The sequence below is a fragment of the Tachypleus tridentatus genome, chromosome 9, assembly GCF_004210375.1.
Source record: "Tachypleus tridentatus isolate NWPU-2018 chromosome 9, ASM421037v1, whole genome shotgun sequence".
In the NCBI taxonomy this organism is placed as follows: Eukaryota; Metazoa; Arthropoda; class Merostomata; order Xiphosura; family Limulidae; genus Tachypleus; species Tachypleus tridentatus.
The window spans coordinates 116477004-116549092 of NC_134833.1; the positions used below are offsets into that span (position 1 = coordinate 116477004).

General features: G+C 32.8%; 2 protein-coding genes across 6 annotated transcripts; one reads left to right on the forward strand and one right to left on the reverse strand.

Annotated features, from left to right (window-relative positions):
* The first annotated feature begins 2445 nt into the window (after nucleotides 1-2445).
* LOC143226141 (suppressor of cytokine signaling 5-like) lies at nucleotides 2446-9332 on the forward strand. 4 transcript variants are annotated; one of them, XM_076456717.1, is made up of 2 exons: nucleotides 2446-2588; nucleotides 4475-9332. In XM_076456717.1, exon 2 carries the CDS (start codon nucleotides 4593-4595, stop codon nucleotides 5880-5882), a length of 1290 nt encoding a protein of 429 aa, XP_076312832.1. In that variant the 5' UTR covers nucleotides 2446-2588; nucleotides 4475-4592; the 3' UTR covers nucleotides 5883-9332. The 4 variants fall into 4 exon arrangements, with proteins under 4 accessions (XP_076312832.1, XP_076312833.1, XP_076312831.1 ...); XM_076456718.1 differs by having other exon boundaries at nucleotides 2519-2610; XM_076456716.1 differs by having other exon boundaries at nucleotides 2539-2772.
* Nucleotides 9333-33294: 23962 nt separating this feature from the next.
* LOC143226142 (uncharacterized) lies at nucleotides 33295-46999 on the reverse strand. Of its 2 annotated transcripts, none has more exons than XM_076456721.1 (6): nucleotides 46880-46999; nucleotides 46128-46193; nucleotides 42649-42967; nucleotides 39354-39453; nucleotides 38604-38626; nucleotides 33295-37302 (listed from the first exon to the last, which is right to left on the reverse strand). In XM_076456721.1, exons 2-6 carry the CDS (start codon nucleotides 46182-46184, stop codon nucleotides 36665-36667), a joined length of 1137 nt encoding a protein of 378 aa, XP_076312836.1. In that variant the 5' UTR covers nucleotides 46185-46193; nucleotides 46880-46999; the 3' UTR covers nucleotides 33295-36664. The 2 variants fall into 2 exon arrangements, with proteins under 2 accessions (XP_076312836.1, XP_076312835.1); XM_076456720.1 differs by having other exon boundaries at nucleotides 46677-46999.
* Nucleotides 47000-72089: the final 25090 nt, after the last annotated feature.

Below are 72089 nucleotides of genomic sequence, written 5' to 3' on the forward strand. Positions count from 1 at the left end.
AATTGAATGTCCTTTTGCTTTATTATACATGGGAAGGATATGTTAAAATAATAAAAAAGCTTGCTTGTAGCTAAGCACAAAGCTATACAATGATCGATCTGTGCTCTGGTCACCATGACTATCGAAACCAAATTTCTAGTATTATAAGTCCGCAGATATAATGATGTACTGCTGTATAAGAAAACACTTTTTCATTAATAAAAAATATCTAAACAGCAGCTGACATACTAATGTACCACTGTAGAAGAAAACACTTTTCAATAATAACAAATATCTAAACAGCAGCTAACATACTGATATACCACTGTGGAATAAAACACTCTTTCAGTAATAATAAGTTCTATACAGCAGCTGATGCTTTTTATTCACAAGAATGTGTTCAGCAGGTAGCAAGTCTACTGAGGAGTTAATCAGTAGTAATACATCACTACTTGTCGTAAGACAATAGTCTTATGCTTATCGTAATTATAAACATTACTTTCTTTTTTGTTCATTAAATGTTTTGCAATGGAAAAACATATAACATTACATTTGAACCACATAGTCCGACATACATTGTCGAAGAAGCGTTTTGCTCTGTAACAGAGCTCATCAGGCTGGCCACGATACAACAAACACAATGATGATCAAATATCGTATTATTTCATTTCTTGGAATTCGTGTGTTACTGTAGTGTACTATATCAGCCGCTGAAAACATCGCTTTAAAAAACCAGAAAGATAAAAATTTTCATTCTGAGTAAGGTCTAGCATAGTCTTGTAGTTAGGGAGTTCGACTTACAATTTGCAGGTAACTAATTCGAATCCCTGTCACCGAACATGATCACTCTTTTAGCCGTGAACAATATGCCTGTGAAAGATCCAAATCATGGATACACCTCACAGTTCGATGATGATGTGGCAGTCTAGAAAAGTGCACCAACACCAACAATAGCAGTCACAAATATACAACCACAATTAAACAGAACAAGTTAATATTGTCAAAAATACAGAATCAACATAAATACAACTAACAGTATTCATAAAGTTAACTAAACACAAAAAGTACAACCAGAGATCTATATGAATAGAGCACTCCTTCAGACTGCTACATCTGCAAAATTCTTGGGACTAACATTTGACTCTACATTAATGTGGATAATTCATCTAAGTAATATTAAAACAAAAATTTGACGAAGAACAAACTCTGCTAGGAGTCTTACTGGTAAAAATAATGGAGCAACAGCAGATAATATTTTAAAAATATATAAAACATACATTAGACCCGTAATTAACTATGCAGCATCTGCATAGATAAATGTAAGTAAAAAAATTAGTTCAAGCAAATACACTACTCACAACAACTTGTAAAGTACCCAGAACTACCTCATCAGAATTCATGTATAAATATGCACACATACCAACAATAGCAGATAGACTTCTACGTAGTACAATAAATTATTTCGACAAAAATTGGAGAGAAAACGAACTAGTGAGCGAACTAGACAGATACTGCATACATGATGAGGATAGTCCTAAATACCTTTTCTCAGTAAATATATATATTCAAATGAAACAAAAAGATCACCTATAAACTAGACTCCAGATTAGTTTAGTTAGAGATTAACAAATAAGCATTGAAAGGGGGTTTATGTAAATATTTTATGGTTAATGCCTATCTAGTGATAGTGCAAACTGTTATGGAACTTTTGAGAGAAATGATATATTTGCACCAAACGTATATGTAGATAGTGTATGGACATTGCCCTGATAGGAGCCCGAATAAATGCGGGTTCCTCTGGCCCTCGTGTAACATTTATAAATATACTTGACAGTTGCTAATACCAATGCAAAGGAAGGAGGAAGAGGTCGACGAAACCTGACCCTCCCGGGTATTAAAACACTAATATTCAACGATAATAGAGAGATTAAAAAGTACCCGATACTACCAGATGTAAATTCCGATTCGGAAATTGATGGATTGATTAATTAAAAATAAAATAAAATGGAAACATGGTTAATATAATCGAGTTAAAAAACACAAATATAGGGTAGTTTTTGTTGTTAATTCTGAATATTGTATTTGTTTTTTCTTTACTATTAAAAATTATCACCTCAGTATAATATATTTGGCCCTAAAACATTATCTTACTTTTATAATTTTTTTAAAGGAAAGAGAGAACTCAATCAGTTCCTGTTATTTTTCAAACTTTTTATTATATGAAAAGAAATTATAAAAAGTTCAGTTGAAACTTCTTGGAACAGATTAAATAAGAATCAATCTTCACAAACAAAAACAATATTAATAACAAACTAAAATGCACAGACCTATATAGATGGATAAAATACAACTTCTCTTTGTAAAGGTACGTCTTAAGTATCTGGTTTCTGTTTTTCATTTATGAACTATAACAGTGAAGCAATACCACGCTTTTAATGAGGCATGGCGTGCTAGTTGTGTGAGTAAATTCATTGCTACCGATCCTACATGTACTTTTCAGAATGGTTCAATGAATACAATGACGTCACGATATCGTGATACTGCATGTTGAATACGTACCGTAATTTCCCATCAGACGGTAGGGTTCGCTTTGACGAAGTAGTGACTTGGTTTGTATTTTGTAGCAAATGTGTCAGTATTTCTTAGTTTATTTTGTAAAGTTTATGAATATGCTGTTATTTTTCACAATATTTGAAAGGTTGGACGAATAATACGCCTTTTGAATGTGTATATACATTGTAATTTGTGTTTATATAATTGCTCCAGTCGCTGATCATTTTATTCCCTATGTAGGTAAGTATGTATGGTCATACTCACAGTACAGTGTACTCTAAAATGTACTTTGAACTTATTAATCTCATAGTAGGCGTCAACTATTTTTTTTATTAAAGTAAAAATAAAAGATTCATAAATAATGAATTATATTTAACTTTTCTTTCTGTTTAATTGTGCTGATGCATTCCTACTGTGATAAAGTAACCAGCACTTGTTAGTGGCAACACTCATTGACAATAACATTTAACATAGGCCTAATCTACAACTGCATGAAGTTGTATTAGTTAAATTAATAACACAAGTAAAGGTGTGTAAAATGCATAACGTGAATTTAAGATCATTCTAAATGCATTATTTTGTCAAAAGGCTTAAGGGTTGTCTCAGAAACGTGTTGTGTGGGTGAGCTTCAAGTTTTTTTAAATACAGAAATATTTTGTTTGTATATATGAAGTTTCCACTTTACTGTTAATGTTGTGCTATTTTTGAATTAAAATGAATATTGAATAACTACATGTAGGTATGTACAATATGGAAATTCACTGTTAAAAGTATATACACAGATTAATGGATATTACTGGCCTCATTTTAGATTCAAGTATTTAAAATTATACTCATGAAGACTGAATATTTCAAGTTGTAGGGAGTAACTTCTAAAAAATATTTTCAAGTTGTTATATTCTTAACTTTTAGTGACTTTTCTTTAAGGATATGCAATAATATTTGCCTATTTAGTTTTGCCTAATGACAAAACTTTACTTAATTACTCATAATAAAACAAAAAAGCTGTGTAGTTTATGTACGTATATATAGTTATTCATCAGAGAAAATATAGAATATTTAAATATTGCTTCAAAATACTGGTTCCAAAAAAATCCAAAATTCTATCTTTTGTGGTTTTACTTTGAGATACTTGAAAAAGCATAGAAGTCGTTAACCCTACATTTGTTCTGATGATAAGGATGTTGAAGATAATGCTGTTTACCATGCAGTTACCTTATCACTGAAAAATTGACTTATTTCCTAAGGTTTCTTTTGCCCTTAATACTTTTTACTTTCATGTTTCAGATAATTGTTATACGTACAAAGTAAAAAAAAAAATTCTTACTGCAACATTGTATTATTATTTGTGACTTGTGTTTATGTAGTTTTAAGGGATCTTTGATTTTGTTTTAAAAATACAATCCATATAAATCCATGTACAAGTTGTGGTTTAGGAACCCAAGTAAAATTATCTTGCTCTTTATTTCTCTTTTAAAATGTTTTTACATACCTACTTCATAGAATAGATGTAAGCATATTGACTGTATTCACAACAGCTGCTCTACATTTCACCTACAATTTTATACTTAAATCAAGGCTGTAAACATGTAGCAGGTATTCATTGTTATTACAATGTTGGAATGTATTTAAACATTCTTTTGTTTTTTCCTTTAAAAATTTTTGCACTTCATTAAAGAGAGATTTATTACATATCAACTTAAGTATTTCCATCTATTCATTTACAGTTAAAAATTCTATTCTTTTGTGCTATCAACTAACAAGCATTTTTCAGACCATCCAATAGTAAAATATTTACTTAGTCATTATTCATGGTATTCTAAGTGTATATGTGTACACTTTTTAGTATATTATTATTATTTGAATAACGAAAATAACAAAATATTGAATAGGTATCACCCACAATATGATCCATTTTTGAAGATATTTTTTCATCTTTCAGGCTTTCTCAAGGATTTTTCTAATTTCTGTGTTAAGAAGATTTATGGAAATGTTTGGTTTATGAACTAACAGCTGGAAAGTGTCAAGTAACTGGGGAGCTTCCATCAGGAATTGCCATCATGTCAGACTCTAATGCACCTGATCAGCATGATGAGTCAGATGAAGATAAAGGGGTAGATCTTAAGCCTTTTGAAATTATCAGTGACACGGATTTTGAGACAAAGGATAAAGATGTTGATGTAGGAGCCTCTTCCAGTCAATTAGAACAGCAACTAAGTGTCAGGAGGAAACTTCGAACCCTGACATTTGGAAAACGCAGAAAAGGGTTAGCCAAGGATCCAGCTAAAAAGCTTAAAGGATCATGGGTATTAAGATTTGGGACATGTTCCAAAAGACCTTCAAACCCTGATATTGCTGAGCCAACAGTAGGCTGTAGTGCTTGTATTTGCACTGGCTATCGTAGAACAGAAGATCACCACCTTGGAGCAAGATTCGTTTTTAAAGGTTCTCCTCCGAGTCGAGGAGATGCGTCACCCAAACGAGTGACAGTTTTTAAAGCTGGAAATGAAATGACTAATTCTAACTCTCCTGTAATTGACTTGACAAAATTCAATCCAGAGAAATATCCCATCGATGACTGGGACGAACGTGCTCGACAGGAACGTGCTCGAGAAATTCAAGAAGGAGTAGACCCACCTCCTGGCTATCAGACTGCTCTTACCAGTCAAGTAACTGAGGTAAAACTGAGTGATTTAACTCAGGCACTTCAAAGTCAACTCCACATTTCTCCATATCCTTACCTAGAGAGGTTTACTGAGCAAACTGGCATGTCAAAAGAAATGTTAACCAAATTTTATGAAGTCTCAGCCAAAGGATTTTCTCTCCCACATTCTCAGGTTGATTACATGCACTGTCTAGTTCCAGATTTATTAGAAATCACAAATTGTAGCTTTTATTGGGGTAAAATGGATCGGTACCAAGCTGAAAAACTATTGGAAAACAAACCAGAAGGTACCTTCTTGCTACGAGATAGTGCTCAAGAAGAATATCTCTTTTCTGTGAGCTTTAGACGTTATGGAAGATCTCTCCATGCACGGATTGAACAATGGAATCACAAGTTTAGCTTTGATTCTCATGATCCTACAGTTTTTGCTTCCACTACTGTGTGTGGTCTTATTGAACATTACAAAGACCCAAGTTGTTGTATGTTCTTTGAACCAATGTTGACCATACCTCTTCATCGAACTTTTCCATTTACACTTCAGCATCTCTGTCGTGCTGTGATTTCAAAGAGGGTAACCTATGACACTATTAACAGATTGCAACTACCAAAAAGTTTAAAAGCTTATTTGAAGGAATATCATTACAAACAGAGAGTAAGAGTTCATCGTCTTGATTTAGAACACTAATATTGATTTACACTATACAGAGTTAGTGTTATTAATAGTAAAGTTCATTATATCAGTATATAATATACTTAATGAGTACAGTTTATCCTCGAACAAGGAAGATTTAGCTTTTGAAAGCCCTTGTAAGTAATTGGGTCTCTTAAGATATGATTTATACTATTCATAATTCTACATATTTTGAAAGTGTTATGGAATTAACTTAATATAAAAATTTCTGAATTTCTTGATTTTGAATATATGTATGTATAAAAGTTTTTTTTATCAAAAACATCCTAAAGATTAATTAGTATGTAATACTGAAAATAGTGATTCTATTGTATATCATAGCAGTGAAGTGTTAGGAATATACATATTTTGATTATGTTTAAAACAAAATTTAAATGTACATTTATACTGTTTGCATGTGACAGGAATATTTTAATAGCTAATATCCATTGCATTTAATACAGTTTTATAATTTCTAAAATAAGTAGTTTATTGGAAGTTCTGTGAGAGAAGCTTTTGTGTACTTTTTTTCTTTACAGTAGAAGATTATGGAGAACAGAACTTGATTTTTTAGCCTTATCAATGTTAAGCTAATTTAAGTGCAACATAAAAATCAGTGGTAAACATAGTACAGCATACAAGTAAAACATAATACAGAATAAGTTATCTGAGGTACAAAAAAACTGAAAGTGTATAATGTTACATTTAAAAAAAATGTAGAAAATATATAGTGTATAAATAAATAGAATAACATAGCATTTATATAAACTAATCTGTTGCTCTAGTTTTGGCCACAGTAGTAGTTATGGCTACTGGTAATATTGAGATAAATATGTGTTTAAAATTATAATCTAATTATTCCTATAGTTTGGAAGTAGTTATGTACATCTATTTGACATAATTTCTTCTGTTAGTTTTATTATGTTGAGTTCACATATTGAAATTGTGTACTGTATAAGTCTAGATATATGTTTATAAACAATAACATCTTAAGTGTTATATTATAAATAATCTAATACATAGTACTTAATATGCAGGTGTATTGTATGCAGTTTGTTTTGCTTGAGGGTGAGTTATTTATGGTAAAATTAAATCATGTTTGAATCAGTAAATAAGATTAAATGTTTAGAAAACATAAATATAAGTGATTGCTTAGATCATGGTTTCAATTAGTTTTATAACTTCCCTTTACTATTTGAGCAAAATAGAATTGTAATTGCTAATTAATATCTTTCAGTCCTTAACATGTTTTAGTATTAAAGTTTAAAAAGAAACATCTAAAACTATGACTACGTTGGTTAGTCAAGTCAACAAACAGTTTTGGTTTTTATATCCAACTGAATTACCAGCATATTTTCAGTTTATTTTAATAGTTTATGCATATGATATATCTACTGGGAAAGTGTAAGCAGGAGCTAATAATCAGTGGAATAATTGACTCTTTGTGAAGCTATGCATATTGTATTATTTATATCTCAAACATATCATTTCTACAGTATATTTAATCATTATTTTAAATGATTGGTTTCAGGAAATTCAGACTAGCTTTTCAATATTCATTTTACCTTGTGAGTTACATTAAAAAAGCATACAATTCATTAACTTCCCACTTATTTGTTGATGAGGATGTTGATAATGTTCATCATGCAGTTAGTTTATTGCTGGAAATTTATAGTCTATGTCCTAGAATGAGAGAGATTAATGTATTTTTAGTATTACTAACAGTGTTGATGTACCTCATGAATTTGTTTTTGTTCTTACTACTTATCCTTTTCAGGTTTCAATTATTTACTTTATATAAAAAAGTAGAAAAAATATTCTGATGAAAACCATTACATCATTATTCATAGCTCGTGTCATTAACTTTATACAGGCAGTTTTTGCAAATGGAGGCTTGGTAGTTACTGTATTGGATTGTGAATCTAAGAGGCCATGGTTCATGTCCCACTGATGTAAATTTCTGCTCCACTCTTTGGGGCTGTTGATGCATTGTATGGGTTTGACAGCAAGTGCTGTTGACTATCTGCCTTCTTTCTAGTCTGTCATTTCAAAATTAGACATCTGGAACAGAGAGCCTTTGTGTAGGTTTGTGCAAGTATCAAAAACAAACATTTTATGAATGGTGTTGGTTAATTAATATTGTATATTGTTTTTAAAAATTTATTTTGGGTGATATTTGTGTGTAAACATATCATTAATATGTTTTTATATAATGTACCAAAGATATGAAGTGTGACTATTATTAGGTTTTTTTTCTCAGTTACTGTATGCTTTCCAAAATATATAAATATGCATTAAGGCTGCACAACACCTAGTGTTTTCAAACAGTGTCACATGCTTATTGATATGATCAGAAATATAGTGATTTATATGTAGTCTGAGGATGTTATGTCATTTTTAATATTGGTCTAAATACTTAGATGCCCTTACCTCATTTCCTGTTAAGGAGAATAGTTCTTACTGTATGATTTAATTTGATTTTTTTTTTTTTACACAGGCCAGTTTTCTCTTAATTTGCAACTTTAGTGTTGCAAGAGATATGATGAGAGGAAATGGCAATTATTTTATTCTTATTTCTGTACAATACTTACCTGTATTGAATTTGCAAAATTAAGGTTTGAAAATTGTAGTTTAATAAAAGCAAAATATTTATAGCTAGTTAAATTTAGCATTTTCTACAGCATTATTTTTAAGACATTTCTTTGATTGCTCATATATTTTTGATAGTTTATGGTGATGAATTCAATAACAAGTTTGCAAGGGTTAATGCCATTGAACTTTTATTAATATTAAAATGTCTCAAATTTTATAATATTTTGTTGTGTATGCTGTACAAGAAAGACAGTTAAGATTGTTTTACTGAATTCATTAGAAGAAAGTTGTTAATGATTTTTTATGGTGGTTGCATTACTACTTATGTATTACTACTTAATATTTCATTGTTAATTGTAATATTGATGACATTGAAGCAATGATAAAAATTGTGTATATTTTATTTTTGGTATTCAGAATTTTTTGTTTGTTATTCAGTAAGTTTTAGTATTTATTTGTCATCAAGTATTAATATTTTCTGTAATGGTCATGTTAATAATTAGTTCTATTTTTTGTTGTGTAAGTACGTGTGTAACTATACCATCCCCCTCTCAAGTAGTAAGGAATAAATGTAATATTAAAAATACTAAAACAAATGTATATACCATGAGTCTTGTGTTAGTATTCAAACAAAACAATACGACTAGAACTAATTAAACCTGTTGTAAAAAAGTGTGTATGGTATTAGCTGTAAGATATCTACTCATTTAGGACTGTGGTTCTGTTTTTCATAGTTAAAAGAAAGGTAGTGTTAAAATACAATGGATAAATTTAGAATTGATTGATTTCCAGTTCTGAATAAATTTTTGTAATTCTTCTCTTCTGTTGAGTTGGCAAAATTGTACATATTGATACAATACCAAGAACTCTTTGAACTTTGTGTAGTTAATCGTTGGACTTCCAAACATGTGTAGAAAATAAGTTAAAATAGTGACATCCAAACATGTATTTAAAAAAATCATTAACCTCTGTTTAATGTGTTAGCATGAAAGTTATTTCTCGCTTTACTGTGACTGTTTTAATAAAGTTGATTGTTGATATAATATACAGCTAGCTGAAAGATACTGAAATTGTACAAATGTTTTCGTATTGAGGCATCCTGTTTTGAAAAATACTTCGTTTACCACATTATAGTTAAATATAAAATGCATATCTTTATTACTTTTATTCTTTAAGATTGTTGTTGACAAAGTTGCTAGCCTTATCTGTAGTGGTATTACTGTAATAAGTCGTGTATGACTGAAATACTTGTGTACGTTGTTTATAGAGGACACTCAGCGCAAGTATCGAGTTTTAGCACGTATTGTGGGATAAATATAGCTGTTTTTGTTCACTTTAAAATTCTTTGCCACAATGTCATTGCTCATATTCAGGAAATATAGGTGAAATTATATGTATTTTCATAGGTTTTCGAATGTTATCGCGGTATTTTGTAATCAAATTATTTCACTATTTCTATGGCTTGGGATTGAACGTGTAAAGCCTGTCGTACATCGAGATAGTGTTCTTACTAGCTGAGCTAAAAAGTGAACCTGCTAGTGCTTGCTAATTCGGTACTTTTTAACCACTCAATCTACTACTTATTAGCTCTTAAAATGTGTTTAGTAGCTAATTCGCTTTGTGTAATGTTTCCCCGCCGGTGTAGAAATAAAACTGCGATGTAGGACTTTCAATTTGTAAAAACTTTAGTATATGACATGCCACAAAAGGGGGGAAAATATTTTCTCTTTTTCAATAACGCGGTAAGAAATGATTAATTAATTACAATAAGTATACAGTTTTGATTGTTGGCTCAAATGTTTTATTATAAAATAGTTTGTTAGTAATTTAGATGTCGTTGAACGACATTTATCATATATAATAACTGAAAGTTTCGATGGTAAAATAACGTTCATAAACGCATGTGATTGTTGTGGTGTTTGTGTAGATTCAAGTCTTGCACAATTACTACTACCATGTAAATAATATCATGACCTATATCTCTAGCATGCAACTTTGTTAGTTCATTATTTCGCTTCTACAGCTTCGCAGGAGTTATCTATATCCTGCAAGTCCACTAATCCAATTAAAACTGTTATCGAAATATTGAGCTAATAAAGTTACATTTTAAAAATATAGGTCGTGATTTTATTTTCTAGAAATGCCTTATAATAAACTCCAGTTTGCTATACAGGTAATAACTTCTACCTTATGTTACAAAATTGGCGTGATTCCAGTTATAAGTTGCTAAAATTCTTAAAAATACATGATTTGTTCAGGTTTATTTAAATGTGTATCGGTACGAGATGCTCGTTAGCTGTAATCACATCTTATTATTATTTAATTTTAATGTTTCGTAGCAAGTGTATAAACAATAACTTTTTTTTTTTTTTGCAATAATCGCTGAACGTCATTGACAACGAAGAACATGTTTTTCGTTAAGTGTAACTGGCACAACGTAAAGGCAGCATTACAGAATTAGAACGTGTCTGATTAACCTATTATTTTACTAACCTGGCACGCATTACACCTAAATTACGAATCGCTTGGTGTGGATGGTGGATAGAACTGTTTTACAAGTATTTCACCATACACATTACCCTGAAATATAAGTAAACTTTTTACTGAGTTTTATTTTTTTTTTTCCGTAGAAATTGTTACAATTTATAACTCATCAGTGACTTTCTAACTGAAGGGCTTACACCTAAATATATAGTTTCAATACCCGTGGTTGACATAGCAGTAACAGCTCATTGTGCAACATTACGCTTAATAACAAAACAAACGATACAATTTATCTGAGAATGTTGTTCATTGTTCCTTGCAAGCCACAAATATAGATTCAACTACCTGTTAAAATCGATAAAAAAAAAAAGTTAGGTCGAACTTGATGTTTAACGAAGAAATAAAAATTACCAATTTTTCCAATATACATTATATACATTAAATATATTTATTTATGAAAGGAATTGCTTTAAAATGATCAATATTTTTGTAGTAATAGTAGTAAATTTAATGTCGGGCCCAGCATGGCCAAGTGGTTGGGGCGCCCGACTAGTAATTTGAAGGTCGCGGATTCGAATCCTCGTCACACCAGATATGCCTACCCTTTCAGCCGTGGGTCTTTATAATGTGACGATTAATCCGCTATTCGTTGGTAAAAGAGTAGCCCAAGACTTGGCGGTGGGTGGTGATGACCAGTTGTTCTCTCTTTAGTCTTGCATTTCTAAATTAGAGCATAGAACCCTCGTGTAGCTTTGCGTGGAATTCCAAACAAATAAATTTAATGTTTATCCACAACATTGAAGCGTATGGCAAGTCATCAGTAATAATTACATACCAGGAACTATGTTTTATGTCATTTCTTTATGATACTTGTGTTTGATTAACAATATTGCCATCAAGCTTCTCATTGAACTTACGTGAAAATTATTTCAAATTTGATTGGTCATTTTCATAAAATGAATTTTGTCAACTTTTTACTCTATCCATTGATATTATTAGTGAAAAAGTAAAGCCTCTAACACATGCAATAAAGACTGCTGGTGATGTGTTATATCTGAGTGTTTCTGATGGATTTTTACAGTTTCACGGTATTACACGTTTCACATAAGATTAAACATAGTAAGATGGAAATGTGTTCAGTCCAATAATTTTCTGATTAATTTGCATGTGTTAACACTCAGATGGAGAGAAAAGACTTTAATTTGGACTAAACAGTTTGCGCTTTTCAGTTTCAGCTGTGGGGGTGTTTCATGTTGATACGAGTAGGTGGCGATGATGTTGATAAGCTATTGCCGCAATAGCTAATCGTTTCAGAATTGTTGACAGTTAACGCAGCTAGCTCCCGAGTAGTTTTATAAAAATTCAACAAAGAATATATTTCTTGCTTGTTTATAACAAAATTGTCAAGATACTGTAAGCATAATCTTGTTTATTATTCGAAGAGTTGTAATCCTTCATTTTCCGTGTCAAAAGTAGAAGGGTTTCTAATACACATTTTACTGCTGTCAATTGTAGGAAAATATCCTTTCAATCATGATTTGGACTCGGCATGGCCAGATGGTTAAAACACTCGATTCGTAAACTGAGGGTCGCGGTTTCGAATCCCCGTCACACCAAACATTCTTGCCCTTTCAGCCGTGGGGGCGTTATAATGTGCAGTCAACTTCACTATTTGTTGGTAAACAGTAGCCCAAGATTTAGCGGTGGGTGGTAATGACTAGCTGTCTTCCCTCTAGTCTTGCACTGCAAAATTAGGGACGGCTGGTGCAGATAGCCTTTGTGTAGGTTTGCGCGAGGTTCAGAACAAGCATACCAAGCATGATTTTGTAATTCTGTTAAAGTAGAGAAAGACTTATGATTTCTCTTCTCAACTTGACGTACCCACAAGTTAATTTTCTTGTAGCTGCTTCTATCAGGTCATCCCTTAAGTAATGTCCGATTTTAGGTTCAGAAAAAGAGAAAGGGTTTCAAACTATTTTAATGTTATTTAATCAATAATGTATGTTACATTATTATTAATTACTTCCTGCTAACGATTCACAAGCTTCTGAATGTTACTTTATAAAATTATTGGAGTTTGGAGGAAAAGAATGTAGAGAGGGTAGTTTTGACATCTTCATGTGTTCCAAGCTCTTTTCCACCAAGATAGTTCTGCAAACTTCGGAATAGATGATAATCAGATGGGGCAAGGTCTAGAGAATAAAGAGGATGTGGAAGTTTTTCCAAGTTTAGTACTTCAGTCTTTGCAGATGTGATCCTTGCTGTGTGGGGCCGTGCATTATCTTGGTGTAACACATCTTTACGATTGATGAAGGCAGGCCTCTTTCCTTTCGGTGCAATATTCAAACACTAACTCTTAACAATAGAAGTCTGATGTAATCGTTACATTGAGTGGCAGCAACTCAGTGTATCACACTAACACATCAAACGCTTAACAACACTTTCCTTGGGTGGAGGTCCATTTTGGGCTGTGCTTTAGCAAGTTTTCCTGCACTGAGCCATTGTCTGCGGTACTTAACATTTTTATAAAATATCCATTTTTCATCTCTAGTCATTAACGTGTCCAAAAAAGGTAAGTTACGTTCACGAAAGTGCAGAGAAGTGAAAATGTTCACTTTTGCTCGAAGATTGGCTTCTGTCAAATGATGGGGGACCCATTTTCCAAGGTTTGGCACCTTTCCAAGCTGTTGCAGATAATGGTGAACAGTCGAATGGGTTAAATTAAGCTTCTGTGCTAGTTTATCAACTGTTACAACACAATCTTCATCAAGTGCAACCAGCAACAAGTCATCATTACACTCAACAGGACGACCTGAAAGTGGCGCATCACTTAAGCTGTAGTCACCTGATTTGAACTTCTGAAACCACCTTCGACACTTTCTTTCATTGAGAGGCTCCACACCATAAACACTTTGAATGTTTCGTGTAGTTTCTGCTGCACTATTGCATTTTTTAAACTCAAAGCATTATATGGCTAATATGCTCCTCAGACACACCCACCTATCTTCATAAGGGTTTATTTGAATAATGATCTGAAAAAGTGGAGCTGGTTTAGTTTCTTTTATTTGTCTGAATATTTTTATACATATTTTACTACATATTTCAGTCATTAAAGCCTTCTAGAAAGACAGAAATGATGATGCACTTTCTGAATTAACTTTTCGGACATGACTTATGGGATAACCTGATGTATTTTTCCTGGACTTTAAATTTACAAGGTGGTCACATAAATATTTTTGGATTTAACGCATTCAAGAAGCCAAAAATGTCGCATAAATAGGCTACCTTAATTAACCAATGCAACTTATGACACCTATCCCTAAATTCAAATATTGCATCATTCGTTGATGGGGTTATTGCTCCATAAACAAGATAACTTCGTTCATTTCCAAGAGTCTTTTTAAAACTACAGAACTTTGCAATGTAAAAAGAGGTGATCATGTTAACATTCTAATTGTTTGTACAAAGCAGTAAAGATTCTGAAATTCAACAACTAAATTTTATATAGTTTATGAATTACTCCATTCTTGCATAGTTGAATTCAAAAGTAAGAGGATTTTCTTCACAGCTAACACCTCACTGGGAATACTACAATGCACCCATTCACAGTCTGGTGACATTGCTCGGATCCTCTGGAAAATTCATTTGTAGGACCCTGCCACTAAGCGAGCAGCATCGGCACTCAATCCAACACATTTTTTCTCCATTGAATACAACTGTATTATAAACTTATTTATCAAATTAAAACTTTCGTCAGTCAGTCTCATAATCATATTTTAAAAAGGACATTAAATTGGCATTATCTGCTATATCTGTGTTTTCATCCACTTGTAATGAAGAAAGCCGCTAGAGTGAACTCGAAGTATAACAGTTTCTTCAATATTTTTCACCGTATCCACAATTCTTCCTTCATAAAATGGTCCTTTTATGCGATAAAATTCCTTATTCTATCTTACCTGCAGACAGAAGAGAACCAGCTTGGACTCAGCACGGATATGTGGCTGGCTGACATGTGATTTAAATTTATGGCATTTCACAAGAATCTCATGGTTATCAACACAGTAAAACTTAATCTTAGACTCTCTAACTTTCAATTAGTGAGAACACTTTAATTCCTGAGGGACTGAAGGTATAAAGGCAAAATGGTGGTTGGTAATGAAAGGGTTAAAATTAATTCAAATTTTTTAGTTTTCCGCGGACCGACATTTTTTCATGGACTGATACCGGGTTACGAACCATGCTTTGGGAAACGCTAACCTAGAGGAAAGGTAGTTAGTCAACACCACCTATTTTGCAGACCACTCTAATTGAATTTTAACTTTATTCTTCTAACGCATTCATGATCACAAAGAGCAGAAGACGATTTTCTTATTTTTATTTTGTAAAAAGTTACACAATGGATTATTTTGCGCAGGAAATGAACCTTGGAGCTCAGTAATGCAAGATAGTAAACTTATCGCTGACGCACCGAGAAATGACTGGGTTGGACTTTAAAACATTTCTATTTGAGCAAAATTGTTTTTGAGATCATAATAGATGAAAACAACTGGAAAAGAGATTTTAAAAGATGGTTTGTTTGTTTATAATTAAGCAGAAAACAACACAATGGGCTATCTGTGCTCTGCCAACCACGGCTATCGAAACCAGCTTTCTAGCGTTGTAGGTCCGCAGACATGCCGCTGGGGGACACAAACAATATTCTGTACGTACATAAAGATCGGTTCAATAAATTTGCGATTAAATTGAGTTGATAGGTTTAATTCTTCTGCGTTGTTATTGGCTCACAAGCTCACCGGTAGATCTAAGATTATTATTTGTTTGTTTTATTTGAATTTGCGCTAGCCGTGTAAGACCAGAGAGAAGACAGCTAGGCATAACCACCCACCACCAACTCTTGGGCTATTTTTTTTATCAACGAATAGTGAGATTGGCTGTCACATTATAACACTCACATGGCTGAAAGGGCGAGCATGTTTTGTGCGACCGGGATTCGAACCCGCGACCCTCAGATTATGAGTCAAATTCCTTGACCCACCTGACCATGCCGGACCGGCTATGATTATTAAAATAGAGCTAGTCATGAAACTTTAACAGGAAAAAAACAACAAAACTTGGATGTGTAAAAATAATCTTTATTTGAAGTTGACAAGTACGTGTGATTCTAAATGTAAAAATAAAAGCGAGGATGTCCGACTTGTATATTTACAGAATTTACTTAGTTTTATGCTATGTATGTACATTTTTTAAACCTAACCCTTAAATTTATCTTTGTAACCATTCTACTAGGAATGTTTCTAGATTTAATCTTATTTTAATTTTATTAATTTTAATTCAAGTTGCTTGTTTGTTTTGAATTTCGCACAAAGCTACTCGAGGGCTATCTGTGCTAGCCGTCCCTAATTTAGCAGTGTAAGACTAGAGGGAAGGCAGCTAGTCATCACCACCCACCGCCAACTCTTGGGCTACTCTTTTACCAACGAATAGTGGGATTGACCGTCACATTATAATGCCACCCACGGCTGAAAGGGCGAACATGTTTGGCGCGATGGGGATGCGAACCCGCGACCCTCAAATTACGAGTCGCACGCCTTAACACGCTTGGCCATGCCAGGCCTTCAAGTTGCACTCTTGAACTCTTCGTGTTTAGAACTCTGTTAATACGTAATGACGAACTATTTAGTGTATTTTTTCATTATTTAAAAAGAAAAATGACCAGCAACCAACAAGGTCCTGAAATAAGAAAATCGTATGCACTACTTATTTTTAAATGACAATCTACAAAATCTTTCGAAAATTTAGGTTTAAGTTCCTTTCTTGTTTTTGATCCAAACAACAGAATACAGTGGGTGTTTCCAAGGTGACTGTGTCATCACTGCTTTTCTCAACACAGTACCTGTGTATATATATGTTATTGTTTTGTTAGTTTTGACCTTCAGCAATGATAGCGATCTTTGGTGGCTCTCGTGTCTGTGTTATGAAGTGGAAATAATAAGTAAATAAAGACTTTTTGTAGAATAAATACGATCTGAATAACTTTTAGAATACCATGAAATGACGTAACGAAGAGGGATATATAACTGTTATGGGGCAGGGGGTATATTAGAAGAACTCTTCGTCAAAAGTATGTAACAGTAGCTGAAGGATTACGACTCTATGTGGAAACGATTGATATAACTTTAGAAGGTAAATTATTCCCAGTGTTTGGACATAAGCTTTTATCAAAGACTCAAAACACCATAGATTACAAGTATCGTCTGAAGTAATATTCGTAAAAATATTCCAGTTACCGCAATTAACAACATTTATATCACATGCTCCTTTTCTCTTCACCAATCGAAAACTTAGAAACATAAACTATTATGTGTCGATGTCTAACGCTTTCTTTGATTCGTTATACTCTCTGCTGTTGACTGCAGTTTTGCTTATTAAAGATTTATTAGCAAAGCCTAATTTAGCAGGTAAAAGAAATACAGATAGACCTCTTATAACAGGAATGTGTACATAACTCATCAGTTGGTAACCTTAACTAATTTAGGTGTGTGAACAATATTATGCATTATTCGTGATGTATTATTATATTTTGAACAAACTGCTTAATAATGATTATATTACTTTTATTTTCACCAAAGATAAAATTGAAAATATAATATACGACGTAGAAACGCAGTATAATGGCATAACATTAGTCACACACCTAAATTAGCTTAGGATACTTTATGGCGAGTTACTAAAGTTAATTTAGTATTTTTTGAAACTTTATTCTTTCATGATAGGGTATTTAATTTATTTGCTAGAAATATTTCAGTGTCCAGTCCAAATCTGTTTTATTTCCTCCTCATAATTTCTTTGTATCTTGTTGTAGATCTACGTTTAAAGTCAAGCTATTTGCACGATACTGTTCTAAAAACTTGTATAAAGTAACTCAGTATGTACGATAGCTAACACAGATCTAAAACCTAAACACACTGACTCATTCACTTTACCACCGAGAAAAAAACTTTATATATTTTTAATGCTTTACTGGTTCACTGCAAGGATAATTAGCCAATTAATTGACTCGTTCGTGTTTATAATATGATCCTTGTTGTAGATATTTCACAAATTCCTCTCGTTCATTAACATTCTCGAATATTCTAGGAATAATTTGATCTTAACAGGATGCAACCTCTGGCTAACATCTAAATTACAACATGAAGAATATAGCTCATAACACTGCCTTTTTTCTGGCTCTAGACATCTTTTGAACAACCTTAATGCAAAAATAAAATACCAATAAACTGTCCATTTAACAACTCATTTGGTGGTTTTTTTTAATTTCGAGGCCAATGGTATATAAATGAGAGACTGCTCTGTTCCTTATTGTCTCCACGGCCAGGTGGTTAAGGCACTCAATTCGTAAACCGCGTGTTCGAATCCTCGTCACACCAAACATGCTCGTCCTTTCAGCTGTGGGGGCGTTATAATGTTATAGTCAATTCTATTATTTGTTGGTAAAAGAGTTGGCGTTGGGTGGTGATGACTGGCTGCCTTTCCTCTAGTCTTACACGGCTAAATTAGAGAGAGCTAACGCAGATAGTCCTCATGTAGTTTTGCGAGAAATTCAAAACAATTGAAACCTTATTGTCTCTGACCATTCTCTCAATGAGGAATTTATTTCTAGATAGGTATTCAGGTATAATCCATTGGTGGCTCCATCATTGATGATTTTCTGAAAGTAGTTTTTACAGGAACATTTGCCCCCACAGTAGGCTGAATTTTCATTGACAAGTTATCTTCTGTAGTTAAGCAATTGGCTATTCTCTGAAAGAAAATTACGGTGGACGCTTTTGGCTTGTATTACCTATTCTTTGAATATTTGCTTACTTTTGAAATTTATTCTATATTGTGATGAGAACTGTTCAGTCATTCCATGTCACTTCAGTGAAATTAAGTTTTATCAGTATTTATATCGCAGTCTCCTTTGTTTTATCACAAGTCGACTTAAGTCTTCACTGGGAAATTCATGTACGACATATCTATACTACACATTCACGAGAACTCTTCCAATCATTAATCCAACAAACCATTTAGTTTGATTCTATTATAACTCTGCCACTAGATGTAAATTTATTTTTAACACATTTTGATAAAAATGTTGCACTTCTAGGTAGTGCAATGATCATCATCCCTATTTTCGCTCAAACTTTGATGTGGTAGTCCCTGTATAATGTGCAGGGATTTCCTGATCAAAGACTATGAAACTATCTGAAACTAGCATAATTAATTTCAAGTTTATGTGTCTGCCTAAACTCAAACCCATTATATATGTATTCGTTCTCAATGTCAATTACCCATACATCATGAGATACAAAAAAACTTCTTATGGTAAGAGCAACTTTTCATCATCTTTTTTGCTAGAATTTTATGCCCACCTACTGTTTGCATCAGTTCCTCTTTTTTTTTTACAGCTCTGTACACCATTTTTCATGAACGAATTGGATTGAATAATTGTAGTTTAAGAATCTGTATCAGTCAAAATACTTCAAGAATTTCCATCATTAAGCTCATGGACAACTTTCTTGAAGTAGCGAATTTCTTTTTCCATTTATGGAAAATGACATATTCTCAGCTGAAGTTTACGCCATAAGAAAAACTGAATCTTATATTTTCGACTTATGGGTAGCCTTTTGTTGTTCCTTCAAAGACTCATTATTAGAGCATTGTCTCCTTAGCTTAATAACAGCTACTGATTCCTTACTCTAGAATTTAATGGCCATATTTCCACAATAGTTTTATTCCTCAGAATATGCCCATTTCCTTTATTCTGTGTCACTAGCTGTTTGACTAATTTTTTCAGTTTTTCTTGACTGGAGAGTTGATGTTTCAATACTATAGGATCTGATATTACTCTAACTCCTAGATAGATTCTTCACCAGTTTATTTGCAACTTTGATGAATTCAAGTACCATTACCAACTGAAAAAGTTTAATTTAAGAAGCACACCTTCTCTGCTTCAGCATAATTCTCATATCGTTGTTAGTTGTGACATCTATAAAATAACTTCATTAAAATATGTTTACATTATTTGTATTTCATTAAAATGTGGCATTGTGTTAGGGGTGAATACTTTTGCATGACACTGTAGCTATAAGTATGTTTCTGCTTAACCTTGTGAGATATTGGGTTTATAACAGAAAATATCATTAATAGCAAGTGTACCATATTGAAGAAACAGTGCATTATCATCTTAGCAAGTGAATAACAGTATATTTAATTAATTAGTTATAGTTATTACGAGGCTGACCTTTATTTTGGAAGTAAGTTGATATTAATTTAGTACATCAGACTGGCAAATTTCTTAAAATATGTTTCGACTTTTTACAAATTTACAATATAAATATTTCAAGGACTCGTAAATTTTCACTTTCAGACTAAAAGTATTGTCTAATTGTAAACATTTTCAGTAAATGGAACAACTCTTGATATTCAGATATAAGACGGTTGTAACTTTTGTGAACCTTTAAAAAAAGTTTATGTCAAAAGGTTGTAAATGACTTTCTAAGGGCTGTATTTGTCATTATATAAAATACTGTTTAATGTAAATATTACTAATTAGTTTATTTTGTAAATTAATAGTTTATGATTGTTCAGTTTTTGTCACAAGAGTTAAAAGCAGACGATTATTGGAAGTTGTGTTTGTAAGTCATTGATGTCGAAAAAATAGCGAGTGACGATTTAATAATAAACATATAAATAGTGTGGAGGGTACGGGAAGCAGTAGACAGACAAAAATAATAGCGAAAGAAGGTAAAGCTACGGCCAAGTTAAATTCGGAATGAAGTTAAGTGCCGTAGAAGTGATAAGTCTAACATTTAATATGTTAGGGGAAAACTAACAGTTTTAAAAAAGATAATAATATTTGTTAAAGCGAGACCTGTGTGCGCTTTGAAAAAGGAACAAACGGATACTGGAAGAGCAGTATTCGACTGCGGTAACTCGCGTCATAATTGTAAGTGAATTATACTTTGGTTTGTTAACTCAAATTCTACAGGAAATAAATAAGCCTAAGTGTATTTTTGACAATAATAAGATAACTGTGTAGTGTTTGTGATGTACCTATGATCTTTATAGTGTGAAGAAGTTGTCCTGCATATGTTTAATTAGTTTTGAACACATATTATTTTGAAAATAAGTAGAGTGAGTGCTGTTTGTTAATTTTCAAATTGTTTACCAACAAGTCACTGTACAATATGTATACTTATTTTATTACTACTCAAAAAGTGACATCTAGCAGTATTAATCTTTGTTTCTGTAAGTACTTGGATATTTTTGAGACCACAGTGTTTAGATGTAACAATATTTGTGAATATTTATTTTACCTTTTGCTTAGTGAAAATGCACGCTATACAATTGCCACTTTATTAACTTTAAAGCTTGCAAGAATTTAGAAATGAACCATATCTAATTGATAATTATAATTCAATGCTTTCTAATCAATATGGATTTTATTTGTGTATTAATAAGCAACATTATGTGTTTTTAGTAGTTTGTGATAGAAGTGGCTTCTTTGATTAGTAAGCTACTTTTAACTTATGATGTAATATAACTTAGTTTACTATTGATCGGAAATTATCAATACCTATCATAAATCAAATAAACTCTGTATCTCCTCAAAGGGTTTCTTATTTTTCTTTCACTGATTTTTTTAATCTACACGTTTTCCTAACACAATGGAGTACTTTTCCTCAATTACTGAGGATCCATTTTCTATGAATTATTAACTGTTAACTACACATAAACACTTGTGTACAAAACAGGGAAATTGAGGATTCTTGCGCTTACTGTTAACTGGATAAACAACAAAGAAATATGTTAGTATCAAACTTTCCCAGTTGAACTAGTGGCAAGTGTACGAACTTGCGGCGCTAAAATTCTGGGTTTGATTCCCTGCAGTAGACAGGGCGTAAACAACCCATTGTGTAGTTTTGTGCTAAACAGTAACAAAAAGTATTAATTTTTTACATCTCGCTGGCTCGACAAGAAAATTTAGGATCCATAAGACTAAAATTTAGGGCCCAATCCTTATAATGGAACCAAAAATAGATGATACAGTGTACAGATTCGCGCTTGAACAAACAATTTTTAATTCATGTGATTACAGTGTTTGTATAGTGTTTTCAATGTTATGGTAACTAACTTGTTGATATTTCATAACAAAACTTTTGCCTAATTTTTTTGTTTAAATCGTGATAACTTTGTGACAGTATGTCTATGGTTATTAAGCGATACAAACGATGTGTTTGTATGACTAAACTTGAAAATATTCATAAATGTTTAACTCTCTTTAAAGGATAAACAATTCGTTCTAATGTCCATTGAATCCTTAATGGATGAATGCGTGTTTTCAGGAAAACGATGCTGATATATATATTTATTCATTATTTACAACAAATTGAACGACTTTTAATTTTTATATGTCCCTGGAAATTATGTTTTAGACACTATATTTTCAGGTAGAATGTTTTATAAACCAACAAAGTTCAAACTTTACTAACTGGAGCCTTGATCATGAACTCACGATTGTATTATGTTAAAGACGATCCCTCAACACGAGTATCTTACTCTTCCAAGGTCAAGGTTCGGTGAAAGGGACCATCTAATAATATTAATCACTGGACCTAAATCTTACTTTATTTAAAAGAGATTCGATACTTAATTTTTTTCCGTCATCAGGATTTAATTATTCTTACAAGAAAAAACAACAACATTTATCTTAATTATGTCATCTGATTTTCTAATATGTCCTTATAAAGACAAGACATTTTTTTTTACATCCTTAAAAAAATAGATTTTCTAAGCCGTCTTGATTATACAGTCTCAGTCATTCAGGGATGACCTCGCTGAGGCGATATCCGTATGCAATTAAATAGGGGTCTGATACCATGAACACATATGCTAGGAAGAAGTACGTACTATACTAGACACGCAACCAAACCCCTCTATACTTCATGTTCCTGCTAGAGTGGGTAGCAGTGGGCCATGACGCTCATTTACAAAAATTATTAGGAGGCGGGGGAGGACACGACTGCAATCAGGCGAGATGTTGTTCAGCCGGATACAAACACATTTTTATGCGGTGAACTTTCTGCTTAGGGCTTTTATTTGATTCTCGAAAGAATAAGAGGCGAATAAATATAACTGTTTTCCACAACTCAAAAATAAAGGTAGATATAAACCGAAACTTTTAAAATACATTGAAACAGGTATTATTGAATTGTACATGACAGACACATTTTCAAAATGTTGTATATTTCTACAAATTAGGGCGATAGTTCGTGCAATTGGTAATAAAGTCTTATTTTTGTTGTTCTGAATTAAGCACAAAGTTACATGATGAACTATCTGTGCTCTGTTCACCACGGGTATCGAAACCCGAATAGGCCAGAAATTACTATATTTTATTCTTAGTAAAAATAACATACCATGCAAATACACTTTTCATAAGATATTAGTGTCAGGGCCATTATATTTTTTAAACACTGCATTCTTTATCTAATTATGTTGTAAACGTCTTTTATAAACTGGCGAAGGAATATTATATATAATTGTACGTTTCACAAGACATGCTTCTAACTCTTGAAATTCCCTAAGGTACTAGATACCAAATGTATTATATAAAAATACAGTAGGCGTAATACTAATATCTTATTACATTTGTAATTACATAAAATCATGCTTCTTCAGTTTTAAAGGCGTACATATTTTGACTGTTAATGTAATAAATAGCTTATAAAGTGTTTCGACCACTACTGGGTTTGTTGTATTCCAGCTAGTTTGAAGAGCTCTGAACTGAGCAAAACGCGTCGTCGGTAATGAACACGGCGAATATAGTATGATTGAAATACTTTTTCTTGAAACTTCTCGAGGGATTAGATGAAGAATGTAGTGTTTGAAAATATAATGGGCCTAATACCAACGTTTCATGACAAGTGTAATTGAATTTAATCATGTTTTGCCAACTTGTAAAAGGCGTTCACACCATTTAAACTACTTTTTTTTTTTTTATAAAGAAAAATATTTTGCTACATGTTTAGGCCATGATCAGACTGAACGAAAATAGACAAGTCACCAGAATATATGCTATATTGAAAAACTCGTTTCAGTAACATGTGGTACATGCAAGTTTAAGGTAACGTTCTATTTAAACGAAATACTACCAGTAAATACATGTTTTATACATACACAAATATAACGGTAATTATAGTTAATAGGTTCTCCTAAAAATGATAAAATTCATCTTATTAATCCTTCGGGTTTTTGTTCATTTAAATAAAATGTGTTTGATTTCATGATAGTTTATACCGTTTATACGAAAAAGAAAGATAAAGTTATTAGCTTATATCATTTCCTTAAAATCTCAAACCAAATAGGAAATTATTTGTTCATATGCGGACTGTTAAATCGCTTTACAGACCTCGTAACAAAATTTGTAATGTTTTTGGGCCCGGCATGGCCAAGCGTGTTTAGGCGTGCGACTCGTAATCTGAGAGTCGCGGGTTCGCATCCCGGTCGCGCCAAACATGCTCGCCCTTTCAGCCATGGGGGCGTTATAATGTAACGGTCAATCCCACTATTCGTTGGTAAAAGAGTAGCTCAAGCGTTGGCGGTGGGTGGTGATGACTAGCTGCCTTCCCTCTAGTCTTACACTGCTAAATTAGGGACGGCTAGCACAGATAGCCCTCGAGTAGCTTTGTGCGAAATTCCTAAACAAACAAACAAAGTAATGTTCTTTTTATAATTGGACAAGAAACGAAAAAACAAGCAAACAGGAGTGAAATAGTGTCTACGTAGGTCATACAGTTTGTAAAAAATATCTTCTTAATGGACAGAAAAATTAACTAATAGAAAAATTAAAAAAAATGTATTTTGTCATATTGTGTATTGGAGTATATTATTGACTACAAATATTAGTAAAAATAATATCGCTAAAGTAAAAGCTGTGGAAGGCTGGCTATGGAACTGTAAAAAGGGAATCAACCAAAATATGGAGACATATCGCTTCATTGGCTAATGATCACATTTACAAGGGGGCCACTTTTTTGTTTATCCCCTATATATTCATATATTTAGTGTTGTAAGCTCAAGTACATACTGCCGTGCCACTGGGGGGCAGGATTAGGTACAAAGGGCTTGAAAAACACACTTTGTGCACTATTATAGATGCTTCACAGTTCTCATTTTAACATATGTTAATAAATACGTCGTAGCACATATCAAATACAATAAACACCACTTTTGTTGTTCCTACTTGTTGATAATTGACGTGAACTTAGATTTAAATTAAAGTTTAAAAATATATACGTATTTTTAACGAGTTATGTCTAATTTATTATTTTTGCTCATTGGCTCTGAATCATTCATCTTCTGCAAGCAATCTTAACTACGAATGATAAAAAAAGAGATTTCGTATAACAATTCTCTGCACATTGTGAGCTTGTATTAGCTATAGATATAAATCTTGTTATTATTGAGAGTTGAAGTACGTTAATCACCATAAATCAATCACTTGACACTACATGTATGACGCTAATTAGATGAGATCAGTTGTGTTTACCTCATTTTTTAGCGAAGTCTTTGTAAAAAAACAACGAAAAACAATGATTGTTTTAAAAATTCAATTCAATCACTTTTCATGACTGTTACAATGTGAAACTCTTTACTTCGAAACATGTTTTTAGTAATGAAAAGAAAAGAGAAGCTAAGAGAGCATTTTGGATAGGTAGAAAATATGCATTACTCATTCCTGGATTCAATTACTTGTAGGATGGATGCACATGTAAGTTAGCGAATGAAATACAGGAATGGGTCATACATATTTTCTTCTCACTCAAAATGCTCTCTAGTTTGTAATCTTTTTCCATCCCAACAATTTTAGAATAATTTTTCCCCAAGTTTCTGGATTATTTTTTTTTTACGATTATTATTACAGGTGTCGCCATGCATTGATTAATATGCCTATTGTGCAAAATATGTCATTGCATATATCTTGGGTTGTAAATAAGATATCGTGGATCACTTGAGGCTCTAAGTTGGAAAGCGATATCTTATAAGTAGTGGAGTTTTTTGGTATGCATACTGAAAGTAGGGACGGTGGTTGAGTTACAACTGATTTTCTGTTTAGTAGCGCCATCTAGCGTTAAAAAGTAAATAAATACTTTTTTAATAGACTTCAATTTCAAATAAGATATAAAGAAAGTAAAGATATACATGCATTTTTGTGAATTAGTACTCGCACTTGAAAATAATAAAGATAAATTAAAAATAACCAATGTTTTAATTAAACGTTAAATGGAAATACAGTTTTGGTTTTAAAAAATCCCACTGATTTTACTTCCAAATTTACTAAAAATTTCAGTTAGTTATTTTGTAATAAACATTAAATGCATAGAAATTATTTTAAGAAAATAAAATGCTACGATTGGTTTTTACAAAAAAAAGATACACTGTAGTGTATTTGGGAGTGTATTCTATATACACTTGAGAATATGTGTTATTTGAGTGATTTAGCTTTCGAACACTGATATGTTTGTGTGTGCCACTTAGACATTATCAACATTTCTAGCTCAAAGCAGTTCAAAAGTGTACTTTGCACGAAGGTCCCACCGATATTTAAACACGGGTTGTTGAATTCAGGGCCATGTATGCATTTCACCATGGAAAAACATAAAAAAAATATATGTTTTCAGTGGTTGATGAAGTGTTATTTCGCTGTTACAGCTTCTACTGTGCTTGAATGAGAACGATCAGCTACATTGTAATGCTAGTCACTCTGGATGAATCCAACATTACCCGTGAATAAATTAATGTCGAACTTAAACAGTACGGTAGCTGATTTCCAATTAGTCAGTTTTGGAGAGAAAGAGATTAGTTTCAATCCAGTAGAAGCGGCAATCCACTATCTCAGCAAGCACTCACACTCTGTTTATGTATCTCAGAACGGCTGGTATGGGTATTAACACTTTCATTGATAAGAAGAGAACAATGTTTTGACCTTGCTAGGTCATCTTCAGGTTAAAAAAGAGTTTGCAACTGCCCGTTGACGGTCATGTCTTAGGGACGAGAGTATAAACGGGTACCACATTGTAGGTGGCGTTGCGGGTGGATGGCTAGAAGGAAGATATCTCTCATGGCAACATGATGTCTTATAATTTCTCCAGCAATTTCTCAGTTAAGTTGTCCGACAAGATGTTTCTCAAATTGCAGAGGCTATTGTCAGGTATGACCTATGTCAGTTGCCAAACTCTTGGTGATGTCCCCTTTCTGAGCCTTGAGCTTGGCCGAATGGAATTCTCTCAGTTGATCTATTCATGCAGCTCAACACTGATTGTAGGAACAAGACCCCTCCAAATTAGGATGTCATCTACAACGTAGGCGTATAGTGTTAGGTATCTTTATGGATCCCGACTATCGAAAAAAATCATTTACTGGTCTATGATGGTAGAACAACGAGTTGCTCTTGGTATTTCATTCACTGGATGTGCTTGGAGAGACTCTCTATTACCTTATGGATCATCATTAGGTACTTGCCCTTTCATCTACTAGTGGGAGAGAAAGTGTTTATAAAGTGCACTTCCAGTCTTTCTTGACTACTCTGTAACACTTCACTCAATGGGTCTGTGGTTATAACTAAAAAACTTTTCAATAAGAAATCTTGGTCAAAACTTTGCTAGTACCTTGTCTACATCACGGGTATATGGTGGTAGGCATCTAAAGTATTTTAACCTTCAGGTTAATAATTGATTCTTTGTTCAGAGTGTACAAACACATTATAAATTTCTTTACTAATAATATTAAGTATGGTAATGTTTAGTTTAACTAAACTAACGCAAAAAACAATTTACTTTACCAATTTATCTTATTATTTTTCAGACACACTTTGCTACTGTATTAAGAGTAAAAACACAAAAATGACATTTTTGGCACAATGAAAGGCAAAATCTTTATTATAGGTTACAGCTTACTAGTTTAGTAAGACAGTTAATATCCTTGCTAATGGTAACCGTGTTACCAAAACTAGTTAGATTTAACCCTTAATATCAGTCTATTACCTTAGCGAATACAGGCCGTTTAATAAAGGCTTAACTTATGTTAGGCTTAAGAAAAGTGAACTAATAGGTTTTGGTGTTTGCGATTTCACTTTTTGTGATATTCTAGAGATCTTGTATTTAAATAAATACTGTTGTAATATAGATATTGATTTGACTGCAAAATTTTGCGGGTCTCTGCTAGTGATTATAATTAAGTATTATTATTTGTCTTAATTTTTTGCGAAGGTCGACTTCGTTGAGCTCAGACTACACATCATGTCAAACTTTCTGCAGACCTTTAACCATCCAATGAATACCATCCTCTGGAGAAGGAAAGTCAGCAGCTCCTCTTCCTTTGGGGGAAGCAATGGAACTAATTTCTGTTGAATCTTCTTAATGATTTTGTAAAATCCACGGGACAGGCACTCAGGATTTTGGCTGTATGGCAGACCTTAGTATATAACATGATTCCAGTATGAGCTAAAACGCTATTTCTAATGTTTTCAACTTGAACAAGAATTCCACACAAAAGTTTATGAAAAACATTACAGAGTTAGTAACGATCTCGCAAGTTTCTGACTCCTATAGTATACAGTGGTAAACTTAGTCTCTTTGGTGAACGTCCATCTTACAAGTTGTACTAGGTGTTGTGTTGTGACTTACTCTCTTGACTAATATTAAGCACAGTTTGTTGTGTTCTCTGTTTTCAGAATAAATACGAAATCCTTTACCTTGCCTTCACTGTGTCAGTGCAGCTGGCTTACAGTAACGCTGGACAGATCGTACAGTAGGTTCCAGCCGAAACCCAGAATTCAATCGACGAAAGTGCCATCTAGTTGTTTGAAAAGCTTGTTCTTCAATCTTCAATCTCGCTATCACTTCTTTGAATGTGGTCAATTAACACAGCAGTGCAAATATATCTTTTCTCTGAATACATTTTTCTGGCAGAGCTTTGTTGCACATCGTTGGCAGATGAGAATAGTCTTGTATCATCAGATTTCTTGAAAATGTCATTTCTAGTCGCTTTTATAGGACCATCTGGATCTCCTGGGAAGAACGTGGTGCATAGAATTCTTAATACAGTCATGCTGAACAAGAAATCGATTGTTCTTGTAAAGAACACTGAAACTTGATGCCTTACGTCGAGTTTTCTTCATTTGGAATGTTTGATGTCGCTTTGAATTCCATAGCAAAGAATTGTCGAATTGAAAAGACATCGTTTCCATGCCCTGTTTGAGTACTACAACAAACCTTGCTTTCACACATGAATTTTTTAATGATCTGCGTCGTTTCTTCGGTGTCAGGAAATCCAAGAGATCCTCAGAAGTATCGCTAGACATTTCATCTTCATCACTCTCTATTGGAATAGAGTAATCGATCTTTCCTTTTTCTTTCTTTTTGCCTTTACTTTGCTCTGCATTTATTTCTCACTTATCTTTTGTGCCACTTTAACCTCTAAGTCTAAGCCGTTCCATTCACACTAACATCGAGGGCATTTTCCACAAGTACCGCACATAGGTATTTTGTACTTGCAAGCCATTTTCTTCTTTTCATGTGTTAATGTTGCGTTATCAATACAAGAACAGTGCACTTACTAACTGAATGTTGATATATGCTTTGTGGTCAACCGTGGATCCAGTTTTCTTAAAGGGTTCGGAAATCGCCTGCATTTTGTCCAGTCAGGTTTGGTAAAAGTGTTAGCTAATAAAAAACCAATCTGGATTACTTGAAAAATTAGTTTATGCAAAATACTAGTGCCTGTTTCATGTAAACACTGTTAAAATTGGTAATACACTTTTAAATCGCTAGAAAAAAATGAACTTGGGTGGGCTTGGTTGAAATTTGGGAGTGCATTGACAACCCCAGCACCCCCGTAGCGCCGGACCTGCTACCAAGACCACGTGTACGCAGAACAAGGTACAACTGTTCAACGTAAGTGCATCGTGGGTGGTGGAGACAATTTGACAGGTACTTTGTCAGATGGAAACACTGCAATTCAATATTATTTAATTTCGAAGTGGTGAGACTTCGTGAACTTTAAATCTTTGTTTATTGTTTTGATAATGGTACCAGAGGTATGTCCAGCTTCACCACAATGACGTATTGAGGCAAGAGTTATTGTTTTTTTTTTTTTAATAGCTGTCAATTTGCAAATAAATGCGTTACTTTGGATTGGTGTAGGATCTTTATACAACACCCTGATACTCTAAACTATTTCGTGATGACAAGAAACCCTCTTGAAGTAAAAATGTATTTTCTTCTTTGTTAACCTGAAAATGGCCTAAGTAGGTCGAAACGTTGTTCTGTACTTTATTTTTATTAAGGTTTTAATACCCATACTAACCATCTTGAGAATACATATCTAATTATTTGTTATGCGAGTTTTTCAGCTCTCACTGAGAGCAAGCCTCGTGGTATGGCGTAGTAATTAGGCTTTTCGACTTGCAATCTGTGGGCCCCTCAACAAATATGTTCACCCTTTCAGTTGTACGGGCATTATAATGTGACGTTGAAGCTTACAATTTGTTTGTAAAAGTGTTTGTTTGTTTTTGAATTTCGCGCAAAGTTACACGAGGGCTATCTACGCTAGCCATCCCTAATTTAACAGTGTAAGACTAGAGGAAAGGCAGCTAGTCATTACCACCCTCCGCCAACTCTTTTACCAAAGAATAGTGGGGTTTGACCAACACATTTATAACGGGCCCTGCATGGTTAGGTAGTTAATGGCGAGCTCGTTTGGTACGACGGGAATTCGAACCCACGACCCTCAAATTATGAGTTAAGCACCATAATCACCTGGCAATGCCGGACCACAACAAGTGATTTTGAGGGTTAGTGTTGACCAGCTACTTTCCTCTATCCTATAACTTCAAAACTGTAGACAGTATAGATAGCCTTCGAGTAGATTTGAGCAAAATTTAACAAACAAATACAAGAAAAGCGATAATGACTTCCTTCTTCAATAAAAAACATTCTTCCCCAGAAAAGGTTATAAAATAACTTCAAATCATAAGTTAACTCATGGCAGCAGCAACAACAACTGTTAGAAATAAGTATTAAATAGATGGTCGGTATGACTACTGCTCGGGTCTCCGGGGAACGTTTTCCTATTAACATATGGAAACATTCTTATAAAGCGTATTTAATAAGTGGACAAGAATTGTAATATAAAACTGAAAGCTTTGTATTTCAGAACGATGTTGACAGGCCTTTTAAGAAGCCCAGAGTCACCGTTATGTTTTTATATCTGAATCCTCATTAGATAAATTAAACATGAAGAAAAAACAATCCCCCAATCTTTATATGATTTTTATCATATATCCTAGACCTGTTTGTAACTTATAACCCCCTAAATGTGCCCCGATAATCACATGGTTCAACCTCGATATACAAAAAGAGATTTTCCTTTTCTTTAGGAAAAAAATTAAACTGAACACAACTGTTACAATTTCTAATGCTTATCGACCATTTTACTAAAACATATATTTTTTTACTTAGTTATTTGAAACCATTAAACTTTTATAACAGAGTAACTCTTTATACTCAAAGCGTTTAACTTCTAGTAATTATTTATCTAGAAGAAACATTTAGTATCTTTTATTTTATTAACTTGTTTCCTATAAGTAAATGGCTCGCACCACTTACAAATAAAGGTCACAACTAAAATTTAAGAAATCTATACTATACTAGCGCCATCTCTTGTTAATAACAGATACTACCAATATAAAAAATAAAATTTTAAGTCTTATTTTACCATAGTCAAGATAATTTGTTTTATTTGTATAACTGAACCTCGTTTAGCTAAACTACACCATTTTCCTGTTGTGAATATCTAGTTTCAACTCGTAATGTATGTTTGATAAATATATTTCATTTAATGAAATCTATTAAGCATATATGGAAATATTGGCTTGTAGAACAATGTTGAAGCAAGTATATTTAGCTTTGGAGTTGCACTTTTATATTTGCAAGCATTTTTTTCTGTACAATATTTATTTTAATTTTAATCTGTGCTTAAGTCGCTCACCTGCAAAGAAAAATTAACTGTTTTCACGCACGAGTCACCTTGTGCCACGCGTTGTATAACGATCTGTAACAGGGCTAAGACATTAAAAGATCTATGTCAATAGACCTCGATATAAAAATCACGGAAACTTTGCAGAAAGATATAGTCGTCTGTAGTGTAGTAACTATGAGATTAAGGCAATATAAACATTTATGCAAAGTAAAGTATTGATTTTCGATTTGTTTTTGCACGTGTTACGATAAAAAAGAACGAACATGACAGATATAGAGGGAAAAAAATCCAAAAACGTGCAGGAACAGTAGTGAGGTAGGCTTACACCAGAGCTATGTCGTTCGATCCTGCGGCTGTGCGCTGGACCGTTTCTACATAGAATGCTAATGTTTTATTTTGCTGCAGTGGCGCATTGATAATCCGGTTATGGTCCGTACATCAGAGAGAGCTGGGTGCCAGAGTTTCGAAACGACAAGCAGCTCGTATCAGCGCTCATAACCAACCCGCAACATTGATTTTAACTGCAGTCACGTATCAGTGCAAACTCTACTGGATCACCAAATAATTTTATTTACTCCTTGAACAGCCGCTTAAAGGTGTTTCTGTTTATTTGCCTCTTTAATAAAAGTTTTGGTGAAATAAATGTTTACTTTTACAGATTATTCCCAACTTAAGTTGATAATAATTACAAATTTAACCCGATTCATGTCATAACAGTTCATAAAGTTGATGACTAGCACCTCGACTACTGCGTCTGTCGTATCACAGTTTGCTTGCTTTTCAACTAAAAGCCCTCGTCAGCATTGGATACGGAAGTTCCAGCATGGTTGAAATATTACATTTTTATGTTTGCTTTAAAATTTTTTAGTAATTCAGGCACTAATAATATTGTATGAAATAGTCAATATTCATCACCATTTCTACTAATTCATCGTATATTGAAGGATAGTGATATGGAAGACCTCCGAAGTTTACCCCCGCCAAATTTAAAGCCTAAGCGCTAAAAACGAAAGCGCAGTAATTTCTAGAAATTACTACAAATACATTCCAAATACTAACCATAAATTTGTCTTAAAACAAAAATTTCCGATAATGTTTAGATAGCTTAATTTTAAACAGAAGCTATTATTGATGAATATTACGTATTCAGAATCTTTGTAGTAGTAGTACAATAGTTTTTTTAAAGTTGGAACAAAATTATATATACATACCTTAAGTAAATAACACTGAAAGCTATTGACAAATGACTAAACAAATACAACAGAAATGTATTTTAGTTGTTTTATTATACACACAAGTTTAAGGACTATATTACAAATGTTAAACACGGCACACACACGTTTAATTTTACAAATAGGATACAAAGAACTTGATTCTAGAGGAGATAAGTTCAAAATCCGTACAGTATATACCGATAATACACCGAGTTACACCAAGTTAGTACAATAAAAAAAATTACTACATCTGCTACCTTACATTTACACATCATTCGAATGGAACAGAGATAAGTAGCCACATGCTATACACCTGGGCTGCTGCACCAGATGCGACACTAAATCTATTCTAGTCTTAGAACTTCACGGTTGTAACGCGATCGTTTTCTTTTTCAATACATAATCAGTAGAGCGATTCATGAATGTAGCGAGGTACTTTTAACTAGCCCTGTTTTGGAAGAATAGCCGTGGGTGCGACTGGCCACAACTTTTGCCCTACGTTCCCACAAACGCTCAGCTTATTACAACGAAAACAGGCGTAGACAACACAATGCACCCGGCACAAACGAGCTCTAACTATAGAAACGACTGACAAACAGGAACAGAACCTTGAAAGTATTCAAAGCACATGTCGCTCGGTGTTTAGTAAACGTTCCAGTTCAATAACGAGTGTCTTTACAATAGTCACAGTTATGAGGTAAAAATTCCGATGAATTTCGGAATGGGTAAAAGGTATTACTTCAAAAACTAGTATTTTTTTTTACTGCGCTACAAGTTTACAGCTAAACTACCTTGCAAACTTGTGCAATATATATAATACTTAAAATTTACCTCGTAATAACAGTTTAGGAACACTCGAAAAATTGTACAACACGTACATTCATCACTCGGGGAAGACAATTATATACATATCTTACTAATTAAAGTGAAAATATACGTACAGGATAGGCATCGTACTCTTGGGCCTACTCTTAGGTTTTCACATGCAACCGGATATGCTTTAGAAACTAAGAATTCAGATTTGATCCGGGTTGCATTTTTTTTTTTTTATTTGGGGGTTTAAGGAGACTGTTAGTAACTTTAATCACTGAGTAACGACTATCAAGAAGCATGTAGTTTCTACTGTCCAATGAGAGCCCATGATAGCACCAGCAATGTTTTAACCTTACAAACTTGTATGTTCCTCAACTGAAACAAACCGGAGGTAGCGTAACATTACAAAACATTTACAATAAATCCAGCTGTAGCAACATGACTATGTGCAAGAAATGGGAGAAGCAATAGTTGACACATTAGAACACTTCACTACCTGAAATCTGAAAAATATTTCGTATTTTATAGTGAAAAAAAACTGTTTCTTTCAATCCCTACAAACTACATTTAAGACAACTAATAAACTGTTTATTAGGTATTGCCAACTATTTAGAAACCTTCTAATGATGAGGTTGGACAGTTCAATTAAAAAAAATTTTTCTTCTCTGAAACAAATTAAGTATATTAATAATCAGCTAGGCCTAAACATTCTACTAACACACTTAAACAAAAAGATGTAATAAACAAACTGTTATTTCTTTACTTTTTCTACTATCAGTTTTTTTTTGGCCTTTAGTTGACACTGTAAGACAGTCTAAAACAAGACACAAGGTATTAGATGATGTACTAATACTTCACAGTATTTAACAAATAGCCTGTGCTGTAAGCATTACACATACAGATTTTATTTTTTTCATTGAAATTCACACGCTGGTGAAGATTTCAACATATAGATAAGTCTCACTCACAATGTCCATAGTTCAGAGACGAGCACAAAACTTCTCCAAAGAGGTATCATATCCAAGTTAATTTGTTGGCACATTTAAAAAGAGATTTTCAGGTAGTCAGTAAATATCATACTAGCATCAGATGCTGATTCTAAGCAACTGAGGTAGGTAGAATATGGAAGAACAAAAAGGTTGTAAAGGTGCATGAGATATCCACCTTCAAATTGTACCTAACACTGGATCATATGGCACAATGACAAAGATTCTGGAAGAACACATACTATAAAGGTGTACAAGATATCCACTTTAAAATTGTATTTAACACTGGATTGTGGCACCATAGATTAGATTATAGTAGAACACAAATACTGTAAAACTGTACAAGATACCCACCTTCAAATCTGATTTACAACTGGGTTATGGCACCACAGATTATGGAAGAACACAATTGTAAAGGTGTATAAGGTATCCACCTTCAGAGTTTACATAAAACTGGATCATATGGCACTACACAGATTAGAATGCAATTTCTGTTCTACACATACAGCAAAAAACGAATGACCAGTAACATCCAAGTACATGTAGCACAAGCTATGAGAACAGGTAATTTACATGGACCAAGACACAGAAACTAATGCAGATTGACTTTATACATTACACACATTTAAAGTTTACAAAATGTAATAACACCAAAATCTTACTGCTAGTTTTATTAAAATACACACAATGTACATACATTAATAAAGTTATAGTGGTAAAATGCTAAGCTCAAACAAATCATGTGCTTAGCTTCACTTCCATTGTCTATTATTCAAACATATGTAAACCTTTTCTATACAACAGCCATATATATTTTAACTTTAGCTAGTATTAGCAAAAAAATTTTTTTCAGAAGTCAAACAAAGAACATCTTGTTATTACAGACCTAAATCATTGAACACAATAGGTACATTAATACTTCCATACCTTTTCTTATTCATTGTTTCTTTCTCTGATAATACTTCATTTTTAACTCTGGAGACTGAACACAAAACTTTTAGAGGCTTTATTAAAATCAAAACTTCAAAAAGTACTTGTTTAATTATATAGTTCACTTTATGTAACCAGTAGGACTTTGCTATATGAGGTTAGATCTTGAGAAGAACAATTATAAGCCTAATGTGACAGAAAATCATAACATGCAAAATAAAATTACTAAATCAGAAACAATTTTGAAATGCAAGATTAAAATTTTTCCCACACTTAAAACTTCAATGTCTCTCCCAACTACAAGGTATGAAAGAAACACATTGGGCTAGTTTGTCTTACTTCTCAGGTGGTAAATAATTTGGAAACATTACCAAGTTTACTATATAGTTCCCCAGTATACTTAAGATTCCTAAAGGCTATTTTGCTTATAACTTAAGTAACTCATCTAGTTTTGCACTTTTTATTATGTGATGATAAAAATTTGAAAAAAATTCAATTTCTTGCCACAAAAGTGAAAATGTTAGAATATTAATATATTGGTATGATAAAAATACACACACAAAAGGTAAAGGGTATAAACACAGAAAACTGATAACATGTACAAGAAAATACCAGGAAAAAAGAATAACTCAATAATAAAAAAACTTTGAAACACTATTATACATATATATACACACACAATACTCCTCAGGGATTATATCTCTTCAACAGGTAAAGGAGGAAGTGGTCGGTGTTGAATTTGGACACTCCTAGGCATTTCTGATCTTAAGTGTTGAGGTCTTATATTGGAGACAGATGGAAACTGTGTAGAATGTAATGAATTCTGTGCACCACCGCTTGAAAGGTTAGACAAAACCTTGGCAGACTGTGCATTTATCAAATGATTTGGTCGAGAAAGAATGCATTCAGATACCTTTTGGTTCCAGCCCTTCTGCTTAAATGGGTTATTTTCTTCAGATGAACTAGTTAGGAATCCAGCATTGTCATATGCTTTGCTTCCAAGCTGCACTGCTCCAGCTGCTAACATGCAAACTTTGTTGGTTGCACTGTCAGACTGCTGGTTAATATTAGTACACTCAGGGCTCTCTGTGCTGCTTGAAACTTTTCCAGCAATGTAGGAGCTAAACTTTTTTGACATCTGGTAGTCAAAGACCTGCTGTGGGGTACAATGACCAGGGACATGGAACCAATGACAGGAACTGGTACCTTGGTTCTTTCCTGTTTTGTCATTTTTCTTTGGACAATTACGAGACTGAAGATTCTTGGGGAAAGGTGTTTGTGAACTACCTTTACTATTGAGGAAACTTTCAGGCAAAATTGGACAGGAATCCCCTAAATAAGATAAAAAAAGTGACAAGAAAACTTGTATATAACAACTTGTAACACTTAGCGAGTCCTTTCTTGTACAACATATAGACATAAGAGCACACAAGTATACTTATGTTCTATGCAAATTACTGTTTTTAAAAGATACATCTGTAAACTAGTCTTAATTTTACTATGAGTATATACTTAACTCAAATTATGTTTTAACCATTACTCTCATTAAATATATACTTCCCATACCTTGGTAAAAATTCTAGCCAATCAAACAGCCAAATCTTAAATAGTATTCTACCTGCCAAAACATTTATTAGAATTTCAATTATCTTTCTGCCAAAATATAAAAACAGCACAATATGATATTGCTCTATGATACTGTTTTAAGCTAGTGTTGTTGTTTAGTAGTAACATTAAGTAGCCTTGGGAATCAGTATTTCATTACTACAATAGCAAACTGTTTCTACAATATAGGGCTAAAGGTACAGAAAAATATTTCAGCAAAACATGGTATACATTTGCAGGTTAAAACACTCAGGAATTTACTTTGAAATCAGATGAAAGATACGTAAAATACACAATACTTAAATTGAAACTGAAAGTATGATAAGATAAACTATAAATTATTTTTCAAAAGTATGTTCTTTATTTAAAAATACAATTTTATTTGTTACTTGTGAAGTACACATAACATGAAATGTGTTGAAAATTAATCTTGGAAATTTATCATCACTGTGCTACTTTCAGTTAAAGAACTGAAGAAGTTGAAAATATCTTAAAGAAAGGATGCAAAATTATGTTATTAGAACATTTCACGTGTGACATGTGACAATGAGTTATTGCTCAGTTAAAAGCTGAAGTATGTATCCTTCAAGCACACTAACTCTCATGCAGTCTAACTTAACTTTTATGTAGCTTTCAGGATGACACTACCTATCTTGTGCTCGTAGACCAAGTTAACGAGAAACTAAGAACATGAAACATTTTAGCAAAGAAAACTAATTCAGATAACAGGCAATATTCAAGCACAAAAATTTAATAATTTATCAAACAATGTACATAAGTTAGTTTTTTTTAGCCTTACAGAATAACCAAGTTTGTTTACATCATAATGTTAGATTTTCTTTGGAATGTCATCATACTTAAGTGTGAGGCCACACTTTTTACCATTTAAATACAACCATAGTTTCATTACACATTCAATATACATGATATCAGGACTTATCTTTAGACATAACACTAAGTTACAGTAAGAATTATTAGGAACAGCCCATGCTACCAATCAAGAAGTTAAGATACTTAAAAATACATACCTGCCACTGGAAATATTTTCCATCTGTAACAGAAAGTAAAAACCGTTGAATATATCAGTATTTACTAGTCAACAACTTCACAGAAACACACATTTTCTGTTTTCAAATTTTCTCTGGTTATGAACAGTTAGTTTTGCTAGAACAAAAGATGAAAGATTACTAATTCATGAAAAATGTTCTGTTATTACAAAACTTGAGACTGAAGATTTCAGACTCAAAATGGTAAAAAATTTTTGGTTGCAACAAATTTTAACTTGTTAAAAATGAAGAGTAAAATATTAACAACAAATTTAATGTGATAAAAATATTCTTTTTTGTGTGAATGTATTATGTTTAGATACTTGTCTAAAATGATAAAGGAATATAAATTTTGTAAAGTCCTTTAATCATATACTTAATGATACTTCATAATCAGGCCAATCTACAAAATCTTAGGACCTCTTTATACTTTGTTACATTAAGAAAATGACACTAACAATACCAAAACTTTTTTAAACTGTAAAAACAATCACATATTAATTATTTTGAAAATAGGTTACTTTAGCCCCTAATGTACTGGTGAAATGTGTAGTTTTAATTCTGAAGGTTATTTTTATTCTTAATATATAGCTTGTTTGGAAACCCTAGTATAAAAATAGAAGATATTTACTACTTTAAAAATTAACTTTATAGTTGTAACACAATTATGATTTCTTTCAGTAGAAAATTTTCTAACAGTTGAATTACAAAATATCAATAAAAACTACTTGCTTCTTGAATTTCAGAAGAAACCCCAAAATAGCAGCAATCAATACAGCTGAACCTGCTACAATAACAACTGTTATGGAAATCCATGTTTCAGTTGATTTCACTATGGAAAAACAAAGAAAAAAAACCATTGGATTATTTGAGCTTCAACAAATATAACTATAGGTATAAGGAAATTACTATTTCTTAAAAATGTACCCACGATAATACAGGGTGTTCAGAAATTCACTGTGCAGTTTTGTAATCATATGTTGTTATATTTCAGATTTTGATTCCAATATGGTTTTAACAACTGAAGAACGTGTATGGTTTGTCCAACACGTATTCCAAGAAGGTGGTAGATACACAGATGTGGCATGACAGCGATTTACTGAAAAATTCCCAGATACATCTGTTCCACATCACAATACAGTTTGTAACCTTGCTGATAAGTTTCGGGAAACAGGATCAGTGGATGATGCCAAACGCTGTGGAAGGCCAGCAAAGCTATCGGAGGAGAAACTGTTGGATATTTCTGACAGTGTGATGCAGAGTCAATCAAAATCAAAAAAATGCCCCCGCTATACAGCGGTATGTCTCAACAACGCTAAAACCAGGGGTTTGATTCCCTCGCTGAGCAGATAGCCTTTGTGGCTTTGCTAAAAGCATGATATTTTCTCTACAAGGGGTTTCTCATCATCATGGATTGTTTGAAGCAAGAAATAAATGCAAATAGAACAAACAGGCACACACAACGAAAATTAGCTCAGCAGCATGATATTGAACTGCTCATTAAAGAAATTAAAGCTCTTCCCATACAAAATAATGGCAGTACAAGAACTGGAAGCAACTTATAATGAAAACGAATATGCTATTGCAGATGGTTTAACCGATTTATCGATGAGAATACAGCTAATGTGTTGAATATGACTTTTTTTACCGATGAAGCATGGTTCCATCTCTCAGGTTATGTTAATTCACAAAATTCAAGATTGTGGTCATCCGATAATCCTCACAGTTTGCATGAAACATCCCTGCATGATTTCAAGGTTGGTGTGTGGGTTGCGATTTTCAGACGTTCAATTGCTGGCCCTATTTTTTTATGAACACAATAAACAGCAAGCGCTATTGTTCAGAGATTCTTCACACCCTCATCGGTCAGATGACAAGTGATGAAATCAATTACTCATGGTTTCAACAGGATGGTGCTACTACCCACACATCTCACAGATCTATGTGGTTATTAAAGGAATGTTTTAGAGACCTCATTATTTCCAAAGACGTGTGGCCCTCACGCTCACCAGATCTTAATTCACCAGACTTTTATCTATGGGAAGCAGCAAAATCTGCAGTGTATCAGATCGTTTGCACATGCTGGATGACTTGAAAGCAGCGATAACAACATTCATTCACTCTATTTCAAGCCAGCAACTGATAGCGATGTTTAGAAACAAAATAAGAAGGATGCAAGCTTGTATTGATGCCAACAGGGGTCACTTTCAATATTGTTTATAATTGTCATTCATATTTACCTCCTGTTTTCTATATTGAAACACGTCTGTTAATAAATATATATGTGCACAGTGACTTTCCGAACACCCTGTATTTTCTGACGTCATTTACTTTGGATCTAATAGTGGGAGAAGTTCATGTCAGTTTATCTCAGATGAAAAACAATCATTACATGAAACAATTAGACATCAGTCAATAATCTGTAAAAATACTGTTAAAATCTATGAGTCAATCTTCACTTTTCTTTAAGCAAAAATCACTCACTCTTGATGTAAAAATTACTTAGCAAGCTAAAAACTAATGATATTCCGAAGTGCAACATGAAATGAATTTTATTTAGGGTTGTAGCAAGTTGTAGAATGTTGACCTTCGAATGATCAGAACACATTACCGAAGGAATAATTTAAACTTCAACAGTGCTAATTTGCATAATTTACTGATGTCAACAAAACTACTAGTTTGTTTGATTGGAAACCCTTTTATTTTGCAAGTAATCTCTAGAAATGGGATTAAAGATTCACGTGCACTTTAAAAATATTATACAAAACAGAAATCATGTTATTATAATTTAAATAAATGTTCAAGTTACTTATTAACACATTTGCAATATTCATACAGTTATTTGTAGTAACCTTGTATTACAACAACACTATTACAACCAATTAAAAGAACTGTAACTGAATAAAGCAAGCTTTAACTCACTCCACCATATATGGTACAATCCAGTTCAGGTTGTTGAATGCAGTGTGCTGTATACCATGTATAGCTAGCAAACATTCTGCACATGCTTAGAGTAGATGCAGTCTATGTGTTAACAACCAATTTTTTACATAAAACTTTTTATTAACTAAACATATCTAATAAACAATATTAACAGTAAGAAAATAGTTTATATTTCATACTTTTATCATAACACCTTTCATGTCTTGTATAGTAAGTATTCATTTCATTTTACTGAAGCAATGTAGCCACCACATACATCTCTTGTGGTTCACCATAATGGCCTTCTCAAACATGCAGAAGTTAACTATTTAAACAGTTTGTGATGAGACAAAAATCTGACACAACTTGAATGCCATCTGACAAACCTTTGAATGTTTTGAGCTATCTTCATATTTCTAGTTAGCAAATGACCTTTTGAATCTTGAATACTGTCACTAAGTTTGTCTTTATTTCATTTAACTTGAACAGTTTTCCACTACTTACATTCACGTACAAATTACTTAAAATAATATATTCCTTATATCCAAAGCCAATATTTTCTGTAAAATTACTTTCAGCAATTCTAAGAAAGTCTATCAGGATACCTTGACTTTAGTGACTTCTGAAAATTTCATTTAAACATGTAAAGATAACAGATTAACAGACAGAATACATACGACTCAAACAATACATAAACTTATTTCAGGTGACATTGTTTCATTTTGCAGTAAAGCAGCATACTTACTGTTTGACAAAAAACAGTTAGTATAAAGATGTAAAACATTTAAAAACCTAAAAATGGTTCTTAATTTGAAAATAGCACAAATTTTAGGGCTGACTATGAACTTGGATACAATGTTTATATGTTACACAAGTTAAAAATGTGTTACAAGTTACACACTACCAAGCATAAACAAGTCCTGTCAATAAGGTCTTATTATCAAAGTATGTAATACAAAAATTGTTGTTAATAACAATAAACATATTTTTCATTTAATGATCACCTTATACATCACAACCTATTAAAGCTTGAGATATAAGCTTAGATTTCACAACTGATTTAAAGAAACTAAGTGACAAGGTACTTAAAGCAGTTAAGACTTACTGGTTGGGAAAGGGAATGGAACAGATCCATCACTGTTACCATCAAACACATGGCAGAAGTTACACTCTAGTTTCTCAGTGTGATTCAGTTGTAGTGAGGATTGCACAAAGCTTGGAAGAGGAGGTGGAGGCATAACAATGATGACATCTGGGGGAGGACCCAGTGCTTCTAGACCTGCACAGAGAGAGCCACAACTAGCACTTTCTGTCAGCTGAGGAGCTTTCTTATCTGAATCCTCTAGAGTTGGCCTCCCAACTTTTTTCATACTGGGGGAAGGTGTAACCGCTCTGCTTGATATGATCATTCGTGAACACAGTATCTGAAAAAGAAGCATACTTATGTAAATTTACACTACTTCACTAGGATAGCACTAGTTGATTTATTGCTTGAGAAGCAAAAATCTGAATAATGCTATGCTATCACATTACTTACACATTAAAATACATGGTAGTCCAAAATGATATTTTCTATTGAAATTTAATAATTAAATAACTACATAATTTAATATCTTGATGCCAAACAAACAGTTTTTATTGTCATGTTTTGTTTTTCCTCCAACTGCGAGTAGTAGCACTGTTGTTATCAGTGTTAGTGGATCTGTAAAATGGCAACCTTTCATTTAGAAAGGCTAAATGAATAATTTGGCTTGCAAAGTTGGTGACATATGCCAGCAAAAGAAAAGTATGGGGATATGTTAAGGATATTATGTATTGTAAACTTATAGCAAACATTACAAGGATAATGAATGCCATCATCACTATAACTGTAAAAATGTTTGTACAGAATATGGACTGAAAGTAAACTTTCATTAGACTCGCTGAAAGTTATTAATGGTGCACAAGTAGAAATCCTCTGAAGTGGGCTACAACATGTTGAAGATTGCATGGTTGTATTTCTTTAGTTGACTTGTGTGAAATGAAAATCTCAAAGCTTCTAATTTAAACATTATGTTCAGACAAGTTTCACAAACTGTAATCTAAAGAAAAAAGTGTTGGTTCTCTACAATTTATTTTTCAATTACACTTTAATCAAACAATCATAATTTAAAGAATTACTATAATATGAGGAAGTTGGTATAAATATTAGGAATTGAACTTTACATTTAAGCACATTGGTCTGTAGATGCAGGATAGTTAGAATAAAAACTGGAGAAGCTATAATGTATACAGAGTAAAATATTACCCTTAAATCCACATAGAGAAAATAATTTTTTTTCCTTCAATAGGTTTATGTAATTTATGGGATAATTCAAGAACGAGTTTTACAGAATGTTATTTTACATTTCATATCACCGTAATCTGTTGTGGAAAATAACAAACTTTCATTTTGAAATATCATGGATGAAAAAAATAGCCTATATGGTATGAGTGAAATTGATAATTACTATTCAAATAAACAACAGGAAAAACTGGTACTTTTATGACAGCATATAATAGAAAATATAAACAGTTTGTCATAACAACAAATTATGTGTACCGAACCCATTACAGCTATTTAATTATGGTTTATACAAGATGCGTTTATTGAACTTGAAAATAAGTGGAAGTCAACTGGTCAGAATGGTTACTATGATCAAAATTTTGATGATGTTTTTCAGCCATGATTCCAGAACTTTGAATTTGTCAAGGCCAATGCAATAATTAGTGTTAGTGGAGATACAATAATTTAATAACCTAGAAGTGAATTTGATTGATGTGTGTTCATGGCCACAAGAGGATGGCAGAAATTTTAAAAGTAAAAAAATATTAAGAGAAAAAAATCAAAATTCACTAATACTTTTATAGGTGTGAAAAAACTGAAATCATCTCAGGAGAGGGAATACTCTTTAGTATTGCATTCAACAGTGTTTAGTCCTAAAAAATATGGACTAATTAATAAATGTGACAGCTAACCATTCAAACATTACAACTAAAGGGTACATTATCTTTGTAACCATTAAGTGATCCAAAAAATAAAAGTGGTACAGGATACAGAAAGATGGTTTTTCTTAGTATAAAATATATATTTTCATTAGTATTTCCTTACTTGTTTTGGAAGTTAAAATGAATCACAGTTTAAGTACAGTAATATTTTAAACCAAAAACAGTATTGCTTTTGACATGAATGGCAAAAAAATAAGTTTTTATCAATAACTTCACAGATAATATACTTTAACAAACACAGGAAACTGGTTTATGTATGTGATACATGGTAAACAAATGATGCTAGGTTTTTAAACACCTACGTTCATTACTTTATTGTGAGTATAAACAAAGAAAAAGAAACATTAAGCTACAAACATACAATTTCACATTATGTAAGAAAATATATATACTATCATCAGCTAAAGAAACTTTGAAATGTGAAATTAATTGGTAGATTCCAGCATTCTTGAAAAGCAAGGAAATTCATATTTGTTTAAAGAAATTTTTTATACTGACATATCCAAATAAAGAAATTATTTTCCTAATTGTTATCCTTACATTAATGTTTCACAATATAATTAGAAAATATTCTATGATACTTTATATTTTATTATTAAATGTAAGGTAACTCATGTTTACATTATTTTGTGCAGTGTCACATTATCATGCTTTATGTTCATGAATTCTTTTTTTCACAATAAAACAATGATGGGACTCTCCAGCTCACACAGTAACACTGTTTAAGTTTCTCCACGAAGTATTTAAGTTAATCTGCAAGGTATTAACTAACACTAACTGATACTGCATTAGTTTTATCAACAATAGTGATTGGTGAATGAAAAAAATTGTTATAAAAGTTATGGTAAAAATAAAGATATGCATAGATAATACTTTCAAGTAACATTGGTAAAGCTGCCATTAACTTCTTGATGTCACATTTCAACAGACAGAAGTTACTGACACCAGTAACAGCTGACAAGGATGTGAAACCAACAACCCTCACAACTGAAATACAATGAATGAAATCTAGAAAGTACAAAAATGTACCCATCTCATGCTAGTAACTACATAAAACAAATACATCACAAATATTCAAATAAAAGTCAGGCATTATAAAAATCTTTTACTCAAAGTTCAATTAATATACAGAGTAAAAAAAATTACTTACTGCAAGTGCATACTTCTACTGCCCAACAATGACTGAAGTACATTTTGCAGTTAATTTTGTATTTTTTTAATTTACATTAACTTGCTAAAGAGAAAAAGAACAATAATTCAAACATATTATTCACACACCTAAATTAAATGAGGCTACCATATAAAGTAAAATGGCCTCTAAACACCATAAATAATAAAGTGTTAACTTTCTTATACTTTAAGATTGGATAACAGGTAATTTTTCATTCCATTTAGATGTGTTTGGTTTCATTTACAGTTGAAATGAAATTAATCACATGTAATTACAGGTTTGTTTTTTTGCACAGATCAGTTAAACTGAATTAAGTGTTATGCTTGTTTAACTTAATGCTTATATTTCCAAAATGTTGACGGTTTATTTAAAAATTCTTAACTTACCATCAAGAAAAGACTCCACTCTAGGATGAAACTAGGTTTCCTCATCTTTCCCTGCATTTTCAGTCTCTAAAAGCCAAATAATTCAAACTTGTGTAAATTTAGGACTTCACTTTCCAGGTTCATATAAGTGTGGTAAACACAATATAATATAGTTATCCTGGAAGAGATCTAAGTTTGACAGATTACCGAGACCTCCATGATCACACTAAATGGAACTAGATATAACTAAGTCTAAACACTTTTAGGACTCCATAATATTACACTTTATAGTTAAGATAAAGCTTAAGGCTGTAGTCATGTTTAACCTTAATAAACTAGTTTACATTAGGAAACTTCGTCAAATCTTCCGACATTTATGCACACTATATATTTTTAAATGTATGTTTACACATTTAAGCCTTAAGGTTCTACCAAAGTACCATATATTAATATCTTCACAACTACTAACGACAAGCTAGTTTTAGTAGCAATATTACACTTGACGAGCCAATTACACCACCAACACACAGTTCCAATACTTGGGAGCAACTAATGTCAATCTGTTCCCACCTTATTCATTGTATTACTGCGTACGTCGCGCACTGCCACTTGGAAGGCCTAGACTTGTCCAGGGATGAATATCATTCACAAAATAAAATAAGCCGATTTTAAAGAAACGACTACTATAACCATGCTTTTATAGCTGCATCCAGAAATTTCGTTCTAATTTCATTAAAATATAAGAAAGTGAAAATCGTGTAATTAATACAAACTTCAAACGTAGCGACTTTAGGTTACGTCTCTCATTACTGAATAACACATCACTTCTCCAACCCCAAAACTACGACCAGTACCACAGCGTACTTCTACTTCCAATAGCTTTCGCCAAACCAAAATATGACTGCAGTCATTTTTCCCATAATACATTGCAAGAAAAAATAGTTCGCATATTGACCATTAGGGAATACATTCATTAAAAACAATAGAAACCTTTTTCAAAGTAAATAAAAAATTAACAATTCAACTTCGTGGAAGCAAAACTGAACTTATTATTTTTAAGTAAATTTTCAAACATAAAAAATAAGAAGTTCATTATTTTACTCTTAGTAGTGACAAACACATATTAAAAAATTAAGTGGAATATCAATAAAATTTAATTTTACAGTTTCTTTATTGTTTTTCAATATTAATATTAAATAATATGTTACATGGGAAATATACATAAAGGATCAAACTTGCTTTCAAAAATAGCAAACCAGGTATATCGCAAACTTCTATAACAGGAGTGGCATCTTCTGGAAGCAATTGTTACTATAAGATGATAGTTTTCAAAAATTAAAAACAGCAAATAATTTATGTTTTAAGGTTTGATAAAATTCAAAGTGATGTTTGAATTGAGATAACTAAACGATCTATTAAATTTTTAAAATTGTAAAGTGAAGGAGCTTAGGAAACACAATATGGTATGAACTGGCATTTACTGGTATTTATACACTCGCTAATATCAAATACCATGTACTTATATCTCATTTTCTAAATTCAATAATTTACTTCAACTGAGTTATTTGTAAAGATAAAAATGTATTTAATATGACTGCTAACAAAATACATTAATTGTTGAATATTTGAAGGAAATTAAATAATTTAAACAACATTAGACTAAACTGCAATTTACCTGTGGATAATATAAAAGTAGTCTTCTTTGTCTTTGTACTTTTCGATATGTAGAAAAAGTATTTTATAACATTTTATGTTTTTATCTGTTTGGTGTCTTGTGTTATAATTTTTAAAAAAATATTTCATTTTTTGTTAAAATAAAAGTAATAATTTATGTACAATGAACATGAAAGCAAATTGATTTATGCTCAGTTCAATTATAATTTAGTTAACACATTCTTCAGATGTATGTTATAATTTTTATTTTTTGTTTTAGTAAATATCAATATTATCCAAACAATTTACTGCTCTTTCCGTATTCATGAAACCATCTATTATTTACATTGGGCCCGGCATGGCCAAGTGTGTTAAGGCGTTCGACTCGTAATCCGAGGGTCGCGGATCGAATCACGGTCGCACCAAACATGCTTGTCCTTTCAGTCGTGCGGGCGTTATAAAGTGATGGTCAATCCAACTATTCGTTGGTAAAAGAGTAGCTCAAGAGTTAATGGTGATGACTATCTGCCTTCCCTCTAGTCTCACACTGCTAAATTAGGGACGGCTAGCTCAGATATACCTCGAGTAGCTTTGCGCGATATTCAAAACAAACAATTATTTACATCAGGCCATAATAGGCATTAACATTAGAGCAGCATTGCAAAATCGTTAGAAAATAAATATTTCAAAGTTTTTAAAGCTATTTATAAAACATCAAGAACATTGGAGGAGCACCAAGATATATAGATATTGTTCTTCTTGAATTTCAGTAAAATATTACTATAGAATAAAAAAGAACTACCATAATTATAAAATATATATAAGTTTCAAGAAAAGCAAGTTATTTCAAACACAGTTTGTTTGCTTTTGAATTTCGCACAAAGCTACAAGAGGGCTGTCTGCGCTAGCTATCCCTAATTTATCAGTACAAAACTAGAGGGGAGACAGCTAGTCATCATCCACCTACCACCAACTTTTGGGCTACTCTTTTATCAACGAATAGTGGGATTGACCGTACCATTATAACGCCTCCACGGCTGAAAGGGCGAGTATGTTTGGTGTGACAGGGATTCGAACCCATAACCCTCAGATTACGAGTTGAGTTCCTTAACTATCATGTCAGATGTATGTTTGGTGACTTAGAGGTAAAATGGAATTTCTAATCACTAGAATTCAGCGTTGATTCCATTAGCGAACACAGAGCAAGTTATCCATTGTGTAGTTGTGTGTAGCAAAATAAACAAACAAAACAAATTATACAAAAATAAATAGTTAATTTCTAGTGAATTTTAGAAATCTTACAATTTGTGGGTTAACCAGAGAAAATTTTCCAATTGTAAAAAATTATCTTACACACAACAATTTGTTGTTGTATTTACTAATCACATACAGGGGAAATGAAATGACATTTTAGCACAAAGTAGGGATGTTAGTTATTTGTAGAATTTCTTTAAAAAGTAACCAGAACAAAATCAATACGTCTTTGTATACCTTTTGTTGCAGCATTTATTTTAAATTGTATATTTCTTATAGTAATTCTATGAATAACCAACAATACCTACCTTCTGTTAAGATTTTAATTTTTCCCTATTTATTTGTTCAATTTTAATATGTTCATAAAATGAACAACGTCTATAATCTTTTAGATATTAAGAAATTAATACACAGGATCACATACAAAAGTTGTAATGGTTTCAAATGAGACCAAATAGTTCACTTCCCGAAGAAGAATAGTGAGCTGTTCGAAAACATTCGAATTTTGGGTCTTGTTTGAAAACTATATAAACTTTTAGTATAGCCGCATCTCCGATTGTTATAACTCTTACGAGAATTAAAACCACAATCACAAATTTATAAAATGTAATCTTTATTTTGGCCTATAGATAAAGCTGTCAAAGTAGGAGTTAGATTTTATACGTTTGTGATTGAATTTTAAATCTTGTTTTATTAATCTTTGTAACAGAATTGCTAACTTATTCTACAATTCATATTTTCTTAATACTATTGTTTGTTTATTTTCTGCGTTATACACCCGTATTATATACTTTATCTTTCAGAAATTCGCTTGACTATCAATTTATATGTATCGCCATCTGTTGAACTGAATTGGGAATAAAGGTATATATGAGTATAATATATCGTAATCAATACTTTGAATGGTCGGTTTGTTGCTTAAGAACTCAATAGGCTGTTTTTCGGCGCATGAATTGTTTAAATACCTTGTCGACCTCTTTTGAGTGCTATTGTATCTGATAATTAGACTCTATTTGTTTTTTAGCTTGTCAATTAAATATACATTAAAAAGTTTTATACCTTTATAAAGCTTCATGTAATGGACAGAACAAATAACATTGAATTACTGATATTATAATATCATAATAATATAATTATCAAAATGAAACAGCTAACTAAAATGTAGAGTTGTATTATATAGATACAATATTATTATTCTTTGTTAGATATTTATTACACTTTGATTATCATATAATGATGTATTATATAGTTATTTCATCCTACATTTACACGCTCCCTCTACAGAATTTTTGTTTTTATCTCACAGCAGTAGAATGTGTCGGTGAATTTTATGTCACTTTTGTATATTAAGAATAATTAATGTTCTACACAAAGCTCAGCCTTTAACAAAATATGAACGTTGAAATGAGTCATCAGGTTTGGTTTAAGATATTATCTATTGAAAATAAAATAGAAATATAAACAAACAAGCAAATTGAAACTGGAATGATCTTTTATATACTAATACACTACAGATACGCAAGTCAAATTTGAAGTAAGTTTTTTAAAGTAATTCTGGATCACAAACAAACGTTTATTTTAGTGAAAGAGACATTTTCCAAAGAAAAGAGCTGGTTTGTGACTGCTCAACATACAAATGCTTAATAAAATTTGAATTATGTCAGTGATAATCTTCCTAATTTAAAAGTCTATTGTATGGTGAAAACTTTGTGTTAATTTGTAAGTACATAAAAAACTCGTAACTAGAAACTGAGTTTCAACCTTCGATAGTTAATCAGTAAAGCTTTTCCAAACTGTATTTCTCTTATATTTGGTTACTACTGTAGCTTACGTAGTCTTGGTAAAATTAAATATTTAATTGAATTTGGTAATGGATAATTATAAGCCCCTATAATGAACTAATAGATTTAGAATTTTCCTCGAGTTTCCATAAGCTTACTTCGACTGACATTGAATACAATTTTATACGAACTTTTTAATCTATAATTTCGTATACTTAACCATAATTAGCTGTCTTTTAGTTTTTAAAAAGAAATGCATTCTCTACGATTCAATTTCAAATGTGCCTCACATTAAGTTTGCATATGTATGTAATACCATTATTCATAATAAATTGTACTATGCATGGTGTCTTTTTAAGAATAAATCAAACATACTGTGCATGAAGCTACTTGCGTTTGGTTATTACAAGAATGAAAAAATACTAATATTTATATTATAGTTTGAAGAGAAGGAAATTTGGTTTTGGTTGTATAATATCGTGAGTTTTAGCTTCATGACAGTTGTCTTGGGAACCAGTAGGAAAGGCAATAAATTAAACTACGGAAACTGAAACGTATTATGAGTATATATAGAAACACCTGTAAAAGAACAATGTTAAAATAACTGCACAATAAATAATTTATTTAAAAATAGATCAGCCCTAAGAAGACTACATACTTCGATGAACTACCTTCTAAGTTGAAATGTGATCGAGACTACACCATGCTTTGCACACCTTTGGCGCCATCGCCATTTTATTAAGCACCAAGATAAATTTCCGAACCTGTTTGTTTATTTTGAATTTTATGCAAAGCTACACGAGGGTCATCTCCGCTAGCTGTCCCTAATTTAGTAGTATAAAACTGGATGGAAGGCAACTAGTCATTACCGCCCACTGCCAACTCTAGGACTACTTTTTTACAAATGAATAGTGGGAGCGACTGTAATATTATAATGGCTGAAAGGGCGAACATGTTTGGTGTGATGGGGATTCAAACCCGGAAACCTCATATTACGAGTCAAATGTCCTAACCACCGAGCCATGCAAGGCTTTTTTTTCCCTATACTTCCAACTTTTAAGAGAACTTTTATGAAGTTAAATTTTTATGGTTTGCTATAACCAAAAATAGATCTTTATTTTCAAACTACAGTACAAATATTAGTAGTGTTCAACTTGTTCTTATCAACAAAGAAAATGTTTCAATTTTCCTTTTGATTTATTGTTAAAACTTTGGTATATCGTTTTGTAAATAACAGAACGATGTATGCACATTTACACACAAGTAAAAGACACATTCAACTGCAATGTGCAAAATTCCTTTTTTGTCTCAGACATTTTTTGATCCAATGGGAACTTTGTAACTAATTGTTTTACTAAGAATTCCTTGGTAAGTGTCAATGATGGACGTGAGGGATCTAGTTCTTCTGGTGAAGTTCCGTTTGCTAGAAATAAACTGATTCGCCGAAAAAGAAAATGATCCAGAGATCACTTCACGTTTTAAATATGCACTTCCATAGAATGAACTGGAGAAAGTTCCAAATGGTATGTTTTCAAAAATGGTGTGCTCATGAGAAAATGGAGACCACCAGATGTACCAGTTTCAGAGGATTTGGTTTTAGTTTATCAAACTTTGTTTAAGAAACGTATGGTTCTGATATATTGAAAGTGGTCCATGAACTCTCCAAGAGAGTAGGAAAATATGTGGACTTACTGTGTCAATAATGAAAAAAGGATTGGGATGAAGGAGTTAATTTATTGTTAGTTGCTGTTCGTGAAAAAGTAGTCAAAGTTTAGCTCGTTCACGTTGGTGTCTGGCCATTTAGTGCGTGGTCCTTTAAAGTTTGAAGACGACTCAAAAGAAATGCACTTGTTGGATTACATTTTGATATTTCAGTCCAAAGTGTTAGTGTTTATGAATTGGCTCGAGAAAATTTAATGTCATCCCAAGCTAAAATGAAAAACGTTTATGATCCCAAGCTTGAAGAGCATAAATTCTATCACTACATGTCATCAATGACATGGTCTCAGTATTGTTGCCCAATATGGAACGTCTACTTAAAGCTAGGTACCATGGTATTTATGAAGTTATGCGAAAGGCCAATGAAATAGGCTATGTTGCAAAAACATCTGATCGTCGAAAGGCAACCCAGCTGTGTCATATCAATATGTTGAAGCCCTATCACATCGAGTTGCATCTGATACTGATGACAATCTGTTTGACTGTAAATTTGAAAATATTGAGATGAATGCAACATCAAACTGAGCAATTCTAACATTCTGCTCAATATTGATGCAAAACTTGATCAATTGCTTCCTGAATTTTCGTTTTATTTCAAGTGAATAATTTAATTATACTAACAAAACCATTAGATGGAGCATTATTGTGTAAACAATAGTTTTTGCGTTTTCCATTATTTTACTAATTGTTCCTTAGAGACTCAAATGAGCATTTGAGTGTCTATTTTCCAAACAATTATACTCGTTTTTAATATTAACTATTATCCTTGAAATGATAGAAATAACATATTCTGAACAAAGAGAGTAATTTTAATTTACATTGTCCTCATCGACGAATATCCAGGTAGTTCAACTTGAACCTTAGGTACTTGCAACGCTGAAATCCGGGAACCCGCTTTTCACACTATTGTAAAGAGTGAAGATAATTTGTTGTGTAGCTTTGCTGTGAAAAGAAACAAAGAACGCAACCAAGGTAAATAATTTTTCAAGAAAATAAAAAATATTGTTCACTATATGTACCGAACTTTATGCCAAAGATTTCAGAAGAAATCATATGGTGATTTTTCATTTTATAGTTTCAAGATAAACTTTCAATTCCTTGTTGAAATACGTATTAGTGGTAATAATATATGAGTATATATTTTCACAACATAAGTAGAAAAAGCAATATCACATAAAACTTATTTAGGAGAATGGGTTTTTACTTTCAAAATTTATTATTATACTTATTAATTAATTAACTTATTGTTCAGCTGAACACATTATAAACGTTTTGCATAATACAAGTTTAAATATTTTAACATAATTTGTTAGTTTTGAAATACACAATACTTTATTGTATAAAGTTAAAAATATTAACAAAATTAAAAATCTCTACGTGTTTTGATGGAAAATGTTCCACCACTTTTGAAATAATGCGGTTTGAACTTAATTTATTAAAGCCTTACACAATAACTGTCAATTTAATATATAGTTTGTTTAATTCACGAGCTGAAGATAAACCAGATTTCTGTTCTATCTATACTTTACAGTTGATTCTATTACTCCTTAACCCACTGTTCGGATTGCCGGGTGGGTTAAGGTGTTCGAGTCGTAATCTGAGGGTCGCTGCTTCGAAACCCCCTCGCAACAACCATGCTCGCCTTTTCAGCGGTGGGAACGTTATTATGTGACGCCCAATCCCACTATTTACCTGTAAAATTAGGTAGACAGCCCTCGTGTAGGTTTGCGCGAAGTTCAAACAAATAATTATATATACGTCTTTTATCTTTTTCCAAGATAGGTTTATATTGCTACAAATTTTCTTACTGTTCATGTCAGCAGGTGCTATCCGCTGTCTTCGTTTTCTTGTACTTTATACTCTTATGTTCTATGAAGGGTTAAGGAAGTTTTGGTAAAATAACGTAATATTAACGAATGCAGAAGAAAGTAAATCAAGTTAAATTACTTACATAACTCAAGCGAAGTGCTTTCTACTGGTGGAAGCTAATTACAGAAACAAAAGTATGGTTTATGTTAATCTGGTCATAATTTATTAGCTTCTGTGCTTACTCGATAGATAGCGTGAAAAGAGAAAACACCAAACTGAGATAATGGGAGTAAATTTTTCTTTTTTTGATAATTCATGGCTACACAAACCCTTTTGTTATTACTTTAATATATTTGGTATTTTATATAAGGCGTTATTTTGTAATATACCTGACCCGCATCCATACAATGTGCAGTTAAATTTTCGCCAAAAGAGTTCATGTTGAACGGTTTTATCAAGAGATGACGCCCAAATACGCTGTTGATTAGTTTGTTACAATATGCTTCTAAAAGGGAAGTTTAGTGAATGATAAGAAGCTTATGCTCCATGTTACAAATTCATAGGTTATTATTTCGCTCCTAGGCAGAGACTGGTATCTTTTGTATGTATCCTGTTTATGAAATTTGTCACCTAATGTACTGAAACGTAAATTATTTTCTTAGCACTTGTGTATAAGGTTAAAATAATGAATAAATAACACATAACTGTAAAATCGATACACAATTAAAAACATTCCTAAAATGTGGACTTTGTGTGTTTCGACCTTTACCATATGTTTTCATCCCTTTAATTACAATATAGAGTTTTCAAATATTCTTTACACTTTAGAGTTTGGTTTGAACATAGAAAGTTTATCTTGGAAACCAATACAAATTTTCCAGCCTTAGTTATTTGTCGAACTGTGAGTCATCACTGATGTAGCATCTGCTCCCCATTAGCAAGAAAATTAGATGAATAGTGACAGCTATAATTTCTACTGGGAAAGCTGATGTATTTTACCATTTAACTTTGACGCTCTGACCTTAACGTGGTTTGAACCAGAGCTGTAGAAAAATACAAAAACAAACAAACAACCTTCTCTTTCTATCCTGTTGAATATGTATCACAAGCACATTTTGTTTTCACTTTATCTTTGATTACATTTTGTAACAAAGGTTGTTATTGTATGGAACTTGTGTGCATTACCTTTCATTATGTCGGACTCGGACAAAGGCAGGGTATATAAGACTTCCTCTCTATAACGCAGATTCTAGATAACTTTTCATTATTCTGTGGTTCCAACAAGTTTACTCTGAAAGTTAACAATAAAGGGTACAGGGCACACTGTTATACATGGTAAAATAAAGTAATGTAACAAAACAAGTCAAGGCCTGGTGTAAGACACACAACTCGCTATGTGAGAGTCGGGTTCGAATTCCCTTCATTGAACATCCTCGCCCTTTCAGCCGTAGGGTCGTTATACTGTAATATCTAATCACACTGCTCGTTGGTAAAAGAAAAGCCCAAGAGTTGGTGGTGGGTGGAGTTGAATGACTGCCATCCCTCTAATCTGTCACTTGCTTTATTAGGGACGACTTAATCAAAGAGCTTTGATAAAGTACAATCACAGTTTATGAAATTAGTCAATTTAACTACCACCTAATAATCCATCACTTTCAATTATGTTTCAAACTACTCGCTGTCACCGAGACTTATGCAAGCAATTTATGCATTGGACACTATTTCTACTAGCTACAGCTGTCCTAGCTTGCATATAGATGGAGTGATGGCTACCTCCACCCATTTTATTCAGAAAGGCGATATGAGCAACCTGGTTGACTGTAGTAGGCGCCTGTTTTTGTCTCAGACTCTGGGATTTACTAATCTTGAACAGTCAGATAAGTTCTTTAAGCTTTTTTCTTTTGATTAAATGAATTGGTACAACTTTAGATAACATAAACGTCATCATCAAAATCATTGATGTTTGCCTCAAACTTCTGGTCAATCCAGTGTTTGTTTTGTTTTGTTTTTAATTTTGCACAAAGCTACTCGAGAGCTATCTGTACTAGCCGTCCCTAATTTAGCAGTGTAAGACTAGAGGGAGGGCAGCTAGTCATCACCACCCACCGTTAACTTTTGGGCTACTCTTTTACCAACAAATAGTGGAAATGACCGTCAGATTATAACGCCCCCACAGCTGAAAGGGCGAGCATGTTTGGTGCGTCTGAGATTCGAACCCGTGACCCTCAAATTACTAGTCTAACGCCTTAACCCACCTGGCCATGACGGGCCCGATCCAGTGTCCAAAGGCTCAAATGTAACGAAGTAATGAAGCTTGTCAATACTCTTCTTGTTGTTCCTTGCATCTTGTGTGAATGTTATCTTGAACGTCAACGCGCTGCACAAATCTTTTCCAGACTAGTCCATTTTTTTCTTTTATCGTCTTGTCATGAAACTTCTGTTGTCGAGCATTCTTTCCAGGGCAAACTAATGTGTATCGACTAGCACAGACCTGAACCACACCAGCTATTTCTGTTTCTACTAACGTGCATTTTGTCCTTACTTGAACATTTGAGTTACACTAACTTATGTAGGTAGACATATTTATTACTGAAAGAGATAAAGTTGCCACTAAAGAGAGAGAGCTCTACAACAAAGGTGTCAAGTCTAGGAGAATTCTTCTGTGCATGAGACTTTTTCCAATGCTTTGAAGGGATCTGACACTGATCTCTCTGTAACCATAGTTGCAAGAAAGTCGGTGATATCTGGTGCACCAAGATCAGGCATTGCTCTTGAAGATCCACCTTGACACAAGTGAAGCATATACATTTGAAGGTCACCAAAGTAAATTGAAGCCTGTTTAGTTCCAGATTATACGAAGTGGTCCATACATGTCAACCAGACCATTGCCAGTAAGAATAGCACAACTATATCTCAAAGATTAGTTAAGAATGATTGGAGATGTTACTGGTAAATTAACTATCAATTTGAACTAATTCCCTGCAAAAATACATTGAGCACTGAAAGAAAATACTGTAAACCTTAAGCCTCTCCAAGCTGGGATGTATCCCATTGGATATCCATGAATTGCGAAGAAAACATGGAGTCATGCAGAGCTTCGTAATGAGCTGCCAAGTAGCAAATCCTTCTTCTATCACCCTGAATCAGGAATAAACTTCTTTTCCTGAGTAAAACAACTATCCTTATCCACGATATTGGTGGCATTTCACTCAGATGATGACTGTGAACTGACAAAAGAAAAGCTTTGGGCAGCATGATAAGTACCAGCGAGTGAATCTAAGAAGATTTTGCAGTTCAACGACTGATCCTTAGCTTAGATGTTCCAGCGGTGAATTCCAACAACTATGTGGATAAAGTACAACAAAAATACTGTAACTGACAATGTCGAGTTTTGATGATGATTAAACCCAGTGAAGAATCAGCAATCTATCATGAAATGCTTAAGGCTAAAATTAGGAGCACCAGCAATAACTTCTCTGCTTATGTAGGAAATCAATGCTGTCTGCCAGTTAACGCTTAACTTGCAATGACTTGATCAGATCACAAAGAAATACTTATAAATATCAGACTGTTGCATATGAAATGTCGAATTTTTAAAGGAAGATGTGAAACAAGCACACTTTTTGTTGTTTAATTTATTTAATCAAAACAAGATTTTTTAGACTCAATATACTTCTGCAAGGGCATTGTAAGTTTATAAATGCCATAGTTGAAGAATTGGACATTCTGTGAGGCAATGAAGTCTTCAAAGACACTTTCAGTTGACATACGTTTTGCAAATGTTTCTTCCTTTAAAAATGTCCAAATGTTTAAAAAAGTGATAATTTCTAGGAAAAATATCTGGCGAATATGGTCGATAAGGTAAGTTTCAAACTGAAATTTTTTTTTTTTAACAGTAACAGGTGGGACAAGCGGTCGAGCATTGTCTTGAAGCAATATGGGTCCACTACGATTGATTATTATTGGATGTTTTCATGACAACTTTTGATGTATAATTTCAACAATATTTTTCTGTTGTGATTGTTTCTCCTTGGTTTAGAAATGAATAATGGTACTTGCTAACGACTATCAAACATTGATTATAAGTTTCTTAGGGTAAAGAGCTGGTTTTGGTATACGTTTTGGTGCTTTCTTATTGTCGTCGTCAATTGTCGTAAATAATCCATTTTTCATCACAGGTGACAATTCTATGGAGAAAACAATCGTTTTTGTTGCGAGTAAGGAGTGAAGAACAAATTTCAACTCGTCTTGTTTGATGGTTCTTAGTCAATTCGTGAGGTAGCCATTTATCGAGCTTTTTTCATTTATCGATTACTTCCGGAGTCGGGCAACTGTTGAATAATAAACATTAAATTTGTTAGTAAGTTCTTTCACGGGTATATGATTCATTTAAGGCCTTCAATTCTGACTCATTAATGGCTGTCTGAAAGCGTTCCCAAGGCTCATTTTCAAGGCTTGTGTCACCAGAGCGAAATCTCTTGAACCAACGCTATTCTGTGTGTTCATTAGCTGTGCCATTAACAAATGCATGACTGATATTACGAGATATTGATATTTATGGGGACAGAAATCAATATAATATGATTTAATTTCTGAACTAAGAAAAATAAAATGAGTTTGAAATGAACTAGACAGTATGTTATATTATTCTAACAAATTTACGATAATGCTTCTATTTAAGCCACTAAAAACTGAGTTTCAAATTTGCATATGAAAATCCAACATTTCATATGCCACAGCTTGATAATTTCAGCATAGAACTTCCTGAAAAATGAGGCAGGCCTTGATGCCGTAGATATCCTTATAATAATTCTTCATGACCAATTATTACGTGTTATCTTCTAGCTCGTTCCTACAGTAAAAGAAGCCTTCAATGACAGTTTCTGTATTTACAACTTAGAAGGAATATTCTACTCAGGTACTTCAACCACATTGAGTTTACCAACCATCTATACATACTAGCACCGTTAAACAATCATGGTTTCCAAAAACATTTGTGACTATTTCAGTCTTCTCATTGTTACATACCACAGTTTATACTAATGAAGTCTCCACTTGCATATTATTTCGGATTGGAAGAGCATCTGTTTTTCTTGTAGTGAGCAAACTGAATACTTTGCTGAGAAACATAGATGACAGTGCTAGTATCTTCAGTTGATGACTCAGAACGTCCAAGATAATTAACAATAAGCAGTAAATACAAATTATACAGGTCTGAAAAACTAACGTGTACCTAAGTGTGGCCTAGTCTTTGGCCTTGAGGAGCGTGAGGTACAACTTGCACCAAAGGGTTTGGTAGTCAGCTCAGCTCTCTTAAATCTGGGATGTGTTTGGTAAATATTTGTGAAAGTAGAGGAAAAGGATTCAGTTATTCGTTCGCACAAGAGCATCAAGAATCCTAGTGGACTTTGTAATATATCAGACCTTCAGGGTAAGACCGCCATTTTTACGAGGGAAAAAGAGTATTTTTGAGAAATAGCAATATATTAAATATAAGTAGAGAGGCATATTTCTCGAAGCATGATCAAAATATCACTTACAGAACTAGAATAGTCATCTTTGACTTTCTATATGACATTTTGGGATGGATGTACCTTGGAAATTATTTGTCAGTTTTGTCTGTGCAACAAGTAAATTGAGTTTTTGTGGGAAAGGTATCTGATGTTGGTTAGTCTGAGCCCAGGAACAGTGAATTACAAAATGTTTATAGTAGAGGGAATAACACAATTTACACAAAAGCATATGTAGTGTTCTTAATAAAGATGAAGTATAGTGTGTCAGTACAGTTTAGTATACTCTAGATCTAGTACCTAGCGACTTAAAAATTGAGATGGATAAAGAAATCAGAGTTAACACTGCCTTTAACATGAAAGATTGTTCATGTCTGTTCTCATCATGTTATTAAGTCTGTGTAATGAAGCTTATACTGAAAAGGATACGATGGTAGAGATTTATGGTTTGCTTGGACAACTTTTGATGACTGGTCACATGTACACATCTTATGCTGAAAACCAGAAATTCATATTTTAGTAGAAAAATAAAGCAAGTTTTGTTTGTTTGTTTCAAATTAAACATAAAGCTACACAATGGGCTATTTGTGCTCTTCCCACAACAGGCATTAAAACTCAGATTCTAGCGTTGTATGTCCGCAAATATAAAGTCGTGCCACTGGAAGCTAGCAGGTTTGAAACGGAAACTAGGAAGTTAGGAATTCATTTACAGAAAATTAATTTTCTTGATTATAATGTACATATAGGTGGAGTCCCAGGGGTAAGAGACTGTTTTAAATCTGTATCCAAAACAAATACAACATAGTTTTCTCATTTTTGTGTCGTATTAATTATAGTCCATGGCTAACTTCTTCTAGATAGCAGCATCACTGTTTGCTCTCACTAAAATTGAAACAAACTTTGGATGGAGTGAAGAATATGCAAAAGCATTCCAATTCCTAAAGCTTGCTTTATTAGACTATCCACTGCTGGACATTCTCGCCAAAATAGCAGATTCCTTTTGAATACTAAATTACAGTTGCAGGATGATGTACAAGTATAATCATGTATGCTAATTATACACTCGTGGCACTTGACTGCAGATTCTGTTAAACGAGGAAAACTGCTTGTAGTTTTAATTTTTCTAAAACGCTAAATCTTTATAGACTAGTCTAAATCTTTATAGACTAATCTCTACTTAAATGGCTAATGAACTTAAAAATAGAGAAGGGATCATAACACAATGGTTAACAATGTTAACAGAATATGACTTTGTTATAGTACATTGCTCAGGCCTGCAACATTAAAATGCACATGGACTATCTTATTGCATGGTGATGCCTTACTTATTTTAGCAAGCTAAAACAATTTATGTAATAGCAACATCAAATCTTGCGATGGGAAATTTCATTGATGGATGGATGCTACAGTTAAAACTTTGGAAGTTCTCGAAAGAGCAACCGAAGGACTAAAACACGCAATTTGTCTTATTGTCCTCAGTCTCATTGTTTAGAAGATGGAAAAATACATACTATCAAATTATGGTAGCAAATTTGTTACTTTCAGTCAAATTGATGGAAATGACCACTTATTTTTGGTAGTGATGGCATAAAAGAAAGTTGAACAAAGGTTTACAGGCTGTTTGCCAAACACGTTCATGTTCTTATAGAAAATACTACTCTTTGCTGACAAAGTATAGGTTTTCTCCCATTGACAGACGGTACACAGCATCGACAGAAACATTTAGTGTGATTCAAGTCTGTGCTAGTTAATGCATATGACAATAGAAGTTTTGTGACAAGATGGTAAAAAAACAGTTGTAAGAAACTGGAAGAGATTTTTGCATTGATGTTCAAGTTACAATTTACATAAGGTGCAAGAAACTGCATGAACCACCTTTATAAGCTGCATCATTACGTCACAGTTGAGCCTTTGGGCAATGGAATGAACAGAAGTCTGCGATTCAGTCCAATGAGTTTGAGGAGGAAGAAGATGCCATCTCAAGTTGTTTCAATTTATTTAGTGAGGAGGAAATAGCTCAAAGTACTTATCTGTCTTTTTAAGTTAGTTACATGAAGAAATCCAATAGGTAGTTCCCACAGTCAGACAGGCTGCTGATATATGTTACTTAGTTAATATGGGTGAGAGTAGCCAAACTTTCTCTCCCGCAAGTTAGAACAGCTGTAACCGGTTTGTTTGTTTTGAATTTCTCGCAGAGCTACACGAAGGCTATCTGCGCTAGCCGTTCCTAATTTAGCAGTGTAAAACTAGAGGTAAAGCACCTAGTCATTACCACCCACCACCAACTCTAGAGCTACTCTTTTGCCAACAAATAGTGGGATTGACCATAACATTATAACTCCCCCACCACTAAAAGGGCGAGCATGTTTGGTATGATGTGGATTAGATCCGTGATCCTCAGATTATGAGCCGAGCGCTCTAACCATCTGGCCATGTCGGCAGCTGTAACCGGAAGAAATAATGTCTAGTACAGAAATAGCTTGCATAAAGGAAGATTACATCTAGTGGGATGAAAACGTAATTGAAAGTGTGTTACAACTATTTCTCTTGAGCCATCAGGTGGTATATTGATTTATTTCATTTATTCATTATATAATAACCAATTCATGTACAGAGTAAAGAATGTGGAGAACAGTTCAAAAATATCTCTGGACGTTTTTATAATTAATCTAGGAGAATTGTAGAAGATAATTTCGGCCATCAAAATTTTCAAATACGACCTACTCGGAGACCATTACCTTAAAAATTGTTTTATGGTATCCCTGGTGTAGTCAACACAGATAACCAGCCTTGCAGCATTGTGCTTAGCAATAAACAAACAAATTCTGTTTATATATCTACATCTCAGTTCATGATAAACTAATAATTACTTACCTTTTACTTTTCTTTATTAATCCTGAGGAAAATTTCACCTTTTTTGATAATCTGTTAATTGTAACATTGAAATATTTTCTGGGAGTAAATGAAAACAATACTGATAAATTAAACGATTTCTTAGGTCTGGATCAAGCTGATAGTATAGGTAAATAACTTATTAAATATAACTTTTTGAAATTAATTATTAGTAAAAAATGACCTAAAATAAGGTATAGGTATTGTCATTGGCAGATAAATTTATTCTGTAATAAGAAACAAATACACGTTTTTTATGTTTTATATCTGCATGCGAATTAGTGGAAACAGTTACTTCAGGTCCACAGTAATTTGTAATAAACAAATTAAACAACCGACACTGTGCCGACCAAGCACAAAGTGGATTAATACTTATTATTAATGAGAAGACATCTCACACTTCAGTACTTGTTCAAATTCTAGTTATTTCTTCTTATTTCTGCAATATTCTGAACTTCCATAAATATGTACAGTCGAACTGCAAAATATGTAAACTCATTGCATTTTTTATTAAATAAATAGGTACGCATGTCTATAACAATAGTTTTATGTTGAATTTTGCGCAAAGCTACTCAAGGGCTATCTGCACTAACCGTCTCTGATTTAACAGTGAAAGACTAGAGGGAAGGCAGCTAGTCATCATCACCTACTGCCAACTCTTGGGCTACTCTTTTACCAACGAATAGGGGGATTGAACGTCACATTTTAACGCCCCCATGGCTGAAAGGGCGAAGCATGTTTGGTACGACGGGGGATTTAAACCCACAACCCTCGGATTAGGAGTCGAATTAACACGCTTGGCCATCCCGGACCCTGTATATAACACTAGAAATAGTTAAGTAATTTAAGTATAATTTTGTTGCAGAACATGCAACAGATTTGCATATTAGAAACAGCAGCGATCACAATTTTTAAGCACAATATTCAACACCGGAAAGAAGGTAATTATAAGCCGAATAAACAAGAAAGTAAAATAAAAAAAGTAACAACATTTTAGAACAGTTAATAATAAAACCACTGAACAGGATATACGAAAAATATACTACAAGTCTGTGCCTAAGAATGAAATATGAATCTCTAAATTTTTGACATAGAGCGTAACCTCCACATCATCCACTTAATTTTTTGACTGATAAACTTGAAAGAACAAATTTTAATAAACTAAATCCATAACTACTCTCAGCGCCATCTCCTGAGTCAATAGGTAAACATGAATACGTATGACAAAAATTTAACAAATGCACACTGTATCGATGTGGATCAGATTTATTACAAAATTACAAACATATAAAATACAAAATACATTAAAACAATAACAGAATGTATTATCGTAATCATCTATCATGAGAGAAACAAACATTTTATTACTCCCGTTATCCCAGTTTGTTATATTATTTGATTTGTTTCTTTTACATTCTCACAATAAACTTACTGCCTGAATCGAGGCTGTTTAAGTTTCTAAATAACAGAATCAGCTTTAAAATAGATAGACAGCACAGAAATCTGATTTCTCGACCTGGTTTTACTTGATGCTTAAGGTGCTATACTAGCAATCTGAGGGTGGTAGGTTCAAATCTCTGCCGTAAAAAATACTCGCTTTTTGAGACATGGGGAATTTTAATGTGACGTGTCAATTTCACTGTTCGTTGCTAAAAGAGTAACCCAAGAGTTGACGGTGGCTGATATTGACTAACTACCTCCCTTCTATACTATCATTGCTAACTTAAGAACGCCAAGGTTTCGCGTATCTTTGCGCGAATATTTCTTTAATTAGAAAAATGATGTAGGAAGTATATCAGGCTCGTAATATTTAGATAAGGGGAAATTCTCAATAGCTTCTGAACTTAAAATTCTTTTAGACAGGATTAGTATGAATTCATCTATGAGGTCTTGAGTCGAAAACTGTAGTTAGATTTCAAATCGTTCAAGAGATGATGGAGTTATGAGCTAAAAATTATACCGAAAAACTCACGGTCATTCTATGAACCGCTATGCCTATATTAAAATTTGTAATGCGTTTACATGAACAATAATTTAATCAATTAATGAGCACTGTTTGTTTGTTTGTTTATTTATAAGTTAAGTTAATAAGTAAAATAGTAACTTTACAAAGTGAAACCCCATTCGCCTAAATCAGTTATGTATGATAATTTATATCATTCTTTGAATTATATTTGATAACATATCTTATTACACAGCTACTTCTTACAGAAAATGATTACATTCATGCATTTTACAGAGTTACGTGGAGTTATTAACTCATTAACTCAATGTTGTTAATTTTAATTATGTTTTGGTATTAAGCACAAAGCTCTGCCTACTACGGGTATCAAAACCTGGTTCTAGCAGTTTGAGTCAACAGACATACCACTGTGCCGCTGGTTTTTTGAACCATTAGGCTATTAGGTTTTGAAGACATATGTTTGTATGTTATTACTGAAACGTATAAACTGAGGTTTTACCTTGAAATTTTAAAATACAAGAAAACTGAATGATTTTTTGAAATGTCTGGCATGAAGATCGGTGCATATATTAACAAGATTTTTCACTTTGTTGAAAAGTATTTTCAACTAGCTTTGTATAGCTTTGTATGTTTGTTTGTTTTTTACACCGAATCAGCACAGTGAGCTATCTGCGCTTTTTGTACGTCAGAAAATGGATTCTTGGATTTTTGTGTTTCAAGTTCCTAAGGTTCAAGCTAACACACCTGGGTTCCCTCTCTATTAGCAAAATGTAAGTTAAAATTACTCTGTTTGTTCAGAATATGTTACTTCTGTTATTTTACAAATAATAATCCCAAAGTTTAAAATATAGTAAAATATTTAAAAGAATGGATACTCAAATGTTCAGTTTAGATTTTAAGAACCAGCCAATAAAATATAAAAATAATAATAAAGGGCAAATTCTACACAGAATAACGTACCATCTAATGATTCACTGAACACAGAAGAGATATACATAATTAAATTATTCACTTGCCATAAAGCAAAACTGCAAATTGAAATGAACCATCGAATATTGTACAATCATATGATATAATAAATAAGTGGTAAAATGCCTCCTCAAAAGATTTAATCAACATTCTGGACAAACACACCAATAAATTATTTACTAGACATACGGTAAAAATGTAATTTTTCACTTGAACAAAGGGGAATCATCAAAACACTTCATTTTCGTCATCTTTGACATCTCGAGAGAACCTCACTCTCACAAGCCAGCCATTTATGACTTGTGTTACGATTACAAAGTGGGAAACGATTTACTTTATTAAGCTGATGGTCAATGACAAAGATGTTATTGACTAGGAGACATTTTGAATAACTTGTTTTGTTCAGCTGTACAGTTTCTATAAAGAGGGAACACAAGTTGTTCAATTACATAACTTTAGCACCTGATTTCATACAAGAAAGACCTTTTGTAGATGCTGGAAAACAACAGAACTAGAAGGAGCTCATAACCTGAGATTTCAAACAGATTAGTCTATCTAATAAAGAAAAGAAACATAAAGATTCCATGTTCAGAATAGCTAAAACCAAAAGATGAAAAACATCAATTCTAATCTTTTTTGACAAGAAATCGTTTCCTCCCTGCCTAAGGAAGAGGCCTGTTGGTGTACAAAGTCTAAACTAGACTTGTTTTCTCTCCCTCTGACTGTGATTCAGGAAGGTCCGTGAATCCAATATTATTTTCTATCTTGAGTGATTGACAAAGGACCCATCGAATATTTTGTATCGGGATAGAGAGATGAGTAATTAGATGTGGTACAATCATATCTTCATGTAAGGGCAAATATTGACAAACCAGACTTGATCGGCATGGAAAAGAATAAAGATAAATCTGCTCCTGTCAGGCTGTTACTTTGATCTCTATTTTCTCAAGTGGATATACATCTGAATAACAAAAGTACAAGGCTTAAATAGAAACTTTACTGAGTTGTAATGGAAAAGCTAAAACTAGTCATTTGACATAATTTACATTGATAAAAGGATTTTGCGGGTAATGTTGATGATCTCGGCTTCAACGACAGTGAGATCGATGAAATCAGAGACAAATACACAGACACATGGTTGTCAAACAGTCAACATGATTGGTTCTCTGCATGTGGACATTTGTTAAGAGAGCACGGCAAAAACAACTTTAAAAAGCAAATTCGTTCCTAAACACAACTCAGAATCTTCCTTCACACTACTAAACGCCATACACATTTAAAAAATAAGGACAAAATAAACTATGAAATTCTTAAAACGAATCTGAAATCCACCAAAACCATCCCATTATAATTATTTTTTTATTTTGCCAGCTTACAACAAAATGGCTTGATATATTGCACCCAAATATTTTGTAGAATACCAAATAAGATACTGCTAAAGGTCGCAGAGGTATTGAAAATCTATTTGTTTCTTCAGTATTTTACGTACGCTAAACATCATTATGCTAAGGTAAATTATGTTATCATTACCTCTCCCATAAATTTGTGGTGTTCCTTTAAAGAGCTTATGCACAGGATTAAACGGAAATTAAAAGCCAATATAGGTGAACATCAGATTATTGCAACACCTTGATACCCAAAGCTTTGTACATTATAACGTGAAGAAGCAAAAAATATCACTGCATTTAATACGAAATTTTACTGACACATTCCTAAAATAATTAATTAAAAATTACCAAGGTTTATTTAAAGTAAAGTTTTAGACATATATATTTTGTTTGAAAAATCTGCTTTTATACTGTTAAAATTTTATACGCGCTTAGTGAGGGTTGTGTCTTAGTCTAGGCATATGTTTGCTATGCATTACATATACATATAAAAGTATTTAACCAATGCATGAATATAAAAGTAAAAAATAAACTAGAATACTTAAAAAAATTAACATTTCGGAAAAAAGTCTAATAGAGATCAAAATATCATAGTCATAGCTGTTAAAATGTTGTATAAATTTATCAGTACACGAAGTTTTAAAAAAATTCCATGAAAATCAAACATGTTTTTTTTTATGAAATAAAGTTGTACTTTCGATGAAAGAAAAGGAAATCAATACATTCAATCAAAATTCGAGTTTCTATAACTCGTGTATTTCTTATTACATTGCTGTTTTGGTTGTACGACACACTATCGTATATCTCGTTATTGCTTAGAAAACTATCTTATTTATATTATGGCCGACCACTAATCTACTTTTCCTCTCAATATCTCCGTCACACCAAACATGCTCGCCATTTCAACCATGGGGGCGTTATAATGGGTCGGTCAATCCCACTATTCGTTGGTAAAAGAGTAGCCTAAGAGCTGGCAGTAGGTTATGGTTACTAGCTGCCTTCACTCTAGTCTCACGCTAGTAAATTAAGGACGACTAGCGCAGATAGCCGTCGTTTAGCTTTGCGCGAAATTCCAAACACACCAAACCAAACATATCTTCATATTCGGCTGTTATTGTGAGAGTATAAAACTGCCTATTCATTAGTACGTGCAGTTTCAGAGTTCCTAGGGTTCATCATACAGTCGTGCTATAAATATCAGATGGAGAGAGTAAGAACTTGTTTCCTTTTGTTGTAGTAGTTAGGGGCTGTTAATATAAATACGTTTAAAGTCTTTATTGCAATACAGGAGTGTAAAGTTAGAGTCGAAGTAGTGTTTTTATGTTGTTGTAATTTTGTATTATTGCACTCGTCTTCAATAAACCAAAAGCAAATCAGATCTTTTGTTGCGGAAGATCATGTTAGTAAGATTGTTGATGATATTGTAACAAACGCACAACAATGGAAACATTAAAAAGCAGTATATTGTTACGGTAACACCACCACTACTATAATATTTCTTAAGTTTACCGATATGTCGGTGAAACCAAATGTTGTTGCTGTACTTTATATTTCTGTTTGTATTGTAATATTTTAATACAATTCTTATTATATTAATAGTTACCTTCTTAATTTTAAAGTATACTCCATGAGAGGGAACTTTGCGTTAATACAGAACTACGATACAAATAATAAATGTACTCGTTTTTCTTATAGCAAAGCCACATCAGGCTATCTGCTGAGCCCACCGAGGGGAATCGAACCCCTGATTTTAGCGTTGTAAATCCATAGACATACCGCTGTACTAACGGGGGGCAAAAATAGGTTTGTTTTTCTTATAGCAAAGCCACATCAGGCTATCTGCTGAGCCCACCGAGGGGAATCGAACCCCTGATTTTAGCGTTGTAAATCCATAGACATACCGCTGTACTAACGGGGGGCTAAATGTACTCGAATCTTTCTCTTCAATCGCTGATACTTAAAGGGTGACGCTCTTCTAAACTGCACTTTTAATTTTTTTCATTATTACAGCAGTTTATGTAACCTTGGTAAGAATGAAATATATACAGTATTGAACGGTTGTAAGTATTGCTACCGCACTAATAGATGTTTAACTTTGCTAAAGTTTATATAAGTTTTTGTGTGCAAAATATACAGTAAATGCTATTTTCAGTGGTACAGGAAAAGAATGTCTTACGTCAAAAGTTTTTCCTCGTTTCTGTGGACAGATGACTCACCTGTTTTCGCTGAGTGTCTGGAGTATTTTGGGTTCAAGATTACTATTCAATATAATTTCTTTTAGGTTTTTCCATGTCTGTAAGGAATAATGGATAGGTCATTGGGAAAAGATTTAGTGCCAAGATCTTCGGTAAGTATTATGCAATTGTTTGCAATAATATCTGATTTTGTTGCTCTGGTATGTTAGTACAAGTGGAAGCCGTTTGATGTTTTCTTTCTTGGCAAAGTTGAGTGTTTGTCTCTGAATGTATGAGCTAGCTTTGGTGGCTGCATGGTGGATAGAAGAATCAGGGTGGTTTTGTTTTTTTCATGTATTGAGATTTAGTTGCATAATCGTTATTATCACATTATAGTTTGCGTAGTCGTAGAAATTGTGAGCATGGTTATTGACGTTTTTGTTATTGTACGGGTCGGAAGATTCAAAATGTAGATACGTATGTGAATGTAATGTATACTAGTGGTAAGATGGTCCTCTTGTATGTGATGTTAGTGTCAAGAAAGAAGAGTATTTCCCAAGTAAATTCTAAAGAAGAGGAAACAAAAGTATAGAAAGGTTTTTAATCTGATTTAGGCATGGATCCAATCCATAGTATGTCATCAATGTAGCGACGATACGTCGATATTGATCCATTGTATTGATAAACCTTAAGGTTTTCGGTGAATGAAGCAAAGAGTTTGGCAAATATGGAGCCTATTTTAGTTTTTATGATGACTCCTGAGATTTGCTTATAGCAGTTACCATTAAAGTGCTATGTGAGATTACGAGTTTAGCTAAATATAAAAATGTGTGGTTCAGAGGGTCCAATACGGGTCTTTCATCTGAATCATATTTTAGTGCAATTAAATCCTCATTGTGTGCAATGATTTTATGTGCATTATGAAGATATAGTGTATTCTTCATTGAAGTAGTGGCATGAATTGTATTTTTTATGTGTCTTTGTAAATTCATGACAAGTGGTGATAAAACTTCATTTAGGTAACTTGAAATTTGCTCTGTAGGACAATTGCATGAAGATATAATGAGCCTGCCCATTATGTCATGTTTGTGGATTTTAGAAAAGATAGAAAGTAGGAGTTCTAGGTTCGTTTACAATGAGATTCTTGTGTTAGTGGGAAGAGGGGCGTAGAGAGTACTGTTGTTGTTTATGTCAAAGCTTCGGTTATATATAAATCTTTGCGCTAAAATACTATGGCTCCATCTTTGTCTGCTGGTTTTATAACAATGTAATTTCTTTTTTGTGAACTATTTCAAACCAATTGTTAATCGTGCGAGAATGAAATAATTAACTGCGATCAACTCATGGTGGCGTTCATAGGAGGATATTTTAATTAACACTTATAGAAGGGATCACAGGTGAGATTAATTTTAAAAGAATGTGTTTCCAAGATTTTGAAGAAAATGGGATGCCAGTCTTATTCTGCGAGAAAAACCTTCGATATCTTCCATTGTGCAAAACGCATCGACAAGACTTTTGATATGGACAATCTTATGTGTTTTATTTTGGGATATTCCCTTCACTGAGTGAGAGTTCTAAATTACTAAGAAATGTAACAACTAACAGCCTGAATGGTTTCATATATTTTTGAATTATTGGAAGCAGAAGTAATAATTTAGGGTGTTGGCTTTAAGTAGAGGGATAATGGTTATATTTGTTGTATGCATGTCTGAGACCTGCCTGTAAAATTAAAATGTTCGCATCATAAATTGTTAGACGAACATCTGAATCTAGGAAATGTATTGACAAAGTCTGTATGAGTTGTCGTAATTTGTTTGTAGACCTGTTTTTCCAGTGTTTTGTTGTTATTCTCTGAAGATACACTGTTGTAAAAATCCTGAAGGGTAACTATGAAAATTCACGTTAACAACACAGTTTCAAAATGTTGGATTTTGGTGTATGCATCTCTCCAAGGCTATTATTTAATTGTAGTGTTGCCATTTTCTTAATTTAAGGTTCTAAGGAAATCATGATAGTTACAGTTGGCTTCATGAATTCTTCTCAAAATGTTTGAAGAATCCTGTTCGTTATAACTTTCGTAGAATTTCTGTTAGTATTGTAAAATGTCGTTGAAAGCTAATTTCCGTAGGTTGCACATAGCTTGTAATGTACAACGGCGAGATGAATGTTGCACTTATTTATTGAAACTGAATATTTTCCAGCTAACAATTAAGAAGGTGAAAGTTTAACTGAGATCCACGAGGAATAAGACTTTTGCGGAGACACTTGCTTATTAACACATTGTGAAAGTTGTACATATTTTTATATAGATTTCCCTTGCACATTGTTGACATTTTATAAAGACGGAGGATATTCTTTGTGTAAGTGAATAGTAAGTAGTGTTTTGAGCAAATTTTACGGTGTCTCAACATGCGAAGAACTTTTATGTTTAATGACATGTAGAACTATTATCAGTGTTTTTTGTTCTTGTTTTTGTTGGTTTACCATAACAATAAAGGTGCTATTGATAAAATATTTCGTTTTGACACTTTATTATTTTCTAACAATAAAGATCTTGCAGTCTGATATGTTGATGATCTTGCAGGTGTAATTCACCAGATCTTTCGTAATGGATGTTTATTGCAAAATATGCAGCAAGTTATTTTAACAACTATTCCTAAATATGGTGATAGGTGTTTGGTTTCTAATGGTCGTCCTATTATTATGAATGTGGATTATAAACTTTTTGCAAAGATTTTGGTGATTTCACTTTCTAAGATTGTAGGTGATATTAACACAGATGTATTTGATTTATTGTTAAAACACAAAAAGGTAGGTATAATGTATTGTAATCAACTGAACATACATATACAAACTTCATGTAATACGTGT

Coding starts and splice junctions, on each gene's coding strand:
- LOC143226141 (XM_076456717.1), top strand. CDS start 4,593: ATGTCAGACTCTAATGCACCTGATCAGCATGATGAGTCAGATGAAGAT.
- LOC143226142 (XM_076456720.1), bottom strand. Junction 42,968..46,127: donor AGTGGAGTCTTTTCTTGATG/GTAAGTTAAGAA, acceptor CTTCTTTTTCAG/ATACTGTGTTCACGAATGAT. Junction 37,303..38,603: donor GAAAATATTTCCAGTGGCAG/GTATGTATTTTT, acceptor TATCTTATTTAG/GGGATTCCTGTCCAATTTTG.